Here is a 52,738-nt window from a genome sequence, read left to right as displayed (position 1 = left end):
GATACGAATCATGGTAATGAGCGTATAAAGTCTCTTTGCTCCAAAAATGTCTGTTCAGTTTAAGTTCATTACTTGTAAGTTTGTGGTTTGATATATTGAATGTATAAATATAAATACAAAATTTGAAAGAAAATATATGTTTAAACCTTGTCTGCAAATTATGCCAAGATGATAGAGTGAACACTTCAAGGTCACTCCATTGCAGCTGTTAATGTAGTAATTATGTAATTAATGTACCCTTAGTTATTTGTAACAGACTGTCAGGTTCATGTCTTCTAAATGTAATTTAACACAATGCACAAGTGATGTAAATTTTAGGCAGGGCTTTTTTCTTTTTTTACCCTCCGTTTTTGCTCCGTACACAACAGTGAGCTTTACAACTTGCTCAGGGAATCATAAACAGGACACTCAGCTCAGAAAAACCTAGTAAGTAAACATTTTATTGACCTAAAACATGCACATATGGCTGATAAAAAAAGTATCATTGTTTGTTGAAAAGAAACAAAAGGAATGTTGAAACGTATGGAACTACAACATACATGGCCAAACATTCGAATCCCTTTTGAGTTCTTCGACTGCCATGACAGAGAGAACATGGTCTGCTGACAAACATCTGCTTGCGAGCATGGTAGTGCTTGAACTTGTGTAAATATAAATGCTTCTCCTGTTGGAAAATACTTGTTGGTTTGAGTTGTGTGATTTGACCTTAACAAAGTGCATCAACAGTTAAATGTCATGTACCTGTGTTACCTGATGAACGGTTGCTTATACTGGACACTTATACAGCAGTTAATAACATGGCTGTTCAAAGGCAAGGATTAGCTCTTTTTTTTCTTTACATCCAACTCAGGCAGTGATGCACACTGTAATGCCTTTCAGCATTTTGTCTCAAGTTTTATGGAGCCAAATGATGGAACTATGGAAATGAAACAGACCCACTGCATATACAATACAAAACGATTACAATATCTTGTATAAAAGATAAGTTTATACATATGTATGCACACATGCTCACATTTGATACATACTGTACAGTTTGTATGTGTGCACTGCTCTAGTCTAACACACATAAACACACACACACACACACGCACATACATACATACAAGTGTCTATTTGGCTGCACTTTTCAGTCTTTCCTGCTCAAAGATGAGAACAGTAATCAACCTCCTGTTTGTCCAGAAGGAAGAAGGCCTTGGGCTTGTCTTTTTGCTCTGTAGAAAGAAACAAGGGAGCAATTCAAACACTGTCCTCCCCGCGGCCCTGTGTACGCGTTAGGTTGTCGGAGGCAAACCGCTTTTGTCGGCTCCCCTCGCCTCCTCCTTGCTGGCCCCAGAGCTTGTGCCGTTGACAGTCACCTTCCGAGCGCTGGTGCCCTGTTTGGAGGCGAGAGTGTGTCGCTGAGTGTTGTTGGGCACAGTTGTACCGTTGGAGCTTTGGATAGAGGGAGGGAGGTCGTGGGAGGCAGGGCTGGACTGCGAGGAGGCTCTGGGCGGCTGGGCTGCAGCAGGACTGTGGACCTTGTCGCTTTGGGAGTCGCTCTCTGATGTCGGGCTCGTGTTGACACCGTCAGAGTGGCCCTGGGTGGCTGACTGGGACGGCCTTCTGCGCTTCCGGGTGGGTTTGACCAGATACTGAAGGGGGATGGGTCCAGTCTGCATAGAAGTACACACATCATTAGTACGGTGGATAGGAGCTCAGGTTTTATAATTCCTCAATAGGTGGGCAGATAAGACTTTCTGTCTGTAAAGAATAAATGATAAGACAAGTGCCATGAAAACACCAGAATCATCTCTGAACAGATCTATTAACATGTCTCTGTATCAAACCGGTGCCATAGAGCTCCACTGTTGTCCAAGAGTTATTAACAAAACATCAGTGAGCCAGTGAGGTGACATGTCCCTTCATCACCATGAACAAACACACACTGTCGTTTATTTTGATTCAGTCTAACAAACACACCATCATGCTGCTGTAAATGTTCACTGGTGCACCAAATGTGTATTACTCCACAGCAGAAAAAAGTCCCCAACAAATGCACCGTTTACTACAGTTGTGAGTGATATCTGCTAAAAACTACAGCTGTTCTTGGAAATTACTGAGATTTTTTAAAACAATTATTAAACTATACCTATATTTGTGACCAGTTTTAAATAACCACATCATCAGTAAGAATGAATGGACATAGGCAGAGGGCCACAGAGACGGTAGGATGGAAAAGTAGTTTGATTTTGGTCTTTTTATGGGCCGCTTTGACAATATGGACTAGAGACCAAGAATATCAGCAGGCTCATACGAAACCCAGTCCAAATGCCAGAGTTGTTTCTGTTGCCAAGAGGTAATTGACAAAGACTGAGTTTGATACTAGCAGGAAGTCCTCATTAATGTCCCATTTCATAACATCAGTCTCAGTTAAATCATCTTACAAAGAAGGTTATCAACTCACTCTGTCCACTCTGGACATTCAAACTTGGCTATGAGTGTGTCCAATATTGATGTTGTTGTTGTTGTTGTTGTTGTTGTTGTTGTTGTTAGTTGAAGGTTGCACCACTGCAGCAGCAACATTAACTATAAACATACAACTAAAACTAACAACAGCAACAAGCCTAAAATGTAGGTGGGTTCATGTAAATGTGTATTTTCAGTGTCAGCATGATACAGGGCCCTACTGCTTTACAGTGGCATAGTTTAGAAATTTGAGTCTGCTTTATTTTCTTATTTTTTATTGTTATTGTTATGTTGTTCTACGGATACAGAAGATACTACTTTGAAATCCAGCCAAACATTGAAAACCATTCACAAACTACACTTTGAGAAAATCAATCTCACAACATAAACTACAATCAAACACTGACATGGTAAAAACTACTGATAATGGGTGACTATTGCTATTGGCTGCTGACTCCTGACCTGCAGTTTCAATCAAAATATTTATTGGTCCAAACATTAGAGTTGTTTTGCCAACAACCTCTACATGAAGCATCCATCTGGCTCTTATTGGCTGCCTGTTACGTAATCAGTCTACCATCATATAGCAAGCAGTGATGTCAGGTGATTTGTGATATGTGAAAGTCGTGGAAACACTGCAAAAAGGGGAGAATCTCATAGCACAAAGTGGTTCTGTCTGTCCTACCGATACTCTGCGAACAGTGGGTCGCTACTTCTGTTCATATATTTTGTATCAGTACACATCAGCTATCATCTGATGACGATTTTGGCTCTGAGGGCCATGCATGTCTAGGCCAAGACCTCCTTTTCCATGTGTCATTGTTTACAGTTCAATTAGCAACTTTAGAGGTGAGAATGGTGTTGGGGTTGAGAGACAACTCTTAATTCATCTGCGTAGATTTAAATTTTAAAAAGCAAATAAAAAACTCAAATCATCGTCAGATGACAGCCGATGGGATGCTCTCCACACAGACTGTTTTTGTGTATGCAATCAAAGCCTACTCAAACGTGATTGGTCAATACTACTCAGGCTAGAAACAGGCTCCAAACAAAAACTAGAATGCTTCTGACACCAAAAAGATTCTGCATTCATATGCAGATATCTGTTTAAAGATGTAGAGAGACTCCAGGAGGATCCAATAACCTGACTGTAACTGTACAGATTGGACTACCTCCATGACATCACAAACATTTAACACCTTCAAGTTATCCAACTTATTACAGTCGTGTAGCTCCATTACTTATCTCCCTCTGGTTTCAAGTCTTTAACAGACACACGTGATTTAGATCGTTACTTTTCTCATTCTGAGCCAAACTGAAGACTGATTACTCGTCCCATTCGAATGTAGCAATAATAACTGAAATCACTTACTACAAGAACCACAGGAGTATAAATCACAACTCGGGTTTGGCAAGTGTTCCACAGGAAAAAGTATGAAAGCGGTCACTCACTCTTCTCCATTCATAAAAGTAGGCAATATCCATTAGTGTGTAGTAGTCCTTCAAGGGCTCGTCTCCGTACAACACCTCCACCTGTAACACAGTTAGAAGTTAGTTAACACAATGTGACCAGAAGAATAATGTAGTGCAACTACCTCAACGTTTGAACAAAGGTGGAGCTTATTTTGTCAATAACATCAGCTCCTGACAGATTTTATATAAAGGAGCAATATAAACAACAGCAGCTGTAAAAGCTGCACTGGGAGCAAAAGTAGAGCACATTCCGCAGGGAGCCAGGTGGACAGGCGCATGAATAATTGCCATCTTTAAATGATTTCTACTGCTGCCATGTTACCCTTGTACCTCATGTGCCGCTCTTGACATGCGCGAATTACCGTAATAACCAGTTTCCCACAGGTAAATACTGGTCATGTCAAGAACGGTCTTGAGGAAGCTCGCAAGTCATAGACGTGCAAATTTTCCCATTGCTAACTTCTGTGAATGTAGTATTAATGTTTACCTTTTCAAAGGTTGTACAAAGTTTATAGCTGTGTACAATTTATAATAAGTCATATGTTGAAACAACGACAGGGTTACTTGACAGTTGTGTAATGTTGCTCATTGCCAATTGGCTGGTAGGGACTGGGCCCTGTCACGGCTACATTATGGCGGCCACTTGCTGTATCGGTCATGTAGCTGCAATGACATATTCTATATTTACACAGGATCGGGTTTCAACAGTGCATCTGTGCTTAATGCCACACTCATATCATACTGTGTTCAGTCAACTATGAAATGCTAAAAATCACTGGCAGTTCATCTCGATAAATAACAATATTTACATGAAATCAACCGATTGACGTTATTAAAAAGGAGCAGTAAACACTTTGTTTGTATGTGGTTTCACCTGTTAGCGAGCCACTAGCTCACGGAGGTGTTACGGATCATACACAGAATAATGTGTGAACACTTCTCAGTCAGAGCAGACCCTGTTCACAGCAGACATTCTGACTGGTCAATGCAGGAAAAACACAGGTGTGACCAATGGCTCCATCCTATTAAGTGTCCTACTAAGTCCTGTCAGTGAGTGAGCGTGCACAATACCAGAGCCCTGGAACTAGCTCATCTAAATGGAATGCAGCCATCATTATTGTTATAAATTCCACCTGTGCTTTTACATCTATGACAAGTCTGCTGTGAAAAGAGTCTACAACAGGCGATGTAGTTATTGAATGCTACCAAAACAACTGCTGAAGTGCTAACAAGCCAAGCTAGCATCCATGACACAATGAACTTGTCGTGGATTTTTTCTGGCAGCCAGAACGTGACAGCTGGGTTTTCTGTCCATATTCTGAACGGAATGTTGATCTACTACTGTAGTAGCATGTAACATGTAAGCACGTCATCATTTTCACTTTGGTAAAACAGCCATTATTTAGTTAGCACTGAACAACAACATCTGAAAGACAGTTGTTAAAAGCTAACAAATTGGCAAAAGGTCATATTGGTATTTTTCACAGCAGATATTTTGACTAGTAACAGCAAGATAAACACAGGCGGTTATAATAAAATAATTATACATACTATTTCTTTTAGGTGAGTCGGGGCTCTGCTGTTGGGAGTGCTGGCTCACTGGAGCAGAGCAGTATTTAATGGGATTAGTAACACCTGTTCTTTTCCTGCTATGACCCTTCAAAATCTCTACTGTAAAAAAAAAAGGCTTGAAACGGTTCCCCTTGACATGTTTAAAGCAGGAAATTTTGATTTTTTTGGGCAAAACACAAAACAGCACTAACATATTATCACCTTACAAAGTTGTTATGAAGAACATATAAGGTAGCAGTTGCCTTTTTACATATCCAACATATATGCAGCAACATTAGCATTCATTTATATTTGCATTTGTTTCCACCTGATGAAACAATATAATACAATATATTCAATATTCACTGTCTTTTAACTCCGTTTTACTCTTCACCAGCGCATGAGTAAATTATCTGGGTGCTCAACAAAGTTCACCAGCTTGAGGCCAACTTTGTCTTCCATTAGATGCTTGGCAGGTAGGTTACAGAGGTTTAATCAGAGCTTTCTCACGACAAAGAGCTGCCTGCTACAGCTGAAAACAAGGTGACAGCAGTAAAGAGAACCAAAACTAAATCAAAGCATTGAAAGACGCTAAAATGCTTTGTCAGAGTTTGATGATGATTTTCTGTGGGTTTCTCACTATTATACACAGTCATTTGATCTAATGTTGACATAAAAAAATTTGTGTAGCTTTAATGATTCCGCTGTTTTTTTCAGGAAACACCTCTCAGTTTGGGAACACGTACTTTGGTCTCTCTGGAGCCCTGTTAACTTTCATGTTGCGCTAACTGCTGACAAATGCATGCAACCTTATACTATCCAACCACAACTGTTTCACTACTTTAAAGTCTTTGTACACAAAGAATTTATGCTACACAATCAATACAGCGAGTGTCTAGTTACCCGATAGTTGTTGGGAATATCCATCTTGCTTCGGAGGAACTTTGCTAAGTGCATGACGGACATGGCTGCAGGGCACTGCAGGAAGCGTTTACCATTGGACTGAGAACAAAGAAAGGAGCAGAGAGGGGATGCAAAAATCCAGAGTGAAGACCAGAAAACCACATTGAACAAGAAGTGAGGGGGCTTCAACTGCTGCTTCACCCCATCTTTGATTTGTATCTAAAAATCAAACTTTACCTTGTCTCCTTCCATTTCTGAGCGCTGCCTCTCATTATTTCTGCAGGCAAATATTAAAAACACAAACACAAAGAAAAGGTGTTTAACAATTATCAGTTCTTTCCACAGGTCCATATCCCCTTTTTCCCCTATGATTTCACTACTTTCCTCTGTTTAATATGGGTATTGCTTCCATATTTAAGAAACTCTGCTCTATTGTTTGCTTCGTGCACGATCAGATAATAGAATTCCATTGTTTTTACACTCGTCTCAGCAGTGAGATTCCAGCAAACTGACCCAACATGAAGAACTCTCATTGATTTTTTTTTTGTCAAAATGAGAAATGATTGACTTACTTGTTCCTCTCGTAGAACTGTATGGACAGACTGATGATTTCATCCTCTGCTATGTTAAACGTCTCCACCACTTCTCCTGGTTCCAGCACACGATTCTCTGCGTAGAAGTCCCGCCTCCGTTTCATCTCATCTGAGTGCAGCACACATAAAAAAAGAAATCTCCGTTAGAGCAGGAACAAGTGTGGTCACGATACTGGAACTCCTCACTTAGATACAATACCTTGAAAAATATCGATATTCGATGCCATTTTTAATTCAACAAGGACAAACTGGGCATCGTTGAGGGTAAACAATTTAGATTTTAGTTAAAGGATAAGTATAACAAGGCTAGAACATGACTACAGGGTGCGACTTTTCTTTTATAGGCTGGTATCAGAGAACAGCAGAATGTAGTAAACATTAAATATCACACAGTTTTAGAAACAGTCACTTTTATCAAGCCTTTAAAAAATAATCTTTGGGTGTGTAAACTCACTGTTGGAGGAAAGAGAGAGTGAGGAAGAGCAGTTTGTGCCTATACTTCAGTATCAGTACCACAGAAAATGAGTATTGAAACCGCTGGCCATGGCAAAGGAGCCACATGCAAATAGTTTTTAATCTGTTATTTTTTTCAGCATCATTGCTGAAAACACATGTTGCCTATAGCAGAAATTAATTCAACAGCATTGGAGAAGAAAGCAGTGGTTTTAGATTAAGAGCAGCAGACTTTGAGACGTTCACTGCACATTTCAACCTTTCAGCAAGACCAGCCGGACCAGCCGGACCGCCCCAGGGAGGAGAGGACACAGACCCAGGCTGGGAGTCATGCTAGCCCAGCTTGGATTTAAGACTGCTCCTGGCTAATGTCTTGTGCAGGAAAATGAAATAGACAAAATTGGACTCAGGACGACCAGGTAACGAGAAACCAGAGACTGTTGGGCAGAAGCCTGTCTCCACCACAACAATACAATACATATCAATACATCCCAGATCAAGCCGTTGTACTCGACAGGCGGAATGTTTTCCGAGCTGACAGAGAGCAGGAACCCAGCAAGCAATGTGTGATGCTTGAGGCTCAAACGCAGGTGATGTGAGGATGCCAACCATATTATTATCAACATCTTGTTGCTGCTGTTTACATCCACCCAGACGCAAATTCAAAATAATGCACCACGAAATTATTTCCAGGGTTTTTACGTGTTTATGTGTATATGTATATAAATGACTGTATATATGTTATTATGTATCATTTCACTATGCAACCTTGTTTTGTATAATGACAAAAAATATCACCTTGAACCTTGTTTCAAATATTCAGAGATGATATGCATCGGGGAAAAAAAAAAAAATCAAGATTTTTGACATCACTGGAAGGAATGCTAAAAAGAAGGGACACTGTGATGAAGAGCTTACTTCACAATAGCTCGTTGCTCTACAGCCTCAAGAAATGTGGTCTTACCTTTAAATAACCCCGGAACAAGCTTATAAACAATATCTTGTAGAGTTTTGTCCGCTCTGGAAAAGAAAGGAGAGTTTTGATGTTGATGAGAACGAGGCTCAGTGCATTCAGAAGTGTTTTCAAAAATACCTGACATAGAGAATCATAGCCTACCTGATGCTGAGCTGTGGACACGTCTTGTGAACCTGGACGTCACATCGAGGGCAGAACTTATTTGTCTCCAGGAAGGCAACGATACAAGTTTTACAAACTGTACAGAGAGAAGGGACACAGACAGATACTAAAACAGTGCTCGGCACCACCGACAGCGTTCATGTGATGTTCACTGAAAACTATCACGAAACAGCGAGTCTATGATTATTGATATACTGAAAGACAATCATCGAATAACACGTCATGATATCTGCCTGACTGAAAGTTACAAAATACCCCTAAAAAGACAAAGTGGAATTATGTATTCATTCACTGCATTGTGGTGTCAGTTTCACAGAAAATGTCATGAACAATGTATGAAAAAGTGCACATAGTCTTAGCTTAGTGCCTCTTTATCACACACACAAACATTACACCTGTTTATATCCATGTGTGCCATCATTCCAATGTATGGGTCACTAAACTCTTTACAATCTGTTTACTTTTACACCACAAGCAGTCATGAAGTAGTGACTGTGGTAAGTGAGACTGTAAGGGGAATCTGTTTAGAGCGGCTGCATGTTTTAATAAAAATACTGATATTTGGTGCCAGATAATCGCATCGCAAGAGAAAGAGATGAGATAATATTGCTGTATCGATATTTTGTCCCACGCCAACAATATACAATACTGCCTTTGTCCAACAGATACATCACCAGCCTCCACAGTTTCCATAGAGATGAATCAGCACTTCATACACAGCATTAACAAACACAGAAACACTGTTTCACATGCAACACACTATTATTGTGTACAGAGATATCCCCTGAAATGAACTTCCTACATTTTAAAAATGAACATTAAAAGGAGAACTATTGTGCTTTTGGGGTTTTTCCTTTCCGTCTGTGTTACATATAGGTTCTTATTCATGTAAAAGGTCTTGAAAGTTAAACAGCCCAAAGTCTGCGTCAAGTTAGCTCCTCACTCCAACAGAAATCACTGCTAACTGGAAGCTGTAAACACAACACTGCGGTGCTAGCTCAGGCCTGTGTTAGCTGACCAATCAGAGAAGACTGGGTAGGGGGGGGGGGGCTTAAAGAGACAGTAGCTCAACAGAGCCTTACAGACTGATGTGGAATCAAGTGCTGCTGTATGAGAAAATAATGTGTTTCTGAGCATTACAGCACGTAAACTTAATCTTGTAGTAACCCAAACTAAAACTACAAAACTGAAAATGAGCCTGATATGTCTCCAAACACAGCAGTACAAACACAACATGGAGCTCTGCAGGAGCTCTGCTTCATATGCCTACAATTGTAATGTCTATGCTAATGTACCAGGAGGGTTAATAGAAACACTATGCATGCATGTAAGGTGATGGCTTCATGTGAAGAACTTACAGGAGTGCAGGCACTCTACGATGGTTGTAGCATCAATGAGGTACCCAGCGCACAGTGGACATGTGAGGTGTGGATTCAGATCTGTGATTTTAATCCGGTTTGGCTGCATTTTATCCATCTGGACAGATCTGCAGAGGAAACACACAACAACATGAGAGCTTCTCGTTACACAGTATGATACAGGAGCTATGTACATGTGCATAATGCTTGTAGAGACTATTAGTGTTGTGTCGATTGGTCAATGAGTGGCTGTCTAAGTGCTCCTTCAGACAATGTCTGCAGCTTGTCCTTGGGACAGCAGGTTGTGAAACCACAACAAAGACAGACGGCCAACAAAAACACCTGGAGAGACGTGTTGTAGCGAGAAATAACGTGTGGAGAGCAGGAGCCGTGCAGCTAAATGCTGCCTGTGTGCTGGTACACAGCAGCCGACTATTGAATCGCCGCTGTGTGGCCTCATCTTGTGCATCAGCTCAGCTCCTCGACCAGCGAGCGGACCAACAAAGAGCGATTGCATTTGTTCGGAGCTCCGCCGTCCGACCGGCCACCGCGACCAAACACAGCCAGAGAAATCCCCAACACTGAGGGGGGCTGCAGAGCCACACAAAATCACACTGGTACACAAAGCAGCCATCTTAAATTCACTGACAGGGCTGTATCAGGAGGCGAACAAGAGAGACTCAAAATGTGACACCGTGCACCTTGTGTGAGCCTCAGCAAACAGCGGGCCGATGAGCCGATAAAGAGAGCTCAGCGATGCTTCGTTCCTACCTGATTAGACATAAAAGTTTTCCTTTCCTTCCAACGAGGATCCAGGTAAATTATTTGGACTTGGACAGAATTTGCAGCAGCGCCAGAAAATGGCTTTTTTCAGCACCGTCAGAGGACTGCCCATTTTGGATCACGTGATATTATTTTGTCGCCTCGTTCTCGGGGCATACAGGGTATCCTCTGCAGGCCCTCACTGCTCCACACATTCAGCCACACTGCGTGGGCCAGACACCGCTGTTTTCAAAACTCGCCTCTGTTTATTCTTTTATTTTAAGTGTTAAGTAGATCTGCCACGCCCTCTGTGTGTCTGCCTGATTGTAAATGATTTTGTCTGCATTACCGACAGACCTCATGTCCCGGGGCCCAGGCTGAGGGCTGGCCCACAAACACTGTGGACGTTAAATGGAAATTTGCAAGATTTGCTCCGTTTTACTTGAATGATTTTTTAAATATGTATATATGTATGTATATGTATATATATAATATATATATATATATATATATATATATATATATATATATATATACATACATACATACATACATACATACATACATACATATATATATACACACACACACACATATAATGTATATATGTGTGTGTGTGTACGTGTGTGTATTATATATATAAATATATATAAATCATATATATATATATGTTCCTTCCTTCTTAATGTGTTTGAAATCATCAGTTCATTACAGTGAATAGCCCAATTCAACTACTGTTCTAATCCATATTATGGCAAGAACCACTCAGCTCAGTAAAGAGGAACGACAGTCCATCATTACTTTAAGACATGAAGGTCAGTCAATCTGGAAAATATCAAGAACTGTCGAGTTCAGTCGTGAAAACCATCAAACACGTGATGAAACTGGCTCTCATGAGGACCGCCCCAGGACAGGAAGACCAAGAGTTACCTCTGCTGCAGAGGATAAGTTCATTAGAGTCACCAGACTCAGAAACCACAAATCAACAGCACCTCAGATTAGAGCCCACATAAATGCTTCACAGAGTTCAAGAAGCAGACACATCTCAACATCAGCTGTTCAGAGGAGACTGCGTGAATCAGGCCTTCATGGTCGAATTGCTGCAAAGAAGCCACTACTGAGGAAGAACAACAAGAAGAGAAGTGTTTGGGCCAGAAACACAAGGATTGGATATTAGACCAGTGGAAATCTGTACTTTGGTCTGATGAGTCCAAATTTGAGATTTTTGGTTCCATCCACTGTGTCTTTGTGGGACGCAGAAAAGGTGAGCGGATGGTTTCTACATGTGTGGTTCCCACAGTGAAGCATGGAGGAGGAGGTGTGATGCTTTGCTGATGACACTGTTGGTGATTTATTCAAAATTCAAGGCACAGTTAACCAGCATGGCTACCACAGCATTCTGCAGCGACATGCCATTCCTTCTGGTTTGCACTTAGTGGGACCATCATTTGTTTTTCAACAGGACAATGACCCCAAACACACCTCCAGGCTTTGTAATGGCTATCTGACCCAGAAGGAGAGTGATGGAGTGCTGCGTCTGATGACCTGGCATCCACAATCACCCAACCTAAACCCAACTGAGATGGTTTGGGATGAGTTGGACCGCAGAGTGAAGGCAAAGCAACCAACAAGTGCTCAGCACCTCTGGGAACTCCTTCAAGACTGTTGGAAAACCATTCCAGGTGACTACCTCATGAGTCTGACTGAGAGAATGGCAGAAGTGTGCAAAGCTGTCATCAAAGCAAAAGGTGGCTACTCTGAAGAATATAAAATATAAATCATATTCACTCTTTTGTTTACTGCATAATTCCATATGTGTTCCTTCATAGTTTGGATGTCTTCAGTATTGATCTACAATGTAGAAAATAATAAAAATGTTATTAGTGTAGTAAATTAATGAAGAGTCAGCAGTTCCCTGAGGTACCAGACAGAGATCATGCAAAATGTCCCTCCAAACCACCTGAGAACACTGGGAGCAACTTGTAAAAACTAATATTGTTACTGCTAAACGAACTGACTTTCACAGTTGTGATTGATGTAAACATACTGTATATGATGAAGGATTTCTCTGAAGACACCAGAAATGTGACTGACTGGACTTTTGACAAGGCAAATAGAGTGCCAGCAGCGTAATAGTGATTATGGTAGTATAGTAGAATAACAGTTTTCTAACTAGAAAATGTGGGAAAAATAATTTCATTAAAAGGAATTTTATCCCATTGATCCTGAACGTGAAGTCTCCTGGCAACAACAACTAAAAACTGTTATGACAAACTTATTACAGCTGAGTGTCTTGTTTAGTTTGACATTTATTAAGATTTTTAAGGGGTACTCTAGTAATTTAATTAGTTGTTCCCAAAAAGCCTGGGGGACTCACTGGAGACAGAGCAGCAGAGGGTGCAATATGCTATCCTTGGGTCCAGCTCCAAAAAACTGGATCCTACTCTTCCCATAATGTGACTCATTAGCAACTGTTCGTTCGATTTACCCTATATAGATTTTCTTTCATATTATATTCATAGTTCATATTTTTTGAAACTGCAACTTTAATTCCAGTGTCTTAACTCATTTTGATCTCTTATCAAACAAAGTGGTGGTAAAAGCATCAGTGCATAGCTTTGTATGCACTCACACCTCACCTGTCAACCTGTAGTCATTTCCATAGTTGAATCTCGGGTGACACAGAATCTGTCAGGTCACCTATTTTGATGGAAAAGTGGTTTACAGCCAGGACCATCTAATTTTTTTATATTTGGGCTTTATCGCATTTCCTGGTGTTTTTTTTTTTTTTTTTGAGCTGACCAGCAAAATAGTAGTAAATAACATTTCCTATCCCTGGTGGTGTGTACAAGGCTTTCATAAAGCATTAAACATGAATAACAACATGGAGGTTTCATGTTGGTAACTGTCTTAGAGAAAATACAGTTAAGTTAAATGAAACATACAATATGAAAAATCCAGGTGATTTAAAACATTTAACAAAGGGGGGGGGGGGGGAACTTGGTGTCTGTATTTCATTCATCAGTCCTGACTACAGTCCATCTACCCTCCTTGTCCTGTGGGTAATCTGGTCCAAAGTGTGGGAACCCCTGTAGTTCTGCCGGTGGCCTGCTGGAGGCGCTGTTGACTGTGTAGTGTAACCGTGTAACACAGACGCCATCTTGAGGAGACCCCGAATGCAGCGCTTGTTGGTGGTGATGACAACAATCTCAGGCGCATCATGATGGGATTACTCACTAACAAGTAAAATAGCTTCACGTCAGTGTTGGGTTGCAGGGGTTAAAGGGAAACCAGAGGAGCTGCCCGGCGACTGCTTACTGCTCCAGGTTTTTATTTTTTTCTGCAAAGAGAGAGGCTGCGCTGTAGCCTGATGGCCGGCTAGCTGCTCTCTGGACTCCACCGCGGCCTGCTCGGGAGGAGGAAGGGTGGTGACGGCGCAAAATGCTCTACCGCTGACTCCCAACAAGACATTTATCCTTCCCAGAGACTCACTCCGAGTTGGACGACGAGCACGATGCACTTATAGATTTTTAAACGCTCTTAACTTTCCGATTTTCTTGTTGTGTGTAGAGGCTCTGAGCGACAGCGAGTGCCGCCTTGCGTTCCCTGAATTCCCAGCCTGAGACATGTCATCCAACTGCACCAGCGCAGCAGCGCCTGTAAGCGCTAGCAAAACCAAGACGAAAAAGAAGCATTTTATAGGACAGAAAGTGAAATTATTCCGCGCAAGTGAGCCCATTCTCAGCGTTTTAATGTGGGGAGTTAACCATACGGTAAGTACATCTTAAATGTCTTGTTGTCGCTCGTGAGTACTTTGTTTATGCTGCTGTTTTGATTTAGCTAGCCTGCTAGCTTGTTAGCCAGCTGCCCTCATCTGTCAAGCCACCTTTGATGCTTACAGTCGGCTGTGAAATTAGACTATTTGATGGATATTCGCCAAGAATTAGTGTCAGTTTGCGTGGACGGAAATCTGCAGGCTGACTGTGTGCTGACCTGGTCGTTTTCATTCAGTTTGTAGCGAACTGCTGCTCCTTGGTAAGCTAGCCGCTGTGCCTGAAGCGTGCGTTTTGCAGTAAAGTGTCTCTGGTAAACTCTCTGCAGCCGGAGGAGTTATTGTCACAAAATGGGCATGTCCGCGGCAGGTTGTGCTTTTTTTACTCAAAGCACAGCGTTAACAGTCTGTCGTCATAAATCATGGGTGGTGAAATGTTTGGGAGCCAAGTCGTGATCTGCGGCTGTAGTGCAGGCATGGAGTGGGAGGGGTGTGACAGGCAGCAGGTTACACAGATTATCAGCCCCGCAGCTGCAGACAGGAGCCTGTCTATTGTTTAAATGAACCTGCGTTTAGAGTGTATTTGCTGCCACAATGCTCGGTGCCTGCATCCCGTTGCAGCAGTTTATTCCATCACATCATTTCCCCTATAAATAGAGCAGAAAAATATATCACATTCACTTTTGGCCGAGGCTGCTGCCTCCGGCGTTGAAAGGCACAGTGAATGGCAGATTCGACACAGTGATGGATGGATGGAGTGGATTTGCACCAGCAGTTTGGTCTTGCCTAATGTGCTATATACACCTACTAACTGTGTTGCTAGACACCCACTTCTGCACAGTTCTGATTGGTGCTTGAAAAGCTGGCTCTCATGTGAAACAGAAAAACTTTTTGATTCGCTTTGAATGAAAGTGCACCTGTTCTCTGCAGTGTGGGTTCAGTGCCACATTCAGATGTATCCTTCATGTTCGGTTCCCTCATCAGCTAAAGTACACTTCTATCCGATCAGCACTGTTGTGATCAAATGACAAACTTACTCTTCTAGCAGGCATTAATGAAGTCAGTAATTGTTAGTAACTCATGCTGTAAAAACTGCTGACAATGACAACAGCCACGGCATATGTGACAATTTCACAGTGAAAATGCATGTATGCGTCTGTATCAGACACTCTGATTCCTTACTAAACATGAAAAACACAAACACTAGCAAGCCTGTTCATAGAAATGACACAACGGACAAAATGCACACAGCCAAGGAATTAAGGAGGCAGCTAATGATATGGTTATCACTGCAGCATCTCCAGTATTCAGTGGGTGAACTTTGGTAGTGGGTGTGTGGGTGCAGTACACACACAGGCCTGGTGATTTGAGGTGTGGGTGGGAAGCCAATTCAAGGCATCAAACAGACTTCTCATCAAAGTTCCCTTCCTACAGTCTTAGGTTGTATGCATTTTTAATGTCACCCTAGCTGTGATGCTGCTGGAGGACTTCACTTCCACATGGTGTCAGTCAGTGTTTAGATGATGTTCTACACCACCTGTTTGATGCTGTTAATCCCACCAATTTTTTAAAGTCATGTCAGCACAAAAGTGCCCAGGTGGAATCTGTTTCTCCAGTGCATCAAGTTAAGAAAGTTTGAACTTTACTGCACTGCTCTGTCAGTGGGCCCATTCAGCTAGTCCAACCCATACTTGATTTTTGGGGCAGGTCCCAATACCAATATTTATAGTTGAATTTATAATTATCCAACAATTATAAAATACCCAAGCATCTTCTTCTGCATTATTCTATGTAAAAAAAAAAAGTTTTCATATCAGCGCATATCAAACAACATTTATATTGGTTCCAATATATCCGTGATGGGGCCCAGACACAACAAACCCACATCAAAGAACTAGCAGTGATGAAGTCTTACTGTAGCCTCACAACACTTGTGTCTCAGCCAAAAAGCTGCACTTTGAACTCACTCCAAAGACTACAGCCAACTAGCTTGTACATGCTGCATTTGCGTGAGAGAAAACAACACTCAATACCATACCACCAAGTGGTGGGAGTCTGTGTTTGTCATTAAAAAAAGGAAACTGGAAGACTGGGTACTGCAGATATACAAACTGTTGTTATGATAAAGCAGCGTTTTTTGACACCAGTCTCGCTAATATAATAACTTCTAGTTAATGATTTGATTAATGATTTAAAAAAACTGGCAGAGATGCAGAGACGAAAAATAAGGAGAACCAGAGTTTAATGAGTGAAATCATTGATATTACAGAGACAGGCTCAAGGTTATTCACTTTCTTTTTCCATTTCTCTTCTTGTGTGCTGATTTGCTTGGCTTAACAGCCAATCAGAGTGATTTATCTTAACCGATGGGCTCTGCCATCAATTCAACACTCAATTTGCCAAAAAGCCACCGACTGCACTAGTTCCAATGGTGCGGGGCATGCCACAACATCTAGGGATGCTCACTGATGGCTCTGACATTCACCATCAGTCATCTGGCTGATGTTGTGTCAGGGCCCATAAGCCAATATCTGCTGATGATATCAGCTGACAGATTTATCGATCGGGCTCTAAATTTGGCATCATTTTACAAGTGTCAAGTTTGTAAAGGACACAGTGTGTCATATAGAAACTTTCTATTAGAAATACTAACTGCCTTCATGTGTTCATACCTCCTATAGTCCTACCACACTTTGTAGTAAATGTAATTATTTAACTGCACTAAAGTACGTTCATGAAGTTAAGAGACCCTAAGAGGCACTAGGAAGCTACTTTACCTGACTTTCCTTTTTGTAAACTTTATTCAAAAGTTACACTCCAAATGTACAAACAACAACAACAACAATTGTGTTTTAATAGATGTGTGTTCTCTTTGGCTATAAATAAGATTGTTGTGTTGTTATTTATATTATAAATGTGCAGGTAAAATCGTGGGAGCAAATGATAATTAAAGTGTGTGTATTGTTCCAAGTAGCTGTTGCATTGCTTTAACAGCAGCATACTCTCATTGCATTTGAGTGAATACATCATCAGGATGACCCTTTCCCCCCAGTTTCACTTGTATGGCTGTTTACTCAATCTACAAGGAGGTTTGTTTGAAGTCCATGAGTGTGAGCTTTTGCTCTGGATGTGTTTCAGCAGATAAGATCAGAGTCAGGGGGCTTAGCAGCAGCAACAGCAGCAGCAAGAAAAGCTGTCGGTCTGTTCTTTGGTCTTGGCGTTAATGATTAGTGCTGGTAAACACATGCAGAGATTTGACACAATGTTTTGGAGATTTTTTTTTGAGACTGAGGTGTGCTACAGGTATTCACAGCTCTGTTCTATTGATTAGAATCAGAGACATATTTTTTTCAATCATAATTTGATGGTTGAAACACATCTTGATTTGCTTTACTGGAACTGCACACCGAAGAGTACTTTGCGTAGGAGTCTGTTTTAGCATAATTTCAAACTGCCCTCGGTGAAACTGCAAAAGTCAATAATGCTGCTTTGGTTTCTGATATTCCTGAGTAGTTATAAAGTCTGTTAGTGTGTATATCATCCATTTCCTCTTGACTTTTGGCTTTTGTCTGATCTGCCACTTTCTATCTCACTTCTCTCCTCCAGGTTAACGAGTTAAGTAATGTGCCTGTACCAGTAATGCTGATGCCAGATGACTTTAAAGCCTACAGTAAGATCAAAGTGGACAACCACCTATTTAACAAGTAGGTACATCACAGCTTATGCACTGTCAGCAGCGCAGTCTGTTAAACGCACAATCTGTAATCCATGTGTAATCAAAAGAGTCAACCCACCTCCACCTGCTGCCTCTCCAAAATGACTAACTGACTCTCCATCTACGCTCAAACGCTCATCAATAGTATATGAATATATCTGTAATAAGTGTGCCTTTGCAAAATGCTTTGCACTCATCACATCTCATCACATTACAAAAGCAGTCTTTCTCTGAATAGCCTAATGTATTCTGTATTCAGAATGAATGTCAGCATCCATAATAAGATATTACTGCAGGGTCAGGTAGCATTTGTACACAGATTGATGTCAAAGCTCAGCTGAGTACTGAACTGACCCGCTTTGCAATACAAATCGTCCTCATGGCAAAGTAACAGTGCAGGGCTGAAGCAGGGTGCTGTTTTATTGAAGCCTTTAAGGCTACTCATGTGATCATCTACAACGAACAGACAAATGTACAACTTCAGTCCTGTGGACCCGAGTGGACAAAATAATGTGCACACTAAATAAACAGCACTTAGACTCTGAAGTAACTCTCAAGTGCACTGTATCTGTGTGTTGTCATGATTTAGAAGAATGCTCTCTTTGACATATAATCTTGTAGTTTCTTTAAGTGATGCATCTGCAGAATAAGTAAAAGGTGGTTTTGCCTTTTTATTGCTCAAGTGGCCAAAATGTTGCTTTGAGAACTTGCATTTCAAAGTGGTAATTGCCACGGTCGTCACTACAAAACATGACAAGAGCTGAATTGTGGAATGCAGAGAAATTTAATTTGCATTGACAATGATTATTTCTGTGTAAAAGTACCCAGTATAACCATGCTGAATGATTTTAGATGTAAATCAAACGTCATAGCATTTGATATTTGAGCTCTTTTTCATATTTTTTAAGTTTTGTAAGTTGTTGGTATTGATGATACACCTCTTACATTTCTTTACTAGAACAAAATAGATTCCATATGGTCACTGCCAATAGAAATACAGGATGTCCCTAATTAAAAAGTCAAGTTAAAATATCTATTTACCATTGAGATGTATACACATCTGGCTTTAGTAGTGAATGGAAATTATGTTAATGTCTTCACTAAAATGTTATAAAACCTGTTTCATTTGCAGTGATAAATTTAAATGAGGTATTGTTAAGGTTTGCTTTGTTTTTTGCTGCACTTCAAATTGTTCTCATCCAGAAAACCTGCAGCATTTAAAGTTATGTTTTTGTGTTGTATTGTTTGTGCAGGATAGGGCTGCAGCTAACAATTATTTTCATTATTGATTAACCTGCTGTTTATTTTCACCAGTAAATATTCATCATTTAGTCTATAATGTCTAAAAATTGTGGAAAATTCTCATCACAATTTCCTGGAGGCCAAAGTAAGGTTGCTTGCATCTTTCGTCCAGCCAACAGTCCAAAACCCATTTACTATCATAGATAAAGAAGAAGCAGCAAGTTCTTACATTTAAGAAGCTGAAACCAGCGAATGTTTGACGTTGTTGCAGAAAAAATTACTGAAAAGATTAATTGATCAATAGTTGTCAGTTAATTTTATTTATAGTCTAATCGTTGGCAGCTGCAGTGCAGGATCCACGCAATAGCAGAAAAAAATCCAACAATCAGCAAACAAACTTCAGTGTCAGTCAGTCTTCTTCCTCACTTTCACTAATGAGCCTCTGAGCTCCTGTTTGTTGTGCTGATGTTGACTGTTCCTGTTTCTTGCCAGAGAAAACCTGCCTAGTCGCTTTAAGTTTAAAGAGTACTGTCCCATGGTGTTCAGAAACCTGAGGGAGAGGTTCTGCATCGATGACCAGGACTACCAGGTGAGTTACTTCTGCTTACAAGATACAAGCTTTGATGGATTAAATTAAAGTTGTTTTGAGGCGAAAGAGGAACCTGAATGTCTTGTTTTTTCTCTTTTGGCAGAACTCTCTGACGAGGAGCGCCCCACTCAACAGCGACACCCAGGGTCGCTTCGGCAACCGCTTTCTGTCCAGCTATGACCACCGCTTTGTAATCAAAACTGTGTCCAGTGAGGACATCGCTGAGATGCACAACATCCTAAAGAAATATCACCAGGTAGAGGCCCCTCGTACCACCACACACAACGCTGCTCATACAGACAGACGGAATCAAAAACCTAAGTGTTTAAATGTACTTTGATATCTGTAATGTGGCCAAACATTAAATCTAAAGTAATGTATGCCTGTAAATGATGCAGCACGGTGGTAATGATATAACTGTGGAGCAGTGCTGTGTCCAGTTTTAATCAGTTTTCATACTGTATATTTAATTCCTCACTCCCACACTTCCCTTTAACACACTGTGCTCTCCTCCCCTGATTGTCTCCAGTTTATAGTTGAGTGTCATGGCAACACGCTGCTCCCACAGTTCCTGGGCATGTACAGGCTAACAGTGGACGGGGTGGAGACGTACATGGTGGTGACCCGGAATGTATTCAGCCATCGCCTAACTGTACACCGCAAATATGACCTGAAGGTATGATACGTTGGTGTACTACAACACCAACATGTAGCGATTCTCCCAGTACTTTTTTTCTTTCAACCTCTGCCTACTTGCATGTGTCTAAAGGAAAAAAAAAACACTTCATAGATGACACAGCTAGCTTACCATAGCTTGCAGCTACACTTCCAAACACTTAAACTGTTTGCACTAAGACGCTCAGCTGAGTTAACCCATGGTAACTCCGACAGTGTTGGAGATGTTGGGCTAAAATTTTATGGAGATGACAAATCTTGCTCATCAACAAAAAATTTGAGTATGTGCTTAATATTACGGTACACAGTTTCCTTACCAATAGATGTGAATACAGTGCACTAAAAAAAACAAAACCTTGATAGCTTCAGCCTTTTCTCCTGCCGAGTATTCTCTGAAGAAAACAACAGTAGCTTTCCAATATTGACAGTTTAAAAGGACACTGTCTAAGAGAGTGAGTAATATGCTGACAATGCCTCTGATGTATCTTGAGCTGCTTTCAATTCATTCTATTTTTACTCTTCTTTTCCTGGTTTTTAGGGTTCTACGGTCTCAAGGGAAGCCAGCGACAAGGAAAAGGTGCGTCTTATTTCTGTGCAGTGACGGCTGCTGCTGTGATGGGATAAAAATAAAGGCCCTCAGCTCACCCCCAGAGGCAAACTTGTCAAATGACAGCTAAATTAAGTAGTTCTAAGTAAGCAGATGTATTCTAGTAGTACCTCATGCTGGCCTCATGCTATTGGTGTGTACTCTGTTGTACTTGTTTTGTGTGTAAGCATGCGCTGTACTGACAAATACCAGTGTAAAATTATTCACTCTGAGGTGTTGGAATATGATTTTCTCTCATTGATGGACCATTGATTTCGAAAATTAACTATGTATTTGTCATAATATGACATGTACGACTATGTGAATTGTAACACTTATCACGCTGCAGTTATGGCCCTGTGACCTTCTATCATCCTCATAATCAAACAACACTTTGAATAAACTATGTTAGTATGATGTTAAACACAGAAAACCAACATATCTGCTATTTTTTAACGCCACCATACTGTCCCCCTCTTCAGGCTAAAGAACTCCCCACTTTTAAAGACAACGACTTCCTGAATGAAGGCCATAAACTACAGATAGGAGATGACAACAAGAAGTACTTTTTGGAGAAGCTAAAACGGGATGTAGAGGTAAGACGCATCTCCAGTTTTTCATCTAGTTTGCTGTAGAATTGATGAGCTTCAGAGTATTCATAGTTTGGCTGTGTGCTGTGATTTAAACTGCAGGGATCTTCTGACTGTCCTTCATTGTACAGACAAAATATGTGATTGGGCTTTTCGCATAGTAAAATAATCTAAAGTGAGAATAATCTCATAATGAGTTTTACATGTTAAAGTTAACTGTTTTATGAATAGCTTTTACTCAACTTAGATTTGAAGAAACTGTAATCTCTTATTTTTTATCGCTTGGGTGTCAAACCTCAATACTCTTTTTGGTACCAGAGAAAGAACTGAAATGTGTCAGTATTATCGAGTGCTGGAAAATGTCAAATACCAAAAGCTTGGATTGGTTTTCTTCACTTGTTATTTGTAACATCATTTCAATTACTGTATAATCTTATACTAAATATATCAATTTTAAGCTATCTTATTTGGGCAAAGCAAAGTATAAAAAAAATGTCTTAAACTTTAAAAATGTTACATTGTTTTAGCACCACAATGATAGTTACTATTATCTCGATGTCAGGTATTGTAAGGTTACAAGTGCTGAAACATTTTGTTCAAATGACAGTGTGGTTCTTTGTCTCAGTGAAACTGAATAGAAGTTATACTCCAACCAGGGCTTTCACAATATCAAAATTTCACAGATGAACTGGTAAAAAGAAAAAAAAAAGATCCACTAAGGCTAATATTTGCCATCAATACAATGTCACAATATTATCATATGTAAGTTATTATCATAACAATATTTTATTTAAGTAAATAGATCCCTACAAGCCCCCCCAAAAAACAGTCTATGACAGGTCATTAGCGGATGAACCTACAAAGAAAATAGAAAAGTCAGTGTCTATTATGAATATGTTTAGAGTCAGAACTAGGTAATAAATAGACAGAATAGCCATCTAGACTACAAAAACATCATGTTTTGCAATCATTTATAGTGTTCTGCTTTTTTCTAATATGATACCCATCAGAGTTCAGTGATCATGTAAAATGTTACTTTGATGGACCTTTTCTCACGATTTAAATGCCAAACAACATGTATTCAGACTGCTGTGATGTTAATGTCGGTCGTATCATACCTGAGACACACAACTGTGGACATGTGACAATGAGGCATTGCACTGTCTTGTTTTCTGTGTGTGTCAGTTCTTAGCCACCCTAAAGATCATGGACTACAGTCTCCTGGTGGGCATCCATGATGTGGAGCGGGCGGAACAGGAGGAGATGGACGTGGAGGGCATGGGAGAGGAGGAGGAGTACGAGAACGATGGGATGGGCGGAGGTGTACTCACCGGCTCCTTTGGCACGCCACCCGACAGCCCTGGAAACCCTCTCAACTGTGGAGGATTCTTCGGCCCTGGGGAGTTTGACCCCTCTGTGGACGTTTACGCAATCAAGAGCCACGACAGTGAGGGTCGGCTTTGATGTAGCTGTAGCTTTAAATTAAGCATTGGCAGCTAATTAGATGACCACTTATCTGGTCGAGGAAGAAGAAAAATAAGAAGCATAAGAAATAAGATGCATAGTCTTGATTTTTAAATGTGTTTAATTTTACATTTGCCTTCAGTTAACTATCTTTACCAGCCAAGTTAAGAGCGATCACAACTGAGGAGTGAAACGGTCAAGGCTGCAGTCGTCATACATAGGCCTGTCACGATAATCAATAAATCAATTAATCGTACGATAAATTAAAATGAGCTTGATAATTTTGCCGGCCTCGATAATTTCCATTTGCATGCTTGTTTGTTTTCCTCGTGTCAGTCACTAGCCCCATTCACACTGCCGTTTGCATGCGGGGATCCTGCGCCAATTCTCGGCATCCGCCTTTGTGTGAAAGTTTCAGATGTGGCGAGGGGTGAAATTTCGCTGCACCTCTGGAGGTATCAGAGGCGCAGTATTGGCGAACTGAGCCGGCGCGGAGCGAGGGTGTGTCGATCTGATGGTGTTGGTGTCTGATAACTCTACAGATCCTTCACTCAACAAAATAAAAATAAATGTCCCACAAAGCAACGTTACAGGACCAAACAACAGGAACGTAGTAACTGGTCATGTCTTTGGCAACTTATGTGAGGAAAAAAATACCGCAGTTATTCGTGGAGAAGTGTCTGTCTGACCGACTCTTCATCACATTTCTGGCCGAAAAACAGCGTCTGTCCCCGGCAAAAAACTTTAACTCACCAAGTGTCTGTCGCGCGACGGTCAGTTACTGTTGTCATGGTGACGGTCAGCCCTCCCGACAAGACTCAGTGAACTTAGTGAACCCCGCGAGTGAAATAGTCAGACAGTGTCCAGTTTACTGATGGCGATTATGTAATTATGTAAATTATAGAAAAACGTAACTTTGTCACTTTCCAGGATGTTTGGTGGGTCAGGATCTCAATCACAACACATTATAACTGCATCCATATGATTATAAACAGTCAGCGGGTACATGTTTAGATTAACAGGTAAACACCGACTCAACACCTTGAAAAAAAACACATACATCATCATGACGTGTACCGTCACGCCTCCGCATTACTACAGACAATGGTGCTAACATTGTTGCTGCAATAAGGAATCTTGGCTGGCCATGGCTCAATTGCTTTGGCCACCACCTCCATCTTTATTTATTTTGGATATTTAAAATGTCTTCTTCACATTCCAATGTTAAATATTCTTTAGAAATAAAGGTTTATTGATCTTTGAAAGGGTGTACTTGCGTTATTTTGCCATTATCATTATATTAGTTGAAAAATGGTCTCAAAGCGACAATATTATCGTTTATCGCAATAATTTCTAGGACAATTTATCGTCCAGCAAAATTTGTTATCGTGACAGGCCTAGTCATACAACAGTAGTAGAAATATGTGTCCCACAGAGAAAGAAATAAAGCTGAGGCAGCTTTTATCATTCATCTTCAGGTGAAAGTAAAGCCTTGTGATGTGTTTCTTATGCCAGGTGCTGTGAAGAAGGAGGTATACTTCATGGCTATCATCGACATCCTCACGCACTATGACGCTAAGAAAAAAGCTGCACATGCTGCCAAAACTGTGAAACACGGGGTGAGTGACATGACTACATCATAACCCATCAGTCTGTGGCTGCGTGCAGAAGATTAGAAAGCCCCAAAATTGGCAATATTAAATAGATAGGATGATATGAAACAAATAAACGTATGAATACATAGTGGAAATGATGAAATTATTTCATAAATTATTCCAAATTAATTTAGTAATATAAAATGTAATACAAAATTCCCTGTTTCATACGTAGTTTATTTCACGAAGTCACTTTTGATGACGGTACAAGTTTTCACTAGTGTCTGCCCCCTTACCTTTTAGCCAATCACATATGCACTCCAAGGGGAGGAGTCAGCTAGCTAGATCCAGTTAGTTACAAGAACCACACCAACTTATTGATTATTGTATTGTACATGTTTGTTTATTTACAGCAGCAGACTCAAGTTTGTTGATTCAGAATAACATTAGTGTGTTATAACTATGTCACCAGATGCTAACTGGATTTAGCTAGCTGAAATGTGTTTGTGGAGCTTGTTGATAGAGACTAGGAGCATGTGATTGGCTGAATGGTAAGACAAAAATACCATTTAATAAGAGTGTTATTTATTTCATACTGTATTCTTTATGTATTTATTATGGAACACTTTGAGGTGCCACAGCAGATAGATACCACAGAATAGTCATTTTTTAAATACAATTCCTAAAACAGTACAATAGTCACTAGTTGATAGTCAGAAAATTAATCATTGCAAGTTTTGATTAGTGATTAATCATCATTAATCAAGAGCCAAATGCTTAACATTAGTTCCAGCCGATGAAACAAGTGAAGATTTGCTGATTTTCTCAGTTTTATAACAATGTGAATTGAATTGATTTTTGACTGCTGGTTTGACAAAACAAGAAAAGGGCACTGATGGGATTTTTATCACCAAGTAATCATGAATGAAAACAGACCCAAATGTGACACAAAAAATGGAAATTCTATGCTGTGCTTCAGATCCCAGAGCTCCTGGAAGGGGATTTTACTGCATGTAAAAATATTGAACTTCAAAAGTGATGTTGCATGTGTTTTTCTTCATCTGTCTCATTTTCTGCCTCTTTTTTTGTATCTCAGGCGGGGGCCGAGATCTCGACGGTGAACCCGGAGCAGTACTCCAAACGCTTCTACGAGTTCATGTCCAACATCTTATCATAGACTCATCTCCCAGTCCAGCCAGTCACTTTCTGTCATAGATCTGTCGAACGCCACACACTTATTTCTCTTCTCCCCCACCTCAGTGTAGGTCAATCTCCCCCCTGCCTCTCTACCCCCTTAAAAAACCTACCAGTATCCTCCTACAGCCGGGGACCAGTCCGGCAGGAAGGATACACCAAGCCTGTTACACTTTCCCGCACAAACACACACACAACCATCGCCGCCACCGCCGCCTCCTTGGCTCCATCATCCAATGCAAGGAAAACTCGTGAAACCCCTCACTGAATTCGGAACAACATCCCGATAATCTCCCTGTTCTTTTTTTAAAATTTTCTGCCTCCCAGTCCTCCTCAGCCACCTTGTTACTACTCACGCCAGCACGGAAACTGTCTCACTAATGCCTTGAACAAGTGTGTCAGCTTCAGCAGTTAACAGTCTGTTAGTACAGTCTCTTAAATTTCTGTTCATGTCGTTGTTGTTCTTATAATTTCTATTAGACACACACACACACACACATACACAGATGTAAACAACTCACACAGATGCTGAATGGTCAGATTGCATGACAAACTCTTTGACAGTCACCATCCGGCTTCTCTCTCAGTAACAACAGAAAAATAAAAAGTACTGCTGACAAATTGGAATGACAGGGAACAAACACATTACTATATAATGGTGTATTAAGTAAATGAATGCAATATCAAAAATGCATGGCTGATGTGTACATGAGACTCCACCAGTAAGTTGAAACATCAAACCACTGAACTTCGCATCTGAGTGTTACGACTAAAACGACAAAAAAGAGAAAAAAAAACTTGGTGTTTGAATGTTACGTTGCCATATTGTTTTTGAATATTTTGACATTTTAACCGTGAGCTTGGTGGAGGTTGGTCTAAGAAAAAAAAAATACACATAAAAAGGGGAATTCTGCAGCAAATACTTGTTTATTACCATAAGGATCATTTTTATATCTTGTTTACATTAATGTAGCAATTTTGTGTTTGTATACAGTATTGTTTTGTTACCAACAGACATTAGAAAAAAAGTTACTTGAAAATGATTCATTGCATATTAAAGGGAGTTTTATCTTGTTTTTGTTGTTTGGCTTTACTTATTTCTACAGTAACAGCCCCTCAAATGCTCACAAAATGAAGCACAAGGCTAATATACTGGGCTGCTAATGACTAATTCCTTGAGAGGACTGTTTTTCTTTTTTATGTACTTTTTTTAGATCTGAAAAACAAAAGCATGAGCACACAGACAATATAATATTTAATAAACTCCTGTCATAGGCTACTGAGACCTGTGTCAACTGACAGACTACTACATCTGTCATCTGGTTAAGTTTAATATGGAGTTTATCCAACCATAGTTTGGCAAGATCTGATTAAAAGAAGGACCCTTTGTCTCAACTTGGTGGTGTGGTTGGATGGTAGACGATAAACTGAGTGCGTGCTACAAGAAGGCTACAAGGTGGACCTTCAGTCGGGCTTTTTAATAAACATCTCATTAAAGGAACTTTCATTTGTTGTAGATTTTTTTGACAAAAGGTGACAATGGTGAAACAAAGTAAACTTTGTTGTAGTGCCATTCCAACACACTACAGGGCACTGAGAGACTTCTCAACTCATCCTCACTCTGCCATAAAAAATAGTTTTCATTTTAGGACTTGTACGACCTGAATAAGTAGGAATCTGACCCGGTGACAAGCATTAAGAATAACTATAATACCTGCATAGAAATATCCAATCTTGGCTTGTTTGCTTATATAGGTCATATAGAGGCACCAGTATTAAATCAACACTTTTAAACTAATTTACGTTTGTTGTTCGTTCAAGCAACAGTTAAAAGGTTATTACAGCACTTTACATTAGAGGCCCAGTCCCAATGTTCCCCTTAAGGCCTTAAGCCCTGAATCTTCACAGACTTAGCTGACAACAACTCGTAAGTGTTTAAGTGAGAGACTGCAAGGGCATCATGACATTAATAGGACTGGGTTTCAGGGGGAAAGGTTCCATAACGTTTCAAAAGGGTTTAACTGTATTGTTGTTTAAGTAGAGAAACTGTCAGATCTTAGAAAGTGATTTAGAATTTTTATTTTATTTTTTTACTATAGTGAATGAATCAGATATTGAATAGTGCCAGCATTGTAGCATCCCTGGTCACCCATGGTATCCTTGTGTATAATGTTGCAACGCTACGTGCTGTGGGTATTTCCCTTAGGCGACGTCTAAAGAAATAGACATGCAGAAAGTGGCCATAGAGGACTCCAAATGTCTGCAAAAAGCCATTATGCACTTGACGATTTGGTTGTTTTAAAAAGCAAAATAAAGATGGAAACAAAAAAAATAGTCAGAACACCTGATCCTATCCACTGTTTTGAGGGTTCAATGTTTCAGGATTTTGCAATGTGTCAGTCTGCTGCTACTTTCAGTGTGAAAGGCTTGCTGCTCCTCATGCAAAATGTTTTGATCAGCCAACCCTGCTGGTGTCACTGCATTTTTCTCCCCGCATTTTAATTTGTATGACATACTGATTTGGTGCAGAACCTGTGGATTAGGTTCACACAACGTGTTACAAAGAGATCTGAAAAGTGATGCCAATGTAGCACAAGTTCCTCCAACAATACCATCAGTCAAGTTCATTGTTTAAGCGTTCATTTATTGCAATATCAATAAGAAAAAAAGGGAAAGTACAAGTATCGTTTACTATCTGTATACAAAATGTAAGGGGAGAAACAGCAGCTCTAGTCCATCCTGGCCTTCAGGGTTCGTGTGGTGATCTTGTCTTTCTCACTGCCAGAGAAAAAAGCAGGTTGTCAATCACTGTGATCCTGTTATTCAACCCAACATGTGCATACTGCACTTTCTTATCAGTGTACTTACATGACATGTACGACGACTCCCATACCAGACACTGCATCTCTGTCAACTGCATTCAGCATCGCTTGGGAGATGGTCTCGAACAGGTCCTCTGGTTCCTGCCCGATCACAGATGAAAGGTCATGAATTATTTAATATAGAAAACCTGTCAGGGTCAGAATAACTGACACCTCGGCAGACCTCACATCTGTCTCAAACACCTAGCTACTATGACATCCAAAGAAACAAAGTGGGAGATTTTATTTCTCCAAAGTTTAACACGGTGTTGAACTTGCAGATCTTATTCTGATCATGTAAATCTCTGCCCTTAAGTTAGTTCTACCCATTTTCCCACATTTGGGAGTTAATAGTAACTTAATTTACTCTACTTGTACAAAACTGTACATAGAAGGTTCCTCATTATCATGTAGGATTCTCCAGACATACTTCATATTAAAGAAATCAGTGGAATACTAATTTGCTTGTAAGTAAACTGGTGGTAACTGTCATTTAGTGGTTTACATTTTTGTTGCAAATTACAGGCGCAAGAACGACTTCAAACTTCAAACACTACTTACCATGTCTGGCTCCCACAAAGATTCACACATGCCGTACATCTGCTCTGAACAGGTGCCGCTCACGACAAAGTCTTCGGTCACCATGGGGCAGCCAATCAAATCCAAGGAGCAGATGAATGGCTCAAAGGTTTTGGGATCTAACCCGGCAATCACAGGCTCGATGTAGTATGGCCCAAACCTAATGAGAGGATCACATATCCACCACATCTTTACCTTCAATGGAAATATTTGTGCCTACAGTGTCGTCTGTCTGTAGATTTTGAGTCATTCATGCTAAAATGCATCTAAATTAACTTCAGTTCACTCACCTCCTTTCATACAACAGGTTGGACACCATGCTCATGAAAGTCTTGGGCTTGATCTGGCGACCCTCCTTCAGCTCATACAGGTTCAGTCTGAATTTAAGCCTCTGGGATCTACACACAAGGCAGAGACCAGTCAACACCAGTGTTTTTATTCTGTGTCTTTTATCATAATGTCATGTTAATCATAACATTTTAGATTTGATAATACATTTCACAAACAAATTCACAGAGAAGTCAAATGTAACTTATTACTAGTACACAGTTTCCCCAAAATAGTTTGCGATAGTGATGAATAAAAACCTGTTATCATTCCCTGGTGAAAGAACTGCTTTTCCAATTTGAGACAGAGAAAGACATGGAGGTCAAACACACTCACACTGTCTGGACATCAGTCGCCAGTCCAGCCAGCCCAATGTACAGCCTCTCTCCCATGGGGAAGACCTTCTGGAAGTCTGTGGTGACCATCTGAGCCTGAATGCCAAATCTACGGTCTGCTGCTACCGCCACACAGTTCTTCCCCCGCATGGCCATGACGGCCCCTCCATTATAAGACATAATAGACTGGATGAAGAAGAAGAGAGATAGCATAAGGTCAATCAGAGATGACAGACTTATGAGATATAATTATTAGTCAACGGACAGAAAATGTATATTATATATAATTGTTAGTTCTAGCCTTGATATGAAGCATGAAGTGGAATAACTACACAACCCTCAAAACACAAAATAAGATCCTCAACCACAGGACTGTGCTGCATGTAAAAATACACTCAGTCTGTGCATAACATATAAATTATATGCAATAGATGCTTGTCCTGAACATAGAATATTACGAGTGACATTAATATTTATTATATCATTAGTTTGAAGGAAGAAAGCATGTTTCCATTTAATTAACCAGGGTCGTTTCTAACGCAGATGTATAAATATTGAGAACTGATTTAAAATAACTTAAATGTGAGCTAACAGAAGCAATAACATTAGAATAAATGATTAGTAATGACATATAAAAATGTGCTAAAATGTCATATATTTCTTAATGCAATGATATTTAGGTAAAAACATTGTAACTGAGCTGTCAACATTGTAACGTTAGCGTGACTTAGCTGGTTGTCGGCTGCTAACAGTAACGTTAGCTTTACATTCTCCAATTGCTAAATGTTGACGCTTCAGCTATCTAAGCTGACAATGTCTGACCGACTTTGACCACATCAGCTGATGTTAGCCCAAACTGAACTACAGCAGTTTAAATAAACCCAGCTATAACAACAACATGTCATGAAAGTGAATTCAGGAAAGGAACCCATTTTGTACAAAATGCAGCGTTAGCTCATGTGCAGCTAGCATGAGTATGCTAAGTATTTAACTTTACCGGCTATCGCCGGCTTCTATTGTAATATATAGTGTTCTGTATCGTTAGCTGAGACAACACTTAAAATATTAAGTTTTAGAAGGAAGATATGTGGATAACGTGTAAAAGTAGGTTTTGAATCCGCTTCCAGAGAGTATTAGCTAACTTGAGTGAGTTAGCTAGAGATGTCTAAGAGCTAACTTACAACATTAGCTTAGCCAAGCTTTTGTCACCGTTACCCTGTTTTAAATTTTAAATCACTAAACCCTACAAATCATTCGCATAGGATCTAACGTATAATGATCTTACCATGGTGGCGGTGTTGTGGTATATTCCTAGCTGCTTTAACTCGCGAACTAGCTACCTAGCTATGATGAATGACTGATAGTTTCCCAGAGTGACTACACGATTTAGCGACACAGAGATCAGAGTAGCATGAATTCTACTACGACATCACTTGCTGCAAAGGTGATTGGCTGGATGAACGGCACTCGCTGGAAAGCGCTACTGCCATTGGATAACATGGGCAGTGGTGACTAGTGTATGCATAGTTTGTTAGAGGCGTGTTAAAGTGAAATCAAAAGCGGGAGGTTTCTCTCAAATTTGCTTCTAAAACTGGATTGTCCGTCTCACATTCAGGTCTGGGTACCTAAGCGTGTACAACCAACGCTTTATCGGTTCATGTCACAGTATTTTTTTCTAACTGGATAGTATTGAATAGCAAGCAGAGGTTTAAAGACCTTGACAGCACTCAAACTGTTGACCAAAGGCTAAAAGAACCTGCTCAGTTAGCACACATGAATAGCTGAGCAACCAGCTGTCTGTACCGGCTCAGATGCAGCAGCTAACTTAATCAAAATTCTGACCCATAAATATCCTGTCCATACATTGCCTCAAGTCATTAGCACTACACTGGTGGATGGGGTTTTAAGTCCTGCTTCTCAGTAAACTGCTGATAAAACAGCTCATGTGCTCAACATCGACAGGTGAGCTCTGTCCCATCAGTCTCAACACAGCTCACTGTTTTAGTGTGGGTATTGATAACTGGGGTGTTGATGTGATTATTTACCAGTTCATGACTGGAGGTGAGATGTATGTAGCATTACCTGAATAACTTAGTATCCCCTGTGACAACATAGGTTATTTTAAAAAGAAAAAACAAATGAAGGACTTCTGGAAATATGTTTTTATTCCAGTTGGTACTGACATGTGTACACTATTTAACAAACACAGTATATTACAAAAGCTTCTGGAGATAAAAGCATGTGCTATCATAGTGTAAAACAAAAACTATACACTGTACAAAGTTCAGATCACATGAGCTGTAAAGGGGCACTGATGACTCATGACAGACTCCCACCACACCATCCAGCCTTAATGCATGAATACATACACACCTGCCTCAGTACATTAAAGAGACAGATAAAGGAGAGGTTGGCATACTCTCAGCAAGCCTTTTCATTCAGTTCATCATCGTCTATCAGTATGATAAATGTGTTGTCTTCATCTCTTCATGAAGTTGTCCAGGGAGGCTGGTGTCCTCTGAATGGAGTGGATATTCCTCTTCACTCTGTCCTCTAAAGAAGAGCTGGACGCACTCTCCAGCTTCATGTTACTACAAGAGGAAAACAATACATTACATTAACGATGCAAGAAAGGTTCAAAATGAAAACTCAACAAAAAGACATGTGTGCATTAAAAACAGAAAAGGAGATGTGTCCATAAACGTTATGTGCTCTGATCATCTCTGTGGCCATGTTGTTCAGACACTTACTGAATGAAGCCAGCGTGGCGGTCGTGTTTGACATTTTGTTCCCGCTGCTTTTCCTGCTCGTCTTGCCTCTTGTATCTCTTCACGTTATTCTCCCTGTCCTCCTCCCTCTGCTTGGCCTGGTCCATCATCTCCCGCCTCTTTCGTTCCAGCTCTTCTGCAGATAACTTCCTACATCAGACAGAAAAGTCCATTCAGTGTGGGAGGTGATTGAGACAATGCTCTGAAAGACGATTTAAAAAACATTTCTGATTACCATCACCCAAGTATCATAGTCAGAGTAATTACATTTTTTGTTCCATCCTTAAGGGTTACTTTTGACATGTTTACAGCTTTATTAAACAAGGATTCTGTACCGGTGTACAGCAACCTAACTGTTTAATGGCAAATATTCACACATTTTAAATCTACTTGCACAAACAGCAGTGAAATCAATGGCTCAAAGCAGTTATTTACTGCAAAGTATGATAGAGACGACAGAGAAAAAGATATATCATGGCAGCATCATGACAGGAGAGTTTAAGACTGAATATTGAAGGAATGGGTCCACCTGTCATAAGAACAGAATTGAAAGCTGAATGGCATATTTCTATAAGCAAGTAAGTAATGTGTCTCAAACAAAGAAGTATCTATATTAGAATACTCTCAGTATTTGGACTGTAGCCATCATTTACAAGCACTCCATTTTCTTGAGCCCTGTGAACTCTTACTTGGACGTGTGGTGCCTGTTTCTGTTGTAACGCTCTTTCTGTGGGCTGCCAGCTCTAGCCTCGACCTTCCTGTCGACTCTGTGTGAGGAAGAAGAGTAGGAAGAACTTTCCTTATTGTTCCTGCGAGGCGATCGTGAGCGGCTCCTTTCGCGGCGTCCTGAGTAATTGGAGGAAGATGAGGACTGGGGATGCCTGCCAGCGGGAAGCTGAGAGGGAAGACATAACCGTTAGGACTCATAAGGGTTCTGGTCCAGTGAAAGATTAGTAATTGAAACTGTAGAATAGATCATATGTATGTATGAGCATAAGAACAGTGGTATGATAAAATATCACTTAGCCGTTACTGACCAGGAGGCCATAGCCCGGAAGATGATGGGAATGAGACTTGTTGTCTGCTGACGATTCATCTCTGGAATGTGACCTAAAAATAGATCAGAGACGGTCATTTAAACAGTTTACTTAATTGTACTAATTGATTATTATCCTCTTTATGCAGTGATAGGGTAAATCCTATTATAGATAACATGGCACTTTTGTACTACTAGTGTAGTGCCCGCTTAAGTGCCTGTCTGGAACGGGCTGCCTGACCTCCAGTAGTGCTGCTCTCAGCTTTCTCAATATCAGCGACCTGCAGTGCCGGAGAGCCCCCGCAGTGAGGCGTTTGCATGCGCCACCAGTTTTCTTTTCTGTTCTTTAAACCTTATTAATAACACAGCAATATTACAACACACCATCAGTTTCAGGCAGTTACTTGAGGGGGTCCCAAAACAGGAGCCACACCTTAGTTATTAATATAATTAATCATTATTTTTTCACTCCTGCTTCTATGTTAAATTACATTTAATTGACTGAATGTAGGCCACTTAAATACATTTGATTTTTAAAAAAAAATCAATATCCATGCAATGCTCCCGGAGAAATTAACGAAAATGTTGAAAAACACAACAAATTAACACACAAACATGAGAGAAAACCTAACCTCCTTGTTGGAGGTAATAACAATAAGTTAACCACCGAGTAGGGTTATAAAAATGTTAACATGAAAACTCAAATTAGCTCATGCCTCATTAGGTATAACCAACGCCACTGAACGACAGGGTTAACCCTAAACCTCTCTTGCCATGGCTCTGGGCATAATGTAGTCACTGACTGTTCACTCGTGAAAGCAGAGCAAAGTTTCTCTTTTTTTTTTTCAAGACTCATTCGAAGTAGTTCACACCCCACAATTCCTTGGGTCCTCAGGAATGCACCCAAGTGTGAAGTCAATTAGATGAACGGTTGTTGAGAAAATTGAAGAACAAACAGACAGACAGACAGACAGACAGAGAGCACTTCCATTTTAGTTCTGCGTCATGTGCTTTGCTGTGTGAGCACACCAAAACCACTAGTATGCATCTTCAGATTATTGCTTCAACAATCTCTTTACATACCTGTGTTTTTTCTCTTCTTCCTCGCCTGAGCTTGAGCTTGAACTCCTCCTCTTATGCTTCTTCTCCTTTCTCCTCTCTTTGTCTCCTTTCTTCTTTTTATCCTTCTTCTTCTTCTTCTTCTTGTCTTTCTTGTCAAGATTCTGGCGCAGCTGTGAGAGAACCAAACGATGTTTCACCATAAGTACAAATAAAAATACTTTTCGAGCAAAACTGGATTTGTATTGTGTTAATAAATCAACACCGAAAGATCTTAAGAGGGGCAGTACATGTGAATTTCAGACACGAGTAAACTGTTGTTTTTTTATAGTAAATAATCAAAATCTGTAAAAGGTTTGTCAAAAGTAAAAACATCTTAAAAAGGTGGACAAACTCAATCCATTAAAAGTGAATACATCAAACAGACAGTAATCTACCATTTCTTTAATTTTCTTCATCTTCACTGGATTAGTCAAGACTTCCCTCTTCTTTTCTTCCTCACGTTTCCTTCAATAAAACATACAAACCATTAGTCAAATGCCATGAAACTTTTTGCATCTTTTCAGAAGAAATTACAAGAGCAAAGGGGGAATCACTAACCTGATTTCAAACAAGGGGTCTTCCCTGATCTTGGCAGCCAGGTCAAGGTTGGAGGCAGGAGTGGTGGGGTTGAAGATGGACCCAGGCAGAAGGCCAGTCTCCGCGGACGGGCCACTTTCAGGCTCCTCGTATTGGTCGGTGATCTGCTTGTCGATGGGACGTCCCAGAAGATACTCATCTCTGGACACCTGTCCAGCAGGGCCCTGGTACATCCAGTCCAGGCGGTCATCCCTCTTTCTGTAATCATAAAAAAAAGATACAAGGTGACTTAGACAATTCTATTTAATCTTATCCCACAAAACGACTTTCAGAATATCAGAGTACTGACTTAATGGCACCAGTTTCCTCTGCAAATCTTGTCATCTCCTCTCGGGTTCGCTCGTCTTTCAGTTCTTTCTGGAGCTCCTCAATCTTTTTGCGTTCAGCCTCATGTTTCTGTTCAGCTTTCCAAACACGCTCAATGTTTTTCATAGTCTGGGGATGCCAGCTCTTTTTCAAGTTCTGGCAGAAGACAAGGTAGAAAACATGAAGTTATTTTCTGTAACAACTAGCAGGTACTACTACTACGACTAGGTTAAGGATACAGTTTTGATTTGAAGTGATTTAGCAGTGATAGAATCTCAACCAAAACTACTCATGTGGACAGGAATATACAAATCTAACATCCAAAGAAATGATGTTCAAATCCCGTAGATCTAAGAGAACTCCACAACATCATCCGGTACATCAGGCAACGAAATTGTTTATTCATTGTTAAGAAATGTCTCTCACATTTAGTAACGTTACTCGGTGAGTTACTTAAGCTAACGCAAACTAACGTTAACTTAGCCATCACGTTACCAACATAAACGATAAAACATAATAATAAAGCCCAAAGTTAAAGTGATTATTGATGCGCTGAACTGTGAGTTGTAACATTTATAGGTATTGGGTTAGACCTCATTTTGAAACAGTCGTATAGACTTCATTAAAGAAACGTACAACTTTAAACAGCCATATTCTGAATGGAGTTTGGTCAGAACCGTCTTTGAACATCATAGAAAGAGCCTCTTGCTAATGAAATAACGTTAGGTGATACTTACCAGGTCGCCGCCCCCCATCTTGAAAAATGTGTCGTTTCAGTTCAACAAAAATAAAAAATAGACAAATGTGTCCTTGAAAATATAAAAAGTGTCGAAAGTTGCTATGAAGCTAGCTAGAAAATGGAGCCACCGAGGCTGCCGTGTGATGTATTTTATGTACTTCCTGTTTTGTAGAATTCAGTTTCCGGTTCCAGCTCATGGTGCCTTCAAGCGCCCATGGTGATGGTAAGCTCCTGACATTACAGAGTGCCGCCGAGAGTAAGTCAACAATGAAACTCGTCATGACTTTCAACTGGCTTTGGTCGTAATCATGAATAAAATGATCGTTATGTCACGTGTGCGTGTTTTGGTTGCTTTTAATTAGTTTCACAATATGTTTCATATAATTAACCACGTGTGTTTGTTTAGACCACTCAGAATTTGACTACAGGCATCCTGACCATGAACGCAACGCACTGTAAAAGCCTACCAGTGTTTTCCAACCTTTTGGGCTTGTGACCCCTAAAAACGAAGTTTAATTTAAAAAAAAAAAAACGTATTATGGCCTTGATGTGGCAATCACTTATTAATAATTTAACCACAGGGTTGTTTGTCATTTGTAGTTTCATTTGAATTTTCACAGGCCAAATAACAAATAAAAATTCAGTCATTATCTACTCACCCCCATGCCAATGGAAAGTAAGGTAAAGTTTTGTAGTCCACAAATCATTTCCGGAGCATTACAGTTTAACAGCCGTATAGCATGTTCTTTGTTCAACTGAAGTAGATGGGGATTTGAAAAGACATCAGTCTATTTGCACCCTTGACGCACATCCTAGCTTGTGCACCCACTTCAGACAGAGTGTGTGCTAAAGCTTTTAGCTAAGCAGCGACAGTGAAGAGTTCAGTTTAAGAGAGGTTTTTTGTTTTTTTTAAACAATACATTTCAAAACAAGTCCCCATCTACTTTAGTTGTTTAGGAGAATGCCACAACACTGTTTTGCTGCAAAGTTGTAGAAATGTTTTGTGGACTACTGAACTTCACCAACTTCCCACCTGCATGGAGGTGACGAGATTATGACTGAATACTCATTTTTGGGTAAACTTATCCTTTAAGAGAAAAGCCTTAAAAGTTAAACTACTACTACTACTACTACTACTGTATTTAGATATATTTTATATTCACACCTATATAAACCGTATTCACAATGCATATACTCATCGAAGAATGGAACTGGATACAGTTGTACAGTTTGGGCCCCTGAACATTTTCAGATATTGCAAAAACGCCACATGGCAGCCATTTTACTTTCCGCCATAAATTAATCATGTATATTGCATCGTATCTCCTGAACCAAACATGATATCACAGAAAAGGTGATATCTACCCCCATGTTTTGATGGTCAGGGATTATAATGATACTGTATACAACATCATAAACTTTTCAGGTGAACAGTTAATGTTGAATTCATTGACATATGAGAATGAAATGACAGTATCTGAGAAGCTACGTCAGACTTTGTAATATCATGTCGTTGCATGCATGTTGTGAAGCTTAATCCTTTGTTTATTAACCCTGTTAACACAGTGAATGTGAAGAACAGAACAATATTCATTATCTGCTGTATATTATATCATATATCTAACCTTAAATTATTTAGCAGCGTTTCACTGACAGCAATGCTCTCTTTTTAGGAATGCCCTGATCACATTCACACAGTTACCCATTCACAAGTGATCGCTCCCCATTACAACCACAGTCTCATCTGTCGGCCACTGGAGTTGTCAGGGTTAATGGCCTTGCTCAAGGGCACCTCGGTGGTGGCAATGGGGGAAGGGGCAAGTGCTGCCGGTCCAGGGATTACGCTACCACTGCCCCCAATATGACCTTAGCTACTTGCGTGTGGCAGGTGTGTGGTTAAGATAAAAATAAGGTTAGGTAAAACTGGAGACCATCTGTCAACGGGATCACACCTACTGTGACGGGAATGGTGGAACAGATGACATTAGAGAAGTGAGTTTGGTGAAAGAGTATACCATGTTTAATGTTGTACACTCGTTCTGGTGTGATTCCATCACAAAATGGTCTCTAGTTTTTTTCGTTAAAGAGTTGCAGGATTTGAAAGGATTCTAAACCAATCCTGAATTGGCCCTCTTCCTCCTGGACAAGTGTGATCAGGAATGTTGATTACTTCAGCTTTCTCAACAAATGTACTATTACTGAGAAAGCCAATATGTTAGCTATAGGCTTACATGTAACAAATATGAATGGAAAAATAAACAACCTTTAATTTGTTTTAAACAATTTGTGCTCAAACAATCCACAGGAGCCAGAATCAGCAGAAAATAACAGTTGCTTTCAGCTAAGTGGCCAAGTTCATATTAAATATTAAATGTATAGTCACTGTATTGTCAGGGTAAATTCACAAACAGTTCTACACAACATGCAGATATGATATTATTAGAAAGTCTGCCCAAGGTTGTCAGATACTGTGATTACATGACAGCGTGGCTGGTTATGTTTTCACCTTGGCAGTGTGTGTGCGTGTGTGTGTATGCGTCATCATGGCAAAATCTGGTCCTGGACACCTACTGTTGTGGGAACCAGTCACAGAAGCTGTTGTGAGTACTTTGCGTTATGTCTTTCTGTCTGTGAACACATTTTGTCAATGTGAAAGCACCATAACTGTGCAAGGTGTAGTCATGAAACTTTACAGGTGTGTTGTTGAGATCAAAATGAAGGGTTTGAAGATGGGTGTGGTCTGACCCATGGTTACTGAGAACTCATGAAATAATATAGTAATGACTACTGAGTACTCATGGGCCAACATGTGAATAAGCATCATGGCTGGTGTGTTCCCATCGCAAGATGGTCTCTAGTTTCCTTCTCACAGTGTAACAGACTCACCTTTGCCTTTTCAACAGAGCAATTTATGATGTAGTAAATGGTATCATTGTAATCCTTGACCATCAAAACATGTGGTTAATAAAACACTTTTCTGTGTTATTTAATCTGTTTGATATGATTCAAAATATATAATTCACATATGGCAGAAAGTAAAATGGCCGCCATGGTTGCCACATGCCGTTTTTGTGATGGCTCCATCTCTGAAAATGTTCAGGGCCCCAAACTGTACAACTGTTTCATGCTTTTATAATAAAGTGGACATTTTTTTGCATATCATCTGGACTACTACTACTACTCCTAATAATAATAATAATAATAATGTCTGCTGTTGTATTTGAGTAAAAATGAAATTGCACAGAATAATTTATAATCAGCACACCTGACTTACAAGTAAAATAAAGGTTCAACATGGAGACAGAATATAATTTTTTATTTAATAAAGGACAATAATAGATTAAATACAAGTTATTACACCACGATACTTAACTTATTAAATGTTTTAGAACTTATTTTATAACAGTCAACTAAAACATTTACTACAGCGACCAAATTTTAAAAAGTTGTCCATCTTGTTCTACTGACCAACGTAAAAGACTATCTAACATAAACAAAAAATAATAATAAGAGACAATACACAATAATTGACTAATCTTTTAGCAATGTCTTCCATTTCTTAAATTCTATACATAAATACAGCAATCATGAGCCTCCATAATTGAAAGCTCCCTAATATATATAGAAATCTCAGCCTAACGTCTGTGATGGTTTATACATCCTAATAGTGTTTTAAACTGTAAAGCCACTCACACTGCCTGCTACAGAACTATTGATCACAGAATATTGATTATGAAAGTTAACTATTCAAAATAAGTAACCTAATAGATTTCAGATGCGTCTGTTGTTCAACTGCATTTTATTGTATTCATTAGACTGCTGACAGTCCTTTTCTGCATACTTTAGTATGAATTAACAATATAATTCACACTTAAATGGTTGTATGTTTCAGAAAGACTTTTGTTAATTGATTCGTTAGTGTCAGTGAACATGGAAAAGTACAGACACACCAACAGCTGTTAATAAAATGTGTTGAGCGATGAGCCCATCACACATTCTTTGTTGATGATTGGGACTACAGCTTGATCCGACATGCAAATCATAATCAAGCTGATGATATTTGGAAGAACTGTATAACCTCACTAAACCCCACTTAATGAGGTATACAGTAGCTGGATGGTATTGGTAGGACAGGCTTCTGCTTCCACCACGGCCTGAACCTTTTGAGGCATGAATTTAAGTAAAGTCCTTCCAAGAGTTTCTCCAGATTTATAAAATTTACTTTTCTTTTGGCTTGGTTTAGTCTTCACCAATTCCTCGGTGAATTAACTTGCTCACAAGCTACCAAATTCTCCTCTATGTTCACTAGCTGGTAGCTAATGTTGTCTTCCTGACGTTTGGTGCGTAGCACTCAGCCTACCGTCCGTTTATCAGAATGTTTTAGCTGAAAACAGCTGTCTGCTAGTGTGAATGAGATTGATGAGAGCGGTAAGACTTAACTACAACAGTTAGTGTGGGCCAGAAAACCAAAACAATGAGCTCAAATTCACTGAACAATAGCATAGGTCTACTCAGTAGAGCTGAAAATATTGATTAGTGCAGCTTTAAATCTTGGGACTACAGAGGCCACTGGAATAAACCACCTTTCTGGAAGTTTCATTCGGCACCAGTAGCCTGTAGTGTTGACATTGTGGATCTGTGGAGCCATTTTTATGGCCAAATACGTTCACAGTCATCAGCATTTTGCAACAGAAACCAGGATTCATTTGACCAGGCAGCATTCTCCCTCCAAGTCCAGCTTTGGTGATCACGAAGCTCGGTTTTATCTTTATGTTCTTAGCTACCAGGAGTGCAGGGGGTCACTGTCCTTAGCTGGCTCACTGGCATCTTTTCGTTCCATTTGGCAACTTGAATCACATTCTCCTACTGAATGGTCCTTCTCAGTAATAAGTGTAGTACTATTTCTGGTATATAGTAGCCTTTGTAGTGCATGAAACTCAATTTATTATTTTATATGATATTATATGATATTATCTTATATTATATTTTATTATATTATATCATATTATATTATCGTGTCAGCATTGCAGCATGCTACAGCTGCAAGGCATTATTGTCTGTTTTATTTTCATTTTGTTTGTTTATGTACCATTTGAATTAGTTATATAACAACACACACAAAGCCGTCTTTGTGGCATGAACTCTCAACAATTCAAAATGGTTACTGACATTTTTAAAACAAGAAAATGCCGCATTTTATTCCAGTGTCTTATCACAACTCGCGCAGTAGGCTCCACACATATGGTGACAGTCTGAAACAAAAACAAAATATCACCATCTCCTTTCTCCGCTCAAAAGCTTGCTGCCTTTGAAATGGGTAAATTGAACTGTGCTGGAGATAAACCTTTTTCTCCATCTCTCCCAGTAACACATTTCATTCATTTAATTGTAAACAAGTTAACAAGCCACCTTCAGTTGATCTCTTCCCAGTCTCCTGGTCTACTGGTAGTAGTGGCTCTATAGCAGCAATGGAAGTCCAGCAACAAGCCTCAACGTGGTTGCCTCCTTAGCCACCTTTCACTTTTGGTAAACAAAGGAAATTTCTATACACAGAATCAGTAAAAGTCCAGTTTTTTCTGTGTGCATTTAGATTATGACTGAGTTGGCCCTAAATTCAAAGGACCACAGATGAACAATTACTGTTCCGTCAGACGTCAGTAAAAGTTTGGTCCAGACCTTGTTTTTATTCTCTATTCTATCGTAAAACTATGACACCTCTATGACAGAGAGGGGAACAAATGGTAAACCTTTAACTGCCAAAAAATTCTTCTGAAAGTGATGAAATTAGCCGGACTGCCCTGTCACGCTGGAGACTGAGGGGTCTGTCTCACATTTTAGCTTCAGCGGAGGCTCTGCGCCATCAGACGCAGACACATTTGAGGATGACTGAGGAGGTGATGAAGCATCAAAGCCCTTATCCATCCTTCCGTCTCCATTCACCCTCTCCTCCCCATGTCCTGGCGGGGACTCGTGTGTGCGCATGTGCTTGGCCAGGTGATCGTTGCGCATAAATACTCTGGGACACAATGCGCAGCTGAACTTCTTAGCGCCAGTGTGCGTCTGCAGGTGGCGCTGCAGTTCGTCAGAGCGTGTGAATCTCTTGCCACAAAAGAGCCAGTTGCAGACAAATGGCCGGTCCCCACTGTGCCATCGTAGGTGAGCCTTCAGATGGGAGGTCTTGGCGTAGGCTTTGCCACAGCCAGGGATGTGGCAGTTGTGCATGTGTTTCCTCCTGCTGTCGTCAGTGCTCTGGCCCAGCTGTTCAGCATGGACACAGTTAGGGCAACGACACACAGCTTGGCCGGCGCCTCTGGAAGAAGAGCGGCGCTGGGGCTTGGGTCGGGCTGAGACAACGTTCTCCTGTGGTTCCTCCAAAGAGAACTGTTCTTGCTGCAGCATTTCAGGGGGCAGTGGCTCCATCTTGAAGCCATCCGTGGGGAAGAGGTGGGATGAGTGTGAGGCTGGAGCATGTTGAGCTGGGGGCAAGGTGCACAGCTGCGGGTCAGAGCCGTAGGGGCCTAAGGAGGGCTGTAACCCCATGGAGCTCCCCGCACTCACTGAAGGAATCCCGACACCCTGCCCTGTCTGCAGGTCTATCCAGCTCCCTGGTTGGACGTCTCTGTGGAGGTCCCACCAGGAGGGGATGTTCATGTCTTCTGAGTTGCCACCAGGTGGTGCTGTCCGTAACCAAGGCTCGTAAGGGTGGGCCATGTGAGCAGCTGGTGCAGGTGTAAGACTGTTGATGAGGTCAGCCGCTGTGTTGTTCACTATCTTTTGGGTTAGGCCAAGATTATTACCACATGATGGGATGGTGATGCATTGAAGAAAAAACCTGCAGAAAGAAAGAGCAGACAAACAAATCAAATCTGGTATCAACTCTCACTCAGTTGCATTTTCTCAATGACTTCACTAAACCACATGCTATGACTTTGAAGTCCTGAGGTCATTCTTTTTTTTCTGGCTTTGAAATTACTCAGCTTCTGCTGATCTAAGATCTCTGAACATCTGAAGTACAGACACTCGGGCCTAAATCCTCCTGTCTACAACATTTAAATAACCAACCCCGAGCACACCCCCTTCATTGCCATGGATACTGCAGTTCTCACGCTGCGTGGCCGTGGAGACAGAAGAGAGGGGGAGACAGACGTGTCCAGGCAGAAGCCTGCCACATACATCCGCTGCCAGGTACTTCCCATGGAGGACAGTCAAAGACAAGCGCAAAGAAAACAACATCATCGGCCCAGTGCAGAAGCAGCGGAGGGGGGAGGGACGAGAGTGAAGGGGAGTGTTGACAGGAGAGCAGTTTGGTAAAGGAAGAAGTTCCAGGGAGGTATGGCTTCAGGCCAAAGTCTATTTGTACATCTCTGAGGTTTGTGGAGATGAAACCTGGCAGACAGGAGAACCAGTTTTTTTTTTTTTTTTTTTATAAATCACACATGATTTACAACAACTGCCTTCCAGGCAAAGAGCCCCGTAAAACACACTGGCGGCAGAAAGCGTCAACAGTTGCAGACTGACGGCATTCAGGAGCCTGAGAATGGGAGTCCAACAATAACATGAGAACAATTGCTTTATGTGTATAATTATGGGCACACGCTCTGAAAAAGCATCCTTTCATCAACATGCTCCTGGTATGTACACTCAACAGTGTCAGTCAGAGGCTCTAATTTCCAAAGGTGACATGAAGCTTGTTAATGTCGGACAAGACAAGAAACAAGCAGCCTGCAAGACTTCTGCTTGGCTCCAAACATGTCCTAGCCCCAAACAATCTTGTTGACTTCCACCACACCCCCATCCTGCAACATCTACAATTATCTTTACAGCAGGAAACAGTAAAGTAGTCTGTAGCTTTAGAGCTTGGTATCTTGTCTTGAGATCACTTGTGATATCTGACATAGAAAGCTGGACAAGGTCACCAAGAAACAAAAGGTCAGGCTCCAGTGGAAGATATACGTGTCTGATATGCTGATCCATTAGAGGCAGGCGGGAGCATGCAGCACACAGGTGGGGTCACTCTGAATGACAGTGGACGATGCCCTCAGTAGATCTCAATTTGTTAAGTCAATACGGCCAAACCAACAGGATTACACTTCCATTTCAAAGGTTCAGTCAAAGCCACTCAGAGATGCTTTCTAGTCCCAATGAAATCATAAAGCAATTAGTTTGGAATTTCCTAATGAAAGGTCTGGTGTTAAAGGTCAAGCTGATTTATGTCATGTCGGCCTGGAGCCAGAGCTGCTCTGTAATTTTTTGGGAATGCGACTCAGACGCACGGCAAAATGGTCCCCCAAACTCTGCTCTTACTGACATGACCGTAAACAAATGAAGACAGCAGCATCCTCCTCTGTTCGTCAAAGCGCTGTTAGCGCTAAGAGCTCCCAGGAGAAACAGCTGGCATAGGGGGCCCCCTCAGGGGGACAGCAGCCTGGGAGAAGGAGGATGGTACAGAGCAATGACAGAGCTCTGATCATAAAACCTGCCCGACCAAGACCCAGCACAGCCCCTGGTTTACAAGTCTGCCATCGGGAAGAGGCAGAGAGAGGGAGCGAACTTTTCCCTTTACGATTTGGAAGTTTGAACAAACATTTTTAAACTTTTTTTATTTTTCTGACTTGAGATCACATGATTAATGATTAGCCTTTTACGAGTTATTCAGACTGCTAACCTGCTAATCTGAGAGCAAGCACTTTTGCACTGATACAGTTTGCAGTCCATTTTCCAGGATGATTTACAGGCTCAGTTTAATCGTCATCCTATCCACCACAAGTCTCTCATCCCAGACCTAGAATAACACATTAACACTGACTGTCTATAGAGACTCCAAACAAACCAGTTTGGGTCAACTGGCATCTACAAGTTGTTTGTTTTAACCTGCTCAGAGGGTGAGATGGGTGGAGAAGAACACATCAATTCAGTAAGGGTCAGGTCAGCTGTCAAAGGAGCATAACACGACAAGCTTCAAACACTGATCTGTTGAAACCATATTTTTTCTGACCTTTGCTTAGGTGCCCATGTGTAAGGAAGTACTTAACATCAGCATAAAACTTAAAACATGTAGAAACTAACACAAAGAACTGGTTTAATGACCAAAGTCTGACTACAAACCTGTAAAAAAAAAAAGTAAGAATGAATGAAACTGACTATGAAATACTCTAACTGACAAACAATCATCAATGTAAAATGTAATTTGCAGATCTAAGTGAAGGATTAAGTTAGTGACATACAGAGCTCAGGATGAAAGGCTAATCTCAGGTAATCGGTTTCTCTGCGCTTCAACTGTATGATTAAGTGCAGAGATAGTTTAGATAGGATGACAGGGTTACATCCTCAGTTATTTAGGAGCGTCTGTGTGACACTCATTCATTCACAATTGTGTAAAATGAAGCATATTTATCTACAATATCAACAGAAATTCTTGTGACAGTAGCTTTTAGGTTCTTTTTTTTATTTTTTAAAAAAACAGTTTTGCATCCTTCCATCTCTTCTGAATGACTGTACAACCAGAAAACTGTTTCTTATTTAATTTTCTTAATCAGCTTTATTATTTGACAGCTGGACATTATGACAGGAAAGAGGGGAGAGAAATAGGAATCAAACCCCAGCTGCTGCAAAGGACTTGCATTTGTACATGGGGCACACGCTCTACCAAGAAAGCTATCAGGGCCCCCCCCATTTACCAAGTTTTAAGGGCCGCCATTATCAGCCAAGTGCGAGCATGTTCTCTATCAAGTTTGACACTCCTGATGTTCTAATAAAAATGCATGCAAGTCTTAAAAACAGCCTGCAGTTTTGTTGAAAATCGTTGTCCTGCAAGAGGAATTTCTTTGAACACAATGTTGTTTCAGTATTTATGTTTTAATGGACACAAAGATTCAATATCAAGCACACAGACAGGATTTCATTTCAAATGTGACACCTGTTCTCCTGGTTTGCATCGAAATTTAAATTTGAGTTACTTAAAATTAAAATTGTCAAGATACGTAAATACAGCGGTGGAAACTACTACTAAGTTACTCAAGTACTGTACTATATATATGTGTGTGTATATATATCTATATGTGTGTGTGTGTGTGTGTGTGTGTGTGTGTGTGTATATATATATATATATATATGTATATATATATTTATGTAACTCGTACTACCTACTTGGTAATTTTGAGGTTTCCTGAGTTTTTTTTACGTATACTCAACTTTTAAAATTTGCAGTGTGGGAGAATATTTGTTCTATGAAATTAATGATATGTTCATATCTATCCAACTTTATTTCCACTGCGCTTTTCTGTCAAAACTACAAACCACCCCTTTTGTTTTATTTTACAATTACAGATTTTCATTTAAAGTATTACATAAAATCATTTTCAGCATTATGCATTATTAAGTATATAATGTAGTTTAAATTAACTTGACTTTGACCAGTTACAACATTGAAGTACCACTTACATAGTGTTAAAAAAATCAATAATAATGAACAAACAGTATGATGATATTACACTGACTATTGGTACTTTTATTTTTTTATATTTTAAATACATTTTGTTGCTACTAATTTGAATACATGTACTTGTATTTTACTTTTACATTTAATTACAAAATAAAATAAATAATATGTATTTGTCTTCCACCACTGCATACAGTATACTGTATATCTTATTAAGACTTACATTTGAACTAAACTACTGATCGATCACCACAGTTAAGCCCTGGCGTTTTTTAATAAAACTCTTCACAAACTCTAAACAGAATTTATTTTAACTCCAGTCAGACATCCAGACTGATGTGCAGCCACGTTATTTTATTGTATATTATTGAATCCACTTTTCCACAAACGATTCATCTTTGAGTCTTGATTCAGTTTAGATTTCTTGTATTTAGTTTAGACCACATACAGTATTTGTCTTTTATTAAACACTGACATTGTTCGTTATTGTCCAGTTTTACAATTCACAGGGTCTAATGGTACTTTTCCTAAAGGCAACATGAAAACAATTATAGCAGTCTACTTGAACTAACTTATATATATATATATATATATATATATATATATATATATATATATATATATATATATATATACCCTATAGTTTTAGCAGGAAAGAAGAGGAGCAATACTGACATTACACCAGAATTTGGACGGCAAAAATGAGTGGAACAAAAACAGCATTAACGTACAGATTTCATCCCTCTTTCATAAAGTATCACACAGGTGTGACTTCCCAAGGTTTCTTAACTGCTTGCTTGTGAAACATTATTTAAAGTATGACTTTAAAATAGAACATTTACCTAAATATGAAGCTGACCCTGCACACCGACCGGTCAGCCTGTTGAATTTTGGTTGCTGAAAACTGTATGTCAATTATAAACCACACTTTGATGTTATCATACCTGGACTCCATACTGTATTCTTAAATTCTCTGTATATTCATATTTAATCCAGGCTGCTGATTTGTAACTTTCTGAACCATATGAATGCTTTAACTACATTCTCCAAAAATACAGGACAATAATTCAAACGTGTAAAGAATCTTTACAGTAGTCGAAGGTCTCATTGCAGCTCTCTGCTCTCTGTTGTGGCTGATTTATGTATTTTCAATTTATGAATCTGAGTCCAATGAGTTTTGGGGCGTCTTTTGTATAAAATGTTCTGTTCACTGAGACTTTATCCCTTTTTTCTTTAGTCTGCTTTGAAAAAGAATTAATTTTGACTTTCTCATGTATGCCCTTACAGTTTCCTGAATCTAACCTGACGCCTGTCTAACGTGCCCTCAGTTTAATAAATGCTTAAACGAGTCATTTCTAGTAATATGAATGAAGATCAAGTCATGTAATACGGATAATATAGACAGATACGGTAACGCTTACAGTAGACGGCAGTGACAGCAAATGAGTTACCTGTTAAGCTGCTGCTGCTGTTATTTTCTTTTTGGATTAAAGACACCTGGTTGGAGAAACTTAGTCTCAGCTCAGCTCTGCTCAGTATTCCCTTCGTCGAAAAAAGTGCGCAGAAAAATAATATCCTTATCATATTTCATCTGATTTGCTCCATCGCAGACGGTCCAGGTGAGGCAATATCGAATTTGGCGAACAGGTAAGCAGCATTCTCAGGAGTGACTAACTTTATGATAGGTTGTGCGTCTTGAGTCGCTCCAGGCTCCGCCCTCTGCCGCCCAGCAGTCCCCCGCTTTGAAGATGCGCCCTCGGCTGGAGCTGAGGAGACGGCTCGCTGTGGGTCAATGGGCCCGTCTGTCACAGGGGCCACAAACTGACTGTGTTATTTTAGAAAGTGTGGTTTGAGCTTCCCTATCAAAAGAGGTTCCACTTTTGAGCTGCCTGTGGGGTTTTGAATGAGAGTGTGCATTCAGAGACAATAGGCCTACTTCATTGTAGGCTACTGCAATGTGTTCTAACTGGTTATGAACAGTGTGGGCAAGTTACTTTCCAAGTGCAGTATATTTCATATTATGGGTTACCTTCATTTTAAAGTAATATATTATGTTACAATATTACTGTCTGCGTAGAGTAATAAATTACTTATTACACTACATTTTAGTTACTTTAAAAAAATGCCCAAATAATCGCTATAGAACAATTATCTAGTTGAGATCTTTTTAAATAAACTAATGTCCTTGGACACAGTGATGAGCAGGCAGACAAAGGATCACAGTCTGATATATTATGAGATAGGAATAAATATTTTTAATTGATGGCTTAGTCATATGAAACACAATAGACTTATGCCTTCTATAATGTAGTCAATAATGAATAAACGTTTCACTGCGGTCGGTAACGCGGATTGTAACGCGTTACGTGACGTAACTGTAGTAATTTATTACTGAAATATTATTATTAACGCGTTATATTACTCCGCTACTGCTAAAAGTAATATTTTACTGTAACGCGTTGCTTTTGTAACGTGTTACCCCAACACTGGTTACAAAACTGTCTCATTTTAATACTGATGCATCTACAAGACCTACATATGCAAATGAGAACATCAGTGAGGAGATCTATAATTACTGTATTTATTCTTATTGCCTTCTCATGGGGTCAGGAGTATTTTTTATTGTGGAATGCTGAGGATGAATTGTGGAGTCTCACAGCCTGAGGAAACAAGTTGCTCTGTAGTCTGGTGGTATGACACTAAAATAAAGTTTACTTCATTTCAACATTGTCGTAATTAATCTTACATAGCCACAAATACATTGCCTCATTCTCATGCATCCTGCAAACAGTTTTGTTAAAAAAAACACAAAATATGTGGCATATTTTTTTTCTGTTGCTTTAAAATAGATTAACATGCTAGCAAGATCAAGATCTTTAGACACGAGCGGTGAAGCTCATACTGCTTTTGTCCACAGGGGACGCCAGAAGCAACAACAACAACAACAACAAAAAAGAAAATTCCCTGTAGCAGCTTTAAGTACACTTCTGGTTCCCTCGTCTTGAACAGGTTTTCAGGTAGATGTCTGAAATAAGGTCTGTGGTTAACACAAGCTTAAGAAATGTTCACATTTGTTCTTGACATAAAATCCGTCAGTAAATACCCCGCACCTGAATTTCAAAGCGTTTACATGTCTTACAAAGGCAGTTGCTAATAAGTGGCCAAATGAGACCACAGACGTTGACAGGGACATTAAACGTCATCACACTGAACATGGACAACTCATCTACTCACTCGTTCTTCTATACAAGTATCACAAACTTGTGTTTGCCACAGACCTTATTTTCTGCAATAATCTAAAATCCAATTGAAAAATCCCAAAGGGTTTCTGTCTGGCAATGCTAACTTCTGGGTGAGCCTACAAACGCTCGTCATCCCTGCAGCACTCTATACTTCATTAGATTTTATGAAAATATTGTACTTTTAACTTCACTGCATGTGTTTGACAGTGACTGTAGCCAGTAGTTTCTATGTTGATTATGCTTTTTACAGACCAAACATATGATCAACTCATAATATTTACATTATTAATAGATTGTTATAGATTAACCTAATCAAACTGCAACATAAATCTACCACTTAAATAATAAGTAATAATGAGTGATTTTATTTTGAAGTACATATAGTCGATAATACTTTTACTGAAGTAAACTTTTCAACGCAGGACTTTTACTTGTAATGAATTATTTATATAGTGTGTTACTGTTACTTAAGTGAATGATCTGAGCATCGTGAACAGTGGGTCTTTAAACAGAAGCAAGTCTGAGATCATGATATGTAAAGGCTGAAATGGACCTGCTCTGTGTCAGCTCCCAGCTTGACCTCTCAAAGGCACTTTTTTATTTTATCATAATGTACGGCTAGATAAATATAAAGATTAAGCTGACTGAAAAGAAAATAGTTATTAAATTTTTTTTAGCATTAAAGTTATTGAGTTTTGAAACAGTAGTTTGATCAAGTCTGTAACTCGTACTACTGTACTCGGTAATTCTGAGGTAATCGGTTTCCTGAGTTTTTTAACGTAAAGTCAACTTTTAAAATTTACAGTGTGGGATAACATTTGTTCTATGACGTTAATTATATGTTCATAAGTATTTAACTTAATTTCCACTGTGCTTTTCTGTCAAAACTACAAACTAACATGAATATAAGATCAAACTTGGTACGTCATCCTGATGCTCATGTCACACCTTTTGGTTATGGTGAGATACCAAAATCAAGATAAACTTTTTTACACTGTACAGCACTGTTGCACTAGTGCAGTGACTGCAGCCTGTGAATCAGATAGTTGAGACCTGGAAATCCTTTGATTGCGGACACTCCTGAGAGGTGGTTTGGCCCGGGCACTGTACACAAAACTGGAGATCTTACCTTGCAAAAAACAGACCCCACTTCTGCAAATCATCTGAACCGTTCAGTGAAAACAGTTTCTCACATTAGCATGAAATGTGTTTATTATGACTATTGAACTACTACAAAAGGCTTACAGTACCTGCCAAATGTTAAGTTTCTCCCAGCTTCTGAGGGTTGTAATATGTTGGTGTTTAATGGGCTGCAGTGGCTTTGAATGTGCATCACACATTTAATAGTTTTTTAACATCATCTTTCTTTGAGGCCTTTTTCTTTTATTTAGTCTCCTCACTGAGTTAATTCCTTTCCTGTCACAGCATGTTGGTGGAGCGGCTTCAAATCAACTGAAAAACACAGACCACAGACAGGCCGGCGGGAAGTGACTTCCTACCCCCTCTGCTCGTCTTTCTCTGAACCAGCACTTTACAAATGCTGAGTTTGATCTTATTACATGACAGTCACATAATGGAAGCACGGGGCGATCTGCAAATATTGACAAAGTCTTGATTGAGCACGCACCTTGATGGGACCTTCAAGCCATAAAGAGAGATCATGTCATCAGGAGATGTCGATTCCACGAACACTATTCTTGACCAGCAACGGTACTAAACCTCAGCTTATATTTTATCATAAGAGTGTTTCTGAAATAACTGCAAGGATATAAACACATAAAAAATGCAGACATACTTAGATTTTAACGCACATATGTTGCAGGCAAAGTAAAACTTAGTAAAAAAATGGTGGTAGTATAATGTCTCAGTATCAAACAGCTTTCAGTGTAATGTACCTGTACACATAGAGGAAGATCAGGCCACTGAACTGAAGACCACACACCACGTCTAAATGTTGTTTACCAAAGTCTTTAAATAGTCAAGCATATTTCCTCATGAATACAATGCAGCACAATCAGAAAGAGACTGCTTAATAACATTTAATTACAGTGCAATTTCAAGTGGGGGCTTACAAATTCTCCTAATGATTTAAATGTGTTTGGATAGCTTGTTTGACAGTTTTTATGTCTGTCACTGCTTACACATTTTTTTTTTGTGTATAAAATTTATGCTGTGTGTACATGAAACTGTTCGCGGATCTCTAAATGCTCTTGCAAAGAGGCTTTTCCTGAAGTACTGACATTTACTCTTGACTTAAGTCCAGCAAAATCTAAAGGAATATCTATTTATATTTCTGCAGCACCTTTGA

At 39.9% G+C, this 52,738-nt stretch overlaps 5 protein-coding genes across 6 annotated transcripts; 1 reads left to right on the top strand and 4 right to left on the bottom strand.

The window, feature by feature from the left end:
• Positions 1-413: 413 nt before the first annotated feature.
• LOC141003584 (polycomb complex protein BMI-1-like) lies at positions 414-10,776 on the bottom strand. The gene is made up of 9 exons (XM_073474964.1): positions 10,689-10,776; positions 9,918-10,045; positions 8,539-8,635; positions 8,386-8,441; positions 6,948-7,077; positions 6,613-6,652; positions 6,376-6,474; positions 3,901-3,981; positions 414-1,655 (listed from the first exon to the last, which is right to left on the bottom strand). The coding sequence occupies exons 2-9, from the start codon at positions 10,033-10,035 to the stop codon at positions 1,275-1,277; spliced, it is 1,002 nt and encodes a 333-aa protein (XP_073331065.1). The 5' UTR covers positions 10,036-10,045; positions 10,689-10,776; the 3' UTR covers positions 414-1,274.
• A 3,066-nt stretch (positions 10,777-13,842) lies between these two features.
• LOC141003561 (phosphatidylinositol 5-phosphate 4-kinase type-2 beta) lies at positions 13,843-27,176 on the top strand. Of its 2 annotated transcripts, none has more exons than XM_073474943.1 (10): positions 13,843-14,452; positions 18,058-18,155; positions 19,901-19,997; positions 20,101-20,253; positions 20,527-20,673; positions 21,211-21,249; positions 21,741-21,854; positions 23,034-23,295; positions 24,828-24,931; positions 26,004-27,176. In XM_073474943.1, the coding sequence occupies exons 1-10, from the start codon at positions 14,306-14,308 to the stop codon at positions 26,082-26,084; spliced, it is 1,242 nt and encodes a 413-aa protein (XP_073331044.1). In that variant the 5' UTR covers positions 13,843-14,305; the 3' UTR covers positions 26,085-27,176. The 2 variants fall into 2 exon arrangements, with proteins under 2 accessions (XP_073331044.1, XP_073331038.1); XM_073474937.1 differs by having other exon boundaries at positions 14,072-14,452; positions 23,034-23,301; positions 26,004-26,183.
• A 1,548-nt stretch (positions 27,177-28,724) lies between these two features.
• Positions 28,725-31,582, bottom strand: psmb3 (proteasome 20S subunit beta 3). The gene is made up of 6 exons (XM_073464128.1): positions 31,489-31,582; positions 30,205-30,389; positions 29,832-29,939; positions 29,524-29,701; positions 28,970-29,064; positions 28,725-28,879 (listed from the first exon to the last, which is right to left on the bottom strand). Exons 1-6 carry the CDS (start codon positions 31,489-31,491, stop codon positions 28,831-28,833), a joined length of 618 nt encoding a protein of 205 aa, XP_073320229.1. The 5' UTR covers positions 31,492-31,582; the 3' UTR covers positions 28,725-28,830.
• Positions 31,583-32,347: 765 nt separating this feature from the next.
• On the bottom strand, positions 32,348-36,891 carry cwc25 (CWC25 spliceosome associated protein homolog). Its single transcript, XM_073478859.1, has 9 exons — positions 36,749-36,891; positions 35,995-36,167; positions 35,667-35,903; positions 35,504-35,573; positions 35,091-35,239; positions 34,009-34,081; positions 33,661-33,866; positions 32,954-33,121; positions 32,348-32,794 (listed from the first exon to the last, which is right to left on the bottom strand). Exons 1-9 carry the CDS (start codon positions 36,764-36,766, stop codon positions 32,683-32,685), a joined length of 1,206 nt encoding a protein of 401 aa, XP_073334960.1. The 5' UTR covers positions 36,767-36,891; the 3' UTR covers positions 32,348-32,682.
• A 5,643-nt stretch (positions 36,892-42,534) lies between these two features.
• On the bottom strand, positions 42,535-43,461 carry sp6 (Sp6 transcription factor). The gene has a single exon (XM_073476546.1). The coding sequence runs from the start codon at positions 43,459-43,461 to the stop codon at positions 42,535-42,537; it is 927 nt and encodes a 308-aa protein (XP_073332647.1).
• Positions 43,462-52,738: the final 9,277 nt, after the last annotated feature.

The sequence above is a fragment of the Pagrus major genome, chromosome 1, assembly GCF_040436345.1.
Source record: "Pagrus major chromosome 1, Pma_NU_1.0".
NCBI lineage: Eukaryota > Metazoa > Chordata > Actinopteri > Spariformes > Sparidae > Pagrus > Pagrus major.
This window is presented reverse-complemented; position numbering and strand designations above follow the sequence as displayed.

Excerpts from the sequence above, each read along its gene's own strand:
- LOC141003584 (XM_073474964.1), bottom strand. The coding sequence starts at position 10,035 with ATGGATAAAATGCAGCCAAACCGGATTAAAATCACAGATCTGAATCCA. Across the intron at positions 8,636-9,917 it reads CGTAGAGTGCCTGCACTCCT|TTTGTAAAACTTGTATCGTT; the intron begins GTAAGTTCTTCA and ends CTCTCTGTACAG. Across the intron at positions 1,656-3,900 it reads ACTTTTATGAATGGAGAAGA|ACTGGACCCATCCCCCTTCA; the intron begins GTGAGTGACCGC and ends ACTTCTATGCAG.
- LOC141003561 (XM_073474937.1), top strand. The coding sequence starts at position 14,306 with ATGTCATCCAACTGCACCAGCGCAGCAGCGCCTGTAAGCGCTAGCAAA. Across the intron at positions 18,156-19,900 it reads GACAACCACCTATTTAACAA|AGAAAACCTGCCTAGTCGCT; the intron begins GTAGGTACATCA and ends GTTTCTTGCCAG. Across the intron at positions 23,302-24,827 it reads CAAGAGCCACGACAGTGAGG|GTGCTGTGAAGAAGGAGGTA; the intron begins GTCGGCTTTGAT and ends TTCTTATGCCAG.
- psmb3 (XM_073464128.1), bottom strand. Across the intron at positions 29,940-30,204 it reads GCGACTGATGTCCAGACAGT|ATCCCAGAGGCTTAAATTCA; the intron begins GTGAGTGTGTTT and ends CCTTGTGTGTAG. Across the intron at positions 29,065-29,523 it reads CTTTGTGGGAGCCAGACATG|GAACCAGAGGACCTGTTCGA; the intron begins GTAAGTAGTGTT and ends GTGATCGGGCAG.
- cwc25 (XM_073478859.1), bottom strand. Across the intron at positions 35,904-35,994 it reads GAGGAAACTGGTGCCATTAA|AAAGAGGGATGACCGCCTGG; the intron begins GTCAGTACTCTG and ends TTATGATTACAG. Across the intron at positions 33,122-33,660 it reads AACAGGCACCACACGTCCAA|GAAGTTATCTGCAGAAGAGC; the intron begins GTAAGAGTTCAC and ends TGTCTGATGTAG.
- sp6 (XM_073476546.1), bottom strand. The coding sequence starts at position 43,461 with ATGGCCCACCCTTACGAGCCTTGGTTACGGACAGCACCACCTGGTGGC.